This window comes from Amyelois transitella, chromosome 7 (genome assembly GCF_032362555.1).
Source record: "Amyelois transitella isolate CPQ chromosome 7, ilAmyTran1.1, whole genome shotgun sequence".
In the NCBI taxonomy this organism is placed as follows: domain Eukaryota; kingdom Metazoa; phylum Arthropoda; class Insecta; order Lepidoptera; family Pyralidae; genus Amyelois; species Amyelois transitella.
In genome coordinates, this window is record NC_083510.1 from 1,098,683 (window position 1) to 1,170,771 (window position 72,089).

The following is a 72,089-nucleotide window of genomic DNA, read 5'->3' on the forward strand; positions in this document are numbered from 1 at the left end:
TCCCGTCATAATTAAAAGCGAAACAGCGATAGTTTTTCGCGCGGAAAAAACTTCGATGCGCGTACCGTAAAATGTTCCTACTTTGCTACTTTAAGGTTAATTATGCTCCAATTTTCTGAAATGTTTTGTCGCTTGATATGTCCAAAACGTTGCGACATTGTGAAAAATATAACATTACTTCACTTAAAAATATGGTTTATATTTAATCTATTTTAAATGTAGGTCTGTGATCTGAAAGAGTATTTCTGTTTGGTATCCATTTGATTTTATGTGATGGGTTGGGTGTGGTTCAAAATATGGAAAGGTGGATCTTGTATTTTGGAAGACTATTTAGATATATCTAGAAACTTTATGACCTATCCTCCCAAATTAATGGGATTGAATGCTTCCATCGTTTACATATGCATTTACCTATTAATATAATTACATCTTTATCCCTTACGGAGTAGATTGAGCCAACCGCCTTTTCAAGACCGCCACGTTCAGCTGTTCCATCTTTATGCATCTTTTAGCTTTCTTATATTTTTTCTTTTTATTAAATTTAAAAGCTTACTCTTGTCGGTGCAGTTAACTGTTGATATATTTTTTGACCAAAATAATACTTTCAGTAACGTGTGGTTCCCGGCACCAGTACAATAAAGAATAGAATTACTCCATCTCTTTCCCGCGGGATTGATAGGGTTTCCATGCGGACGAAGTCGCAGTCGGCCTCTATTTGGTCGTAAATATTCACAGATTATATATTTTTTATTATTTCCAGGAATATACGCTGATGTGCCGTGTGGTTCCCGGCACCAATATTAAAAAGAATAGTGCCACTCCATCTCGTTTCCTTAGATGTCGTAAAAGGCGACTAAGGGATAGGTATATTAACTTGGGATTCCTCTTTTAGGCGATGGGCTAGCAACCTGTCACTATTTGAATCTCAATTCTATCATTTAGCCAAATAGCTGAATGTGGCCAATCAGTCTTTTCAAGATTGTTAGCTCTGTCTACCCCGCAAGGGATATATACATGATTATATGTATGTATGTATATAAGATACGTATATGTATAGTCCATACTCCACAACTCATATCATATCTCGCCGAAAATATAAAGTTATGGCAAAGATATAACAGCTCTTGACTAAATAAATAATGCTAATCACCCATTCGTCTCTCACGACAAACCAAATGCAAAGACTGATTGCAATAAACCCTTAGCAAACTAAAAACATATGCCCACACAGAAGATTCGTCATAATTTCCACAATTAAAAATGAACTTTACAATATTAAGTAAAAGGTTTAATATTGTTTGACAAAGTCTCAGTAGAATTTTAATTAGACATCCTCAAACGCCTAAGCTATATTTTCATCTCTGAAATTTATGATATGTGAATGTTTCTAAGAAGCGTGAGTAGTGAATCATTGAGTTATACTAATGTCACAACACGAATAAGTAAACACACAGTATTATTTTAAGTAATTTTGAGAGTTATGTCGAATGATCCTGTATTTCGGTCCTAACCTAACCTCCGCGACCGATATCCGAGTATTTTTTTAAGGTAGGTACATATATACATGTGGGATTACTCAGTTGGATATAGTAAAACAAATATTTCCTTCAGTTTCTTTAATAGGTTTTTTCATCTTCCAAACTTCAACGTCTAATCCTTCTTCTTTGACATTTTACATCAATTTACTCTTCTAAAATAAAAAGTGCCAGTCCTAACAATAACTTAAAATAACGAAACAATTTAAATAAAAAACGTTCACAACCCACACGGCCGTCCTGACTATTCATCTGTCCCAGATGAAATACTATCTTCCGAGGAGACCCAAGGCTTCATGTAATCTGCAGAACTAGTTGTCTTAATAGGGCCTTCCGCCGTTCCTATTTTATTTAGTACGTATCTGTCGTTACGTTTCTTTTCGGTGACTTCGTAGGGTCCTAGAAACTTAGGGTACAGTTTACTCCCTTGTGAGAACTGTGTCTTCTTGATCGCTACTAAATCTCCAATATCATAAGAAAAAGCCTCTTTTCTCTTCCGATTGTAGTACTTCACATTCTCTTCTTGTATTTTCCTTATAGACTCTTTAGCTTTCTCCCTTAATTCTTGCCTCTTGTCGTTTACTTCTTGAATAATTTCTTCTTCAATCAATTTTAATATTCCATCATCTTTATCTCTCATCTTTACTCCGAACATCAATTCAAACGGCGTCATTCCAATGCTACGTTGATAAGTTCCGTTCAAACAACGCTGTACATTTGATACACGACGGTACCATTTCGTAGGATCATCGGCGCTTAGTTTAGCAAGTACGTTTATAATTATCTGATGTACCCTCTCTACTTGTCCGTTTCCTCTTGGCTGACCAGTCGTTATTAAATAATGTGTAATGTTCTCATTCTTACAATACTCTTTAAAATCATTTGAAGTGAATGCAGCGTTTCGGTCTGTTATTATACGTTCGGGTGACCCAAAAACTTGTTGTTGTAAAGTCAGTTTGTTAATAGTCTCTTCTGTTGTTAAAGTCTTCACAGGATAAATCCAAGTAAATTTGGTAAACGCGTCAACTACTGTAAGTATGTACTTGTAACTTTTATTTGTTGATGTAAGGGGTCCTAAGTGATCTATGTGATAGGTCGACAATGGGACACTACCCTTATCAATCGGATTAAGCAAACCTTCTTTTTTGCCCTTTTTATGAGATACAATTATGCACTCAACGCAATTATCAACAATTTTCTTAATCTTTTCTCTTAAATTCTCTATATAATATTCTCTTTCAATAAGTTCCTCAGTCTTTACTATTCCGAAATGACCTTTCTCGTGATTCTTCCTAATGATCTCCCATTGCATCTTTTTAGGTACAACAATTATTTTATTTCCGTCTTTCCACTTATACAATATTTCATTCTGAACAACATAATCTTTGTAATCTTCTGTCTCTAAAATTTTCTTAATCAATCTTACATGTTCGTCTTCGTTTTGTGCTTTCTTTATCCTTGCTATAGTTTCAGAAAGAACTAAACAGACAGGATATCTGCTCAGCGCATCTGCGTGTTTCATTCGTGATGCAGATCGGTGTTCTATCTCATAGTCGTATTCTTCGAGCAATAAGGCCCATCGTGCAACTCGTGGAGGTAAGTCTTTCTTTTGTAGTGTCATCGTTAATGCAGAACAATCGGTTACAATTTTGAAGTGTATCCCTTGTAAGTATACTCTAAATTTCTTTATTGCTTCAACAATAGCCAAAATTTCTAAATAATAACTATGATACTTCTTCTCAGCGGGAGTAGTCTTTTTACTCATAAAATGCACTGGGTGTAACTGATCATCAATCGGATTTTTTTGTAATAGAACAGCTCCGTAACCATCTGCACTTGCATCGGTGTGTACTTCTGTGTATAAAGCAGGATTATAAATTCGGAGAACCGGCGAATTGGTAAGTATATCTTTTAATCTTATAAAGGCTTGTTCACACATTTCGTCAAAATTAAAAACAACTCCTTTCTTTAACAGATCTGTCACAGGTTTAGCTATTAGAGAATAATTCTGAACAAACTTTCTGAAATATCCAGTTAAACCAAGAAACGATTGAACGGCTTTGATATTAGTGGGCTTTTTGAAATTTGCAACAGCTTTTATTTTCTCTTTGGATGGTCTTACTTCATTGTTACAAATTATGTATCCTAAATATTCTATTTCCTTCTTCATAAAATGACATTTTTTCCAATTGAATATCAGACCAAATTCTTCCGCTCTTTTAAATATTTTCTTTGTTTTAGCCAGTGATTCTTCTTCTGTCTTTGCGGGAATGATTAAATCATCAAGATAAGATAGTACAGTACCATCAGTTATGTAATCGTGAAAAACATCGTTGATATATCTTTGAAAAACGGATGGCGCTGTGCATAGACCAAACGGCATTTTGATAAACTCGAACTGGCCTTGCGGTGTCACAAAAGAAGTGTACTTTCGACTATCTACATCAACATCCACGTGATTAAATCCATTTTTTAAATCAAGAGACGTAAATATAATAGCTTCTTTTAATTTATCAATCTGATCATCAATCAGCGGCAAAGGAAATCTTTCTCTTATTATCTTCTTGTTAATTCCTCTGTAGTCCATACAAATTCTTTTGGTTCCGTCTTTTTTATTAGCTAAAACTATTGCACATGCAAAATCTGATTTACTAGGTCTTATTATCTCTTTATCCAGCCACTCATTAATCTGTTTACGAACTATATCTGTTTCCAGAGGTGACAGGCGACGTGGACTTTGGTATATCGGCGTTTCATCGGTAAGTATTATTTTTAATGTTACATTACTTTTCTTAGTTTCTTCTTTAGGATTATAGTCTTTGATCATTTTCTTTATTTCAGCTGTGTATTGTGAGTCATCTATATTAAATTCTTCAGTATTCTCATTATTTTCTACTAGTAGGGTTAGATGCATAATCTTTTCCATTTCAATTCCATCTTTAGTGAACTTAACTTCAAACTCTTTCAGGATCGGGTTGCCAATAATCAATCTTACGGGAATGGCATTATCTTTCACAACGTAGAAAGTCATATCCGAGAATCCATCATCAATTTCAACTTTCGCAGTAAATATTCCTTCTGTTAACATTTGTTTTTCAGCTATACCAGTTAAATAAATCTTCATATCTTTATAGTCAGTAATTTTTCGTTTTATGTCTTCAAATCCAGTTTCAGTTATGAGGTTAACATCACTTCCAGTGTCAACAAGTGATATCATCGGGGTAGAATTAATCTTGACTAGCTTAAAAGGAGCTTCGATCTTGTCGTTCTTCAAAATATTTAACGTCTTTTTTACTTGGTTCGGACAGTCGGGTCCTTTGTGTCCAAACTCGTTACATCTAAAGCATTTGATGCCTTTGGTACACGCTGATGATTGGTGATTTAAATCTCCACAATTATAACATCGTTTCTTAGGTGGTGCGGCGTCATTTTTCTTTCTAGATCCAGACTGGACTGATGTTGAAGGAGAAACATAATTGGAACGTGAAGACATCTTCTTTCTAAACTCGCTGTAAATCTCCAACTTTTTCCGAAATTCCTTGAGGTCTGAAGCACCATAAAGTATAGCTTTATTAGATTCAGTGTCTCTAATACCATCAATTACGTATTCCATTAAAGCAGGATCTTCAACTTTACCATGCAGAGCGATTTCTTTCATTGTCAAAAAATACTGTTGATACGTTTCATCATTCTTCATCTTGCGGGTGCTCAGTCTTTTATGAATCGTGGCGCTGTTTAATTTCGGACCAAATTCTTCTTTTAATGCTTTTTTCAACCCAGAGTAATCTTTAATTCTTCCCATCGAACGTAGAAATAATTTAGCTGTACCTCCTAAAAGCCTTTTCGCGTAAATTAATTTTTCGACGTTAGTCCATTTCATTAAAGCAGCAACATCTTCAAATTCTTCAATAAATTCGTTAACCGGGTAAGTATCATCTCCAGTGAAAGTATTCATAGACTTTTCTAAATCTCTGAATGATATCTGTACCTCAACATCTTCAACGTCTTCTACATCTGAGTCTTGGGTATTTTTCTTCGGCGGCATCTTAGTTGCAATCTTATTCGTCTTAAATGAAAGTCGTCTTTGTGCCGTACAATAAGATATTTTCTTTGAACTCATCAATAATATTCGTCTTCAATGTGAAAATTAATTAAAGTCTTTATTTCTTCATAATAAAATCGGGTTAACGTTATTTCTGAATATTATAAATCGTTGTATCAACTTATCATAACGTTAATAAACAACGAATACGAATAACGTTATTCATGTATCTGGCAATATTTTTTCCCATCAGCGTCGGTAAAACAGAATTCAGAAATGACGTCACGTAGCGGTTAAGCATGAACCGTCGGATACTAATAGTCGGCAAAACAGTCTGTAATATGTCCGTCGATGACTTGCCTTCTTAAATAGTCGTCTTGATTTTTCGTCTTCAGTCGTGTTGTTTCACTTCAATCCAATATTGAGCACCATCCCGGACGAGCCCCCAAAAAAGTTGTGGGATTACTCAGTTGGATATAGTAAAACAAATATTTCCTTCAGTTTCTTTAATAGGTTTTTTCATCTTCCAAACTTCAACGTCTAATCCTTCTTCTTTGACATTTTACATCAATTTACTCTTCTAAAATAAAAAGTGCCAGTCCTAACAATAACTTAAAATAACGAAACAATTTAAATAAAAAAACGTTCACAACCCACATACATATACATATAATCACGTCTATATCCCTTGCGGTGTAGACAGAGCCAACAGTCTTGTAAAGAATGATAGGCCACGAGCTTTAAGATAGAATTGAGATTCAAATAGTGACAGGTTGCTAGCCCATCGCCTTAAAGAAGAATCCCGTTTATAAGCTTACCCCTTAGTCGCCTTTTACGACATCTTTGGGAAAGAGATGGAGTGGTACTATTCTTTTTTTCTATTGGTGCCGGGAACCACACGGCACATACATATAATGTTCATCAGTCTTTTTTCTTTACGTGATCTTAGAAAGACTTACTTTAACTGGTGATAATATTCAAATAGTGATAAGTTTCCAGAACATCGCCTAAAAGAAGAATCCCTAATTTATAAACCTTTCCCTTGATCACTTTTACAATCTGCCCTCATTACATAGGTAAAGGTGTTTCAGGATAGGAAAATATAGATCACCAAGATGGTGACATAAAAATTTACGCAATTTTGACGTAGAAATGCCGTGTGGTTCCCGGCACCAATAGAAAAAAAAATAGGACCACTCCAACTCTTTCCCATGGATGTCGTAAACTGCGACTAAGAGATGGGCTTATAAATTTAGGATTCTTCTTTTAGGTGATGGGCTAACAACATGTCACTATTAGAATCTCAATTCTATCATAAAGCGTGTCTTATCAGTTTTTCAAAACTGATGGCTCTGTCTACCCAGCAAGGAATACAGACGTGTTTATATGTATGTATGTTGATGCAGAAACTAGTTGATCCGTAAATCATATTACGGGTTATACTAATACAATAGTGAAAGTAAATCCAATTTCAGTATTGAAATCCAATGTCAGGTAGCGTCCGTGACGCCGGCAGGAAATTGAACTGGCTCTGTTTCTGCCCCATGGTGTATGGTTCCGGTCGCGTCCCGTAAATTTACGGCCGAATCCGCACGTGTGTGGGACAAGATATTGAAATGCGAATGAATTAAATTGTGCATTGATTAACACTTGTTTCAGTCTGTTTTGTATGTATCTATACTAATCTATACTCTATACTAATGAAGTTGAAGAGTTTGTTTGTTTGTTTGAACGCGTTAATCTCAGGAACTAATGGTTCGAATTGAAAAAATATTTTTGCGTCGAATAGATCATTTATCAAGGAAGGCTTTAGGCTATATAACATCACGCTGCAACTATAAAGAGCAAAGAAATATTGGAATATGTGAAAAAGAAAACGGGGAAAATAATTCATTCTTGAGGGCTTCAATGATGCCCAAAATAACTATTCTACTCGGAGGAAGTCGCGGGCACAGCTAGTTTTGTATAGGTACGCGAAATTTCAAAATGGTTGGATCAGTAAATAACGCGAGGTTACAAACAAACTAACTCACTTTCGCATTTACAAATTAGTATTGATCATTCAATCAGCAAAAAAGTTACCGAATAAGACGTCGTTACAATGTAAACGTTCAACTCTTCCACATAGAGGCCGAATGATCCATACAATCGTCTCTGTTTGTTGGAAAAAAAGGGAATGAAACTGCTGACACAGCACATCAAGTTGATTATCCACCTAAGCTCATGTGAAGTATATTGAAGAAGGAAATAAATGTATGAAACGCTGACTGGTAAAGTCGTTTTATGTAGTAAACTTTATTGTCCATGTTTTGAAGGGTAGGTAGGTATCTTATAAATTCTCTGCCGGAGCAATGAATTTGTTGCAATAAATTTACATTCGTACATACATACATATGATCACGTCTATATCCCTTGCGGGGTAGACAGATCCAACAGTCTTTAATATACTGATAGGTCACGTTCAGCTGTTTGGCTAAATTATATAATTGAGATTCAAATAGTGACAGGTTGCTAGTCACTCGCCTAAAAGAAGATACCCAAATTTAGAAGCCTATCCCTTACTCGCCTTTACGACATCCATGGGAATGAAACCTGTCCATTTTCCATTTTTTTTATTGGTGCCGGTAACCACACGGCACAAGTGTTTATCTATTTAGAAACTTTTCCAGATCTGCCCACACTAACAGATAAACATATTAGTCGTAGGTACCCCAACGCTCCGATGAATGGCTCTAATTTGAGGAGTTAGCTAACTGCGTTTGCGGCTGAATCGGCGGGAACGACGGCTTAATGGGTGCAAACATTGTGCAGTGACGTCAGCAGTTACCAAGTTCTTTAGACTCGCTTTTGTGTGCGTCTCTCCTCGCTTGATTTCCTATTCCCGAAGGTATACTTACTTATAAGTGACTTGTGTTGTCAACAACAATTTGATTGGATCGGTGGTGGAACAAAAATAAATAATGTAAACTAATATTATTAAGCTGAACTGTTTGTTTGTTTGTTTGAACGCGCTAATCTCAGGAACTAATTGTATAAGTTGAATTTTTTTTTGTGTTGAATAGACCATTTATCGAGGAAGGCTTTAGGCTGTAAAATATCACGCTGCAACTATTAGGTGCGAAGAAATAATGGAAAATGTGAAAAAAAAACGGGGTAAATTATTCATCCTTGAGGGCTTCAACGATGCCCAAAATAACTATTTCACGCGGACGAAGTTGCGGACACAGCTTGTTAATAAATATATAAGGATGATATACTTGCATGAAGAGAGTTATGAATGTGGATGAAGCGAAAGAAGTATGCAGAGATCTTTGCAAGTGGAAAGATGTAGTCTCTGCTTACCCTTCCGGGAAAAAGGCGTTATTTTGTGTATGTAAATATATAAGGTACAAATAACACTGATTAAGTCAGTCTCGAAGTTAGTTCGAAACTTGTGTTATTATTATATTACGAGATACTTACTCAACGATACTATATTTTATAATGAATACTTGAATAAATAAACATCCAAGACCCAGGCCAATCAGAAAAAGTTATAAACTCTTGTCAAAATATGTAATTCACAGGGTAGCACATATTGAAACTAACGTGGACATGACTCTTTTTTGCCTTGTACATTAGTTTCAATACCAACCGATATTCTAACGTTCCTGGAACACATCGTGAGGAAATCTGCATAAAAGATCTCTTATCATGATCCAATATGGGTTAGATTCCTCTGCAAAGGTTAAGGAGATCAGTCAGGAGGCTTTTCGTGTTACGAACTAGACAATGTGCATTCGTCCACGATTTAGATTTAAGAGATCTATATTTGTAAATTGACGTCCTATGAAAATGCTGCAGTGTAGTTTGTTCCGCCGCTTCTTCTACACATGCGCTTAGGAAGCAATAGTAGTTATAATTAGATTTAAGTTATGTGACGTCAATAAGTGGTACCTTGTATCCAATTTTGAAAATTAATCTATTCTATTCTAACTGACTTACCCAACCCTGGACCACTGTCAAAAGATACACACTCCAGACACAGAGTTGAGGATGCAACTTCCAATTAACTTAAAAAGAAGACGGGTGAATGGATACAAATAAAGGACATACAATTTAAATAAAACCCTCACAAAACTTTCACCTGTTACTGTCACTTTAGAAAAGAACCGCGCCATTTTTTTCCATCGACGTCGTAAAAGGCGACTGAGGGATATGCTTTTAAAATTGGCAATTAAAACCTTCACGTGTCGTGCGGTTTCTGACACTTTAGAAAAGAACCGCGCCATTTTTTTTCCCATGGATGTCGTAAAAGGCGACTAAGGGCTAAATTGGGAATTCTCTTGTAGGCGATGGACTTTCAGTCTGTCACTATTTGAATATACTCAATTCCATCATAAAACTACACAGGTGAATGTTGTCTTTCAGTTTTTTCAAGACTGTTGAGAGAGGCAAGGGATATAGACGTTCAAAATATCTTTCATACAGATCGCTTTGCTCTCTTTTCGATAGCAAAAATAAACAACTCTGAATGCTATCATTCAATAAAACAAATAGATCTTTTGTTAAACTGCATCAGAAGTATTCGTGCCGTTGCCATAGCAACTGCTTCCCCGACCTACCCTACAGCAGAAAACCTAATAAAAATAAAGCCACCAACATATCATTTGCTAGTGAAACCAACACTATTTATATGTGATTAAGGATGGTTTTTGAAATAATAATATTGAACGTAAGTTGGTAAACATGTTAGCACTAAACGTATGAGCGAATAAACATATTCTCCCTTTATTTAGTAATACAGTATGTTTTCTTGTTGGCAATGAAATAAGAGGACATTTTGTTTTAGAATATACGGAAGCCTTTTCAGCATTTTTAGTTTGAATAAAATTTACGAAAAAGCGTTAGCAAAATGTAAATGTATTAAGTACTAGCTGATAAAACTGGAGATTCGCGCGCGCGAATGTAGCGCCACCTACTCGCGCAGATTAGCGCCATCTGGACGCGCTAATTTAGCGCCACCTAAAAACGCAAAACCGTGACAATGACGTTTTCATTTTAAAACATGATGGCGATGGGTCATTATACATATGGTCACGTCTATATCCCTTGCGGGGTAGACGGAGCCAACAATCTTGAGAAGACTGAATGGCCACGTTCAGCTATTTAACTTAATGATAGAATTGAGATTCAAATAGTGACAGGTTGCTAGCCCATCGCCTAAAAGAAGAATCCCAAGTTTGTAAGCCTATCCCTTAGTCGCCTTTAACGACATCCATGGGAAAGAGATGGAGTGGTCCTATTCTTTTTCGTATTAGTGCCGGGAACCACACGGCACCGGGGTCATGGGTTATTATGTTAATCTCAATTCCATCATTAAGACATACAGCTGAATGTGGCCTTTCGGTCTTTTCAAGACTATTGGCTCTGTCTACCCTAATAGATAGATATATAATGAATATATCTTTGCCAAATACTTTAATAAATAAATAAATAATGACGTCTTGACATTTTTTAATTTTTTTTTTTAAATTAAACTTTTTGTTTTCTTAATACATATAAGTATATATTATAAGTTATTTCAAATGTTCGTATACTCAAACTATTACTAACAAAACACCGAGAAAGTAGCAATGCCGACTATCAAAGAAAGTTCTGAAAGCTCTCATTTCACAATGAGCTTATATCTCGGCGCATATGAAAAATATCGCGCACAAAGGCTCCACTGAAAAGCTCGCGTGGAGTCTGAGATCCAAGTATTTGCATGTTATTGCTTTCCAAGAGCATTTTGTGGTAATATTTGATGCAAACTATTGTTTCTTTAAAAGTGTTTTATTGTTTACTTGAGAATATAATTGTATATATATTTCATATTAAAATAAAAATATGAAATCTATATACCTTTCAGAACGTGACATTTCAGTCTTTTTGAGACTGTTGACTATGTCTACCTCTTAAGAGATAAAGACGAGTATGTATTTATTTATCTTAAAATTTCTGTCTTTATCTTTCATTCATATAATAATGTTTATATCCCCTGCGGGCTAGACAGAGCCAGCAGTCTTGCAAGACTGATAAGCCACGTTCAGTTGTTAGGCTTAATGATAGAATTGATATTCAAATTGTGATAAGTTGCTAGCCTACCACCTAAAAGAAGAATCCCAATTTTATAAGCCTATCCCTTTTACGACATCCGTCGGAAAGAGATGACTTTATCTCTTGCCTAGGAACACTTGTTCCTATTCTTTTTATATTGGTTCCGGGAACCACACGGCACTGCCAGGAACAACGCGACAAAAATCTTCTCATCATAAAGTATTCCTGTAAGCAATTTCCCTTTTTGACCACACATAAGGATTCGCTGAAATTATTAATAGTATGATCAATTTGACAGGATAAGCAACAGGCGCAAGAAGAGATACAGGAATGGAACAGGCCAAGACTTTTAGAGAAAGAAATATACAGAAAATGATATATCGTAACTTAAATCGTACTGAGAAAAAAACTAGCGAAATCTTTTTTTGTCATTTTGTTAATTAAATCTTTTTATGAAAAGTGCCGTGTGGTTCCCGGCACCAATACAAAAAAGAATAGGACCACTCCATCTCTTTCCCATGGATGTCGTAAAAGGCGACTAAGGGATAGGCTTACAAACTTGAGATTCTTTTTTTAGGCGATAGGCTAGCAACTTGTCACTATTCGAATCTCAATTCTATCTTAAAGCCAAATAGCTGAACGTGGCCTATCAGTCCGCTCAGGACTGTTGGCTCTGTCTACCCCGCAAGGGATATAGACGTGATTATATGTATGTATGTATATATATCCTATTTAATTCATCAAACATTATGAATGTAGCATATTTTTTTTTATCATTCTTCTAAATTCAAAACCGCCAGAGTTACCTTTAAAAAAGTATTTTAATGAGACCAGCTCAAAGAGGGCAAAAGAGGGTAGTACGACTTAATTTATTCTTAGGGTCGGGTAGGGATCAGCCGTCTATTCGTGTGTGAAATTGAATGGGAAATCGTTAATGAAAAGCACGCAATTTTGGTCTACTTTTCAAAAAAAAAGGTTGTTACCGTATTCTGTATTACGGAAGTGGGCTATTTGTTTTAATGAGTTTTATTAAGTAATAGTTGAATTGGGCCGGCGTTATGTGGGGTGCTTTGATGTTAAAAAAAGTTAGTACCAGTAAAATTCTGATATAACAAATAGAAACCGTGGTAGATGCCCACACAAATTAGTACTACCAGTTATGTCAATGGTTTTATACCATGAAAGTTGTTATCCGATGGCAATTCTAATTTTCAACAAACTGCCGGATAACTTGAAGGATTTACTCTTACCAATATTTTAAAGTAGACTAAGAAACATTCTGATTCAAAAGTGTTATTATTCTGTGAAAGACTTTTTATGTGACAAGGAAATTTAAGAACGCATAGGCAAGCGATATTGTGACATTGTGTTATAATCAGAAATTTGCATGTCTATTTCAGGTTAAGAGTGAGAAACATAAATGTACTTTGACCTGTAATACCACTTTTAACGCAAATAAACTTACTTACTAAAAGTACCGAATTGTATTTATTAAAAATTGTATCGGACCCACAAGAAAATTCAAAATATTTCGAACAGTAATGTCCGTGGGTTATGCAGTTACTACAGTTACTAAAGTTTATTTGCAATTTTACATTATATAATCTAAGAGTTACCTGTTGTATGTATGTGTGTTGAATTTCAGTCACAGGACCTTCCTCCCAGAAGACAAAAATAAAAATAAAAGACTTGAATATAGAAAAAGACAATGATAATATTAAACTTCATTACAGTTATACCGCCCTCGTGAAGAAGAAACTTAATACAAACTCCATAAAAGTATTCATTACACATGTAGGTATTTAAATAAAGAATTTCTCATTTAACGATTTGAATAAATTGAGATGTTAATTCACAGTGCCTGTTCTCCAAAAAACAGGTAATAAAACCGACCTGTTGACGGACTGGCGAATAAAAGTAAAAAATAAATTTTATTACTGCACTAAACGCGACGGAAGGTCGTAAATTTTATTGCTCATATCATAGAAAAGAGACATTTATGTAGATTTATTTGATAGGAAATTTGCCAGACAAGGAATGCAGTATGATACACACGACACAGTGCGAATCAGATAAACTGTTCTGCGGTATCAAATTACTGAGTAGACTGGCGTTTTTGAGGCTCTCGATTTGAGTTGAATTTCTGAGTAATCGCAATTGTTATAAAATTAACATAAATATGACTAACGTACAAAAAATGGTAATGTTTATCGCTCTTTTCAAGATTATTGGTTTTGTCTACCTCGCAAGGGATATAGACGTGACTATATGTATGCATGCTATATGGCGCATATAAATTGTAATGACTTCAACTGATCTGTCTTCCGAACAATTTCAACAGGAACGATGGACTTACCTAAGTTTGGACGAGATAAAATAAAGGCACGTTACGTGCGTGTTTAATACCTGTATTATTTTTAAATAGTGTAATGATTATCCCAATGTTTTTTACAATTGTAAAATTTATTAACTTTAAACTTTCCATCAAGATGGTTCGTCAAAATGTACTGGATTCATTTTTCTCCTCCAAAAATCTAATCCAAATGATCGAATTGCTATGCAAATGACTGCATCTAACTGATATAGTAATATGAACATGTTCTGGTTAAGTCGTAGTTTTATAAAAAATAATAGGTAGCATACATACAAGTCAAGACATATGTTACTTTATCTATATTCTTGGATATATGGCAAAAAGATACCAAAGGCTTATTTGCTCCGATTTTCTATCTATTTTATACCTTCAAGAACAAAGAGCCAAATTACCTTACACTCAATTTTACACACGTTCGAATCAACATCTCCCATTCCTCTTGTTACAAATTAAAACGCCGCGTTTCAACCGCCCGTCTGCATAATCCTACAGACTCTGCGTGCATAGTGTAAGGCGATTGAGTCAGCGCGCGCCTCGCGGAATGTTGAACGGTTCTTGCAGACCCTTATTGACTTTAAAAGTGCATCCGTTCATTGACGTGTTAACCTGTTAATCTATTAGGATTGTAAAAGATTAAGATTGTATAACGCGCGTACATTGAAAAGTTGATTTTTTTTATTATCTGAAAAGAGGAATGATTGATGAGTGATTGAGTGATTTTATGTATGTATGTTGTTGTTGTATATTGTTTTTCCTGGAGTGGTAGAAACATTCATTTTTCTTTTATCATGGGCTAGCTAACTTGCCACCATCAAAATTTTATAATTATGCATAAGACATGCGCGACGCTGTGTTATTATAATTATTACGCGATAAATACTAGATATACTTATAAGCAATAATTATTGCTATTCCGTTTTTTATAATGACGTGAAATGGGATAGCGATAGCGAATAATCTGACTCTGTCTACCTCGTAAGATGTAGTAAATGCGTGATATTTGTTTTAAATAATTTCACTGGCTGTTCATCAATTAATATACCTACAAAAATTAAACAGATCTTCCTTTTTTGATACCGAATAAAAATAAAAGTTACCTATTTCATACAAATGAAATGAAGCTGTGAATACCTTTGTTAGTCATGCAAATCAACAATTTATTTTAGGGTTCCATAACGAAGGGTCCCATCCCTATGCACTGTATATTCGTCAGTCGTGTTATTTCTCCCTAAGCCAAATACTATCTACATAATATTTGCATTCCCTAAACATGTTAATAGGTTCTTGAAGTGGTGAAATTTCAACGTAGATTATCTAATTTAATGTAGATACATACATCATTGTTATTTTAATTCTTGAATTCAGTTGTTGATAATGGTGTTGACATTTTTCAATTCGAACCAGTACTTTCTGAGATTAGCGCGTTCAAACAAACAAACAAATTCTTCAGCTTTATAATATAAGTATAGATTCATTTTTGTTTTTCTCAGTTACCAGATCATTACGAAAACAACTGGCCCTAGTTTACCCAGACAGTCGTTTTGTATGTCAAGCTTAGTGTCAATTAATTGGCAGTGGTCAATTAGTGACCAGTCTGTCTATTGGCCAGGGATACAATTAAGGAGCGTTTACCACAGCGCGTCCAACTGTATGAAGACGTAATCTTGGTTTGATCGGGAAAACCGTTTTTGTTGGATCAAGGATTGAAAGCTTTCTTGGGTCTCTTCTTAAATTTAAGTGCTAACTCTTGTGGGTGGAGTTAATTGGGGCATTCTCCATTTTTTCTCTTTTCGCTGTTTTTTTTTATTTGTTGGTACGGCACATAACTGAGAAGAGAGTTATTTGTAAATGTCGCTTTTTTGTTTTTACATCAAACATTTAAATACATACATACATACAATCAAGTCTATATCCCTTGCGGGGTAGACAGAGCCTACAGTCTTGTAAAGACTGATAGGCCACGTTCAGCTATTTGGCTTTAAGATAGGATTGAGATTCAAATAGTGATAGGTTGATTGCCCATCGCCTAAAAGAAGAATCCCAAGTTTATAAGCCTACCCCTTAGTCGGCTTTTACGACATCCATGGGAAAGAGATGGAGTGGTCCTATTCTTTTTTGTATTGGTGCCGGGAACCACACGGCACATTTAAATCAGTAAATAAATAATTTTACAATGTCAAACGAAATCACCGGCATTTCTCCAAAACCTATTGTACCCCTGTCCCGACCAGGCCCACGTCAATGCCCACGCGTGGGACTGACGTGTTAACACTTAATTACAGTCGCTAACTATTGCCATGGACACGTGTACCTCGTTAAATTCAGACCCTTCAATTTGACCGTCATGGCTGGCGTGAGTTATACGAGATAGCGATTTTTGGATGAGTCTGTTTTTGGAGACTGTTGGCTCTTTGGGGGATAAATAAAGATGAAATTATACGAGTATCTAGTGAAATTAATTAGTGGGTCACGTCTATGTCCCTCACAGGCTAGCACCCTGTCACTATTTGAATCTCAATTCTATCATTAAGCCAAACAGCTGAACGTGGCCTATCAGTATTTTCAAGACTGTTGGCTCTGTCTACCCCGCAAGGTATATAGGCGTGATTATATGTATGTATAAAATAAAGGTACGTCACGTCACGTGCGCGTTTAATACCCGTATTAGTGCATCTATTGACAGCTCTTCCGTCTTTCTGTTGTCTCCGACCAGTTATCGACTCTTCAAGTTTATAACTTGCACCAACCAACGTTTAATCGATCACATGTAGTGTATCCTAATTGGCGTAAACTTGTGGGTGCATATCATAGACTCGATCTAAACCAAACGAGTGCCCTGGACAGCGAACGTATGATATGTTTAATGGCTTGTAGATAACATTTTATAAACCCATTAATTATAGTCGATTATAAATTATACATTGTTTTTTGAGTAAATATTAGATACTAGCAGTGCCCGCGACTTCGTCCGCGTGGAATAGTTATTTTGGGTATCATTGAAGCCCTCAAGGATGAATAATTTCTCCCGTTTTTTACACTTTTTTCATTATTTCTTCGCTCCTAATAGTTGCAGCGTGATGTTATATAGCCAAAAGCCTTCCTCGATAAGTGATCTATTCAACGCACAAAGAATTTTTCAATTCGAACCAGAAGTTCCTGAGATTAGCGCGTTCAAACAAACAAACTCTTCAGCTTTATAATATTAGGGATAGGCTTGCAAACTTGGATTCTTTTTAGGCGATGGGCTAGCAACCTGTCATTATTTGAATCTCAATTCTATCATAAAGCAAAATAGCTGAACGTGGCCATTCAGTCTTTTCAAGACTGTTGGCTCTGTCTACCTCGCAAGGGATATAGACGTGACCATATGTATGTATGTATGTTATAATATTAGTATAGATATTCCCAGAGTTAGTTGGGGGCTTACAATGGTTAATTGCCAGGTAACTTATCGTTAAAACATGGATAAATTATTTCATACTCCAAGCGTTACATCCTCACCTCTATGGAGAGAAGTCCGGGGTACGCCTTCGACCATGATTCTGGATTGGGTAAGTCAATTTTTACATGAAGCGACTCCCATCTGACCTAAGAAACCTTTCCAGGGAAACGTAACCCAAATTGGATCATGTTTGACAGAATGTGCAGGATTCCTTACGATGTTTTCCCTAAGCAGATATACATGGAGGGTGTGGAGGGAAAGGTCGGAGTGGGAAGACCTAGACGAACGTATCTTGATCAAATTAAGGACGTCCTGGTAAAGGGTCAGGTCAAAAGTACACGAAACCGCCGAGCTTGCATGAAGAGAGTTATGAATGTGGATGAAGCGAAGGAAGTATGCAGAGATCGTGGCAAGTGGAAAGAGGTAGTCTCTGCCTACCCCTCCGGGAAAGAGGCGTGATTTGATGTATGTATGTTTTCCCTAATTGTAAGAGCATCTCAAAAAAAGGTGATTAATACATCATGGCCGACGTGGAATTCGAACCTGTGCCTTAATGCGCATCACGCACATTTTATATATATACATTCTAATTTAAACCGAATTTTTCCGTATCCAGTTCTCGTATATAAAACGTAAACTATAAAACAATTAACTGATAAATTATTGTTAATTTTGAGGTTATTCGCAGGAAACGTTAACAATCTAACCAGTTTTATTCGAGTTCCTTTTAAAATATCAACGACCTTACATTATTTATTTGTTACTCAGTGAAGAGACACCTTATAAGATAAAAAACTTTTCTTTATTTGTCTAAAAAAATGACAACATATTATTTTTCTTCTTTGAGGGTATTTATTTCAATATTTAGTGTGTGTTATGGCATATTTTATGATTCTTATCTTGGAACGGAAATTGGTATTGAAGAAATCAAGAGATATAACAAAATCAATGCGACTTTGTAAGTATATTTTTGATATAATGATATTTTTATTTAAAAAATAATTATTTTTACGAAACTCCAACTGACCTACTCCATATTAACTTCATTTAGGGAACATAGACGGCCTCTGTGGCGCAGCGGTTGTACGCTTTTCCGTGACACCGTCGCTCCCGGGTTCGCATCCCGACCAGAACATACTGAGAAAAGAACTTTTTCTGACTAGCCTGGGTCTTCTGGTATTTATCTATATAAGTATTTATTATAAAATATAGTATCGTTGAGTTAGTATCTCGTAACACAAGTATCGAACTTACTTCTAGGCTAACTCAATCTTTGTAATTTGTCCCTTATATATTTATTTAATTTAGTTTAGTTCGGTGGTTTCCCCATTGGCCTCTCTTATCGCAGTATTTGAGTTTGACAGAAACCCTACCAGATCAGATCCCATATCTTCGTTCTTCTGTCAATACTGTCACCACTGCTGCCTGGTGACAGAGGAATGCTCATTTACCGGCGGCATTTATTGGCGATGGGCTAGCAACCTGTCACTATTTGAATCTCAATTCTATCATTAAGCCGAACAGCTGAACATGGACTATCAGTCTTTTCAAGACTGTTGGCTTTGTCTTTCACGTATGTATTTTTTTTTTGACGTGACCACGTCTTATTATTCGATGAGCCGGCTACACGCACGAAAAAACATGACTCATGCGGCGTTACCTCGCTCTGAGGCGTTCCATGTAAGGCTTGAAGTGCAAGCGAGAGCGCGGAACGAGCGACAAAGAGGCACAATCGGCCTTCGCGTTCGGCAGCGTTCGACATCCGTCTCTCTCCTACTTGAGTGAGCGATGCGTCTGCGTAGACATGCTACCATTCCATCAGTATTTTCTTAACACATTGTCACGTTCAACTGTCATCAGTAAACCGACTTTACAACCGATTTTTTATTTGAAATTTATGACCTTTGCTACAGTTGGTGCACAAATGATATTGAACCATGCAATACCAATGAATGGAAACGTATTGATGGTTCCTGTAATAACATCAATCATCCTAGTATTGGCGCCGCTAACACTCCGCAAGTCCGACTGCTGCCTGCTGTGTATGACAAGGGTACGTAATGTCTACTCTGTCGTGGAGGGGTAGGCAGAGGCTACATCATTCCACTCTGCATACTTCTTCCGCTCCAAAAACATTCATAATTCATTTCATGCAAGCTTCGGTTTCGGGTAATGAAATGACGTTCCACCAATTTTTATTTAGTTTTTGTAAAAATTTATTACAACGTTATTTATGCCGTGTGGTTTTTGATACTTTCGAATCGAAACACTCTATCTTTTCCATAGATGTCGTAAAGCCAAATAGCTAAATGAGGCCTTCCAGTATTTTCAAAACTATTGACCTTGTCTACCCCGCAAGGGATATAGACGTGATTATATGTAGGTATATTTATTCACAGAAGACATAGCCACATACATACACGAGGTACTAAATAAAGTAATTTTTATTTTCATTTATTCACTTTGTTACATGAGTTAGTTCAGTTATTTTTTCTTTTTCACAGATTTTGAACAGAAAACAACTAAATCAGGATCTCCGATGCCGTTATCTCGCTATCTGAGGACGCGTCTCCTCTCCGAAGGTCGCGTGCCTGACCAGGTCCTCACACAACTGACCACTCACTTCTTGGTGTTTGTGGTCAGCGACGTGTTATCCGTCCATGACACTGGTAAGGTTTAATACACACATAGGTACATGTCCACGACACTGGTAAGGTTTAATACACACATAGGTACACGTCCATGATACTGGTAAGGTTTAATACACACATACATATGTCCATATGGTCACGTCTATATCCCTTGCGGGGTAGAGCCAACAGTCTTGAAAAGACTGAATGGCCACGTTCAGCTATTTGGCTTAATGATTGAATTGAGATTCAAATAGTGACAGGTTGCTAGCCCATCGCCTAAAAGAGGTATTCCAAGTTTATAAGCCTATCCCTTAGTCGCCTTTTACGAAATCCATGGGAAATAGATGGAGTGGTCAAAAGGGGTAAAAAAAAAGAGGTAGACTCTGCCTACCCCTCCGGGAAAAAGGCGTCATTTTATGTATGTATGTATGTATGCTTGATGCGCATTAAGGCACAGGTTCGAATTCCACCTCGGCAATGATGTATTAATCACCTTTTTTTGAGATGCTCTGACAATGAAGGAAAACATCGTAAGGAATCCTGCACATTCTGTCAAACATGATCCAATTTGGGTTACGTTTCCCTGAAAAGGTTGCTTAGGTCAGATGGGAGTCGCTTCATGTAAAAAATGACTTACCCAATCCAGAATTATGGTCGAAGGCGTACCCCGGACTTCTCTCCATAGAGGTGAGGATGTAACGCCTAGAGTTCGAAATAATTTATCCATGTTTTTACGATAAGTTACCTGGCAATTAGCCATTGTAAGCCCCAACCAACTCTGGGAATATCTATACTAATATTATAAAGCTGAAGAGTTTGTTTGTTTGAACGCGCTAATCTCAGGAACTTCTGGTTCGAATTGAAAAATTCTTTGTGCGTTGAATAGATCACTTATCGAGGAAGGCTTTTGGCTATATAACATCATGCTGCAACTATTAGGAGCGAAGAAATAATGGAAAATGTGTAAAAAACGGGGGAAATTATTCATCCTTGAGGGCTTCAATGATGCCCAAAATAACTATTCCACGCGACATCATATTTTACGACATCCATGAGGAAGAGATGGAGTGGTCCTATTCTTTTTGTAATGGTGCCGGGAACCACACGGCACCGTAGTACGTAAGGTTTAATTGTTATATTAATCGTGTGTTATATTAAACGTTATATACAAAGTGCCGTGTGGTTCCCGGCTTCAATTAAAAAGGACCACTCAATCTCGTTGCCATGGATGTCGTAAAAGGCGACTGAGGGATGGGCTTATAAACTTGAAGTTCTTCTTTTAGGCGATGGGCTAGCAACCTGTCACTCTATCTCAATTCTATCATCAAGCCAAAAAGCTGAACGTGGCCTATCAGTCTTTGCAAGATTGTTGGCTTTGTCTACCCCGCAAGGGATATAGACGTGATCATATGTATGTATGTTATTCAAAAACTTTATTACTTTCTTAAATTTTCTATTGGAATCTCTTCTTTTTCGTTATTTTATAAAATTAATAATCTTTATAGTAAACTACATAATATGGAAACAACATTGCTGTACCGAAAAGGGTGAAACTGACAGAGAGTGCACGCCCAACAGAATTCCGGACGATGATCCAGTGTTCAGATTTTCCAATATCAGATGTCTCAATATGACCAGGCCGATATCCTTCCAGTCTGTCGGCTGTACCGAAAAGGATACGGTTCCTGAACGGGTAACGTATTGAAAAGGTTTTTATAGAATTGACGTCATACCACCTAAATCTAAATATAACTACTACCGCTTCCAAAGCGCATGTGTAGAAGAAGCGGCGGAACGAACTACACTGCAGCATTTTCATATAATCTATGCGTATATAGATTAGGAATATATATATATATATATATTACCAGCTGTCCCGGCAAACGTTTTTTTCCCATATAAATATAGGGTGGACAACCCTTATCACTAAGGGGTATAAAATATAGATGTTGGACGATTCTCAGAGCTTCTCAATATGCTGACAAAATTACATGAGAATCGGTCAAGCCGTTTCGGAGGAGTACGGGAACGAACATTGTGACACGAGAATTTTATATATAAGATATAAAATATACATATTATAGTTAAGGAATTTTACTTTACACATAAGTTTTCAACTAAAGGCGACTAAGGGATAGGCTTATAAACTTGGGATTCTTCATTTAGGCGATGGGCTAGCAACCCGTCACTATTTGAATCTCAATTCTATCATTAAGCCAAACAGCTGAACGTGGCCTATCAGTCTTTTCAAGACTGTTGGCTCTGTCTACCCCGTAAGGGGTAAAGACGTGATCATATGTATAAGTTTTCAGGTCGTAACAACAACACCTATATTCGACTTGTCTCAAGTTTACGGTCATAATATTGACAACTTAAACCGTAAGGGAAGATTATATCAAAATGGTTTATTGAAATATGAGTATGAAAATGGAAGAATTTGGCCACCTTCTTCCAGAAACTCGAATCATTTGTGTTCTCTCAACCAGCGACCAGCCGAAACTAGATGTCACGATACACGTAAGTGTTTTAATATAAAACATAGCACATACATACATACATAAAATCACGCCTCTTCCCCGGAGGGGTAGGTAGAGATTACCTCTTTCCACTTGCCACGATCTCTGCATATTTCCTTCGCTTCATCCACATTCATAACTCTCTTCAAGCTCGGCGGTTTCGGGTACTTTTGACCTGACCCTTTACCAGGACGTCCTTAATTTGATCAAGATACGTTCGTCTCTAAAACATAGTGATTATTAAAATTCCTTAATCTTATTTGTAACTAGACGCCGCCCGTGATTTCGTCCGTGGAATCAATCCCACGGGAGCTCCGGGAAAAAAGTAGCCTATATGTTATTCTGGGTTTTCAGCTACCTTCATACCAAATTTCATCGTAATCGGTTCAGTAGTTTTTGCGTGAAAGATTAAAAAACATCCATACTGACAAGCTCACAAACTTTCGCATTTATAATATTAGTATGATATACATTCTTGTTGATAGTCGTGTCAAGGCCATCATATACAATTAATAATTATCCGTATAATCAGGTCTATGTCCCTTGCGGGATAGACAGAACCATTATTCTTGTAAGATTGACAGGCCACGTTCAGCTGTTAGGCTTAATGATACAATTGACATTTAAATTGTGACAGGTTGCTAGCCCACCGCCTAAAAGAAGAATTCCAAGTTTATAAGCTTATCCCTTAGTCGCCTTTTACGAAATCCATGGGAAAAAGATGGAGTGGTCCTATTCTTTTTTATATTGTTGGCGGAAACCACGCGGCACTTAATCATTAATCAATTATTATATTATGTAACCACATTTATTATTTCAATATTTTAAGTCTTAAAACATTAGAAGCATGCTGAATCAGTTATATTATTTATACAGCCGTCACCATTTGAATCTCAATTCTATCATTAAGCCAAACAGCTGAACGTGGCCTATCAGTATTTTCAAGACTGTTGGCTCTGTCTACCCCGCAAGGGATTTAGACGTGATTATATGTATTAATCAGCCGAACAAGGTCCCAATTCAATCCTCGGTATCAATCTCTTCACCATTTGGACTTGGCGCCATCACAATAAGGTGGCAAATGAACTAGCAACGTTGAACCCTTGTTGGAGTGATGAGAACCTCTTTTACACAGCGAGGGATATAAATATTGCTGTCGTGATGCAGATATTGTTCTATGAAATGTTACCGATTTTGATGGGTGAGTGTTGATTATTTATTTTAGTTAGATTGATTATAAGGATTTTTTGCAAAAAGTAAAGGCTTTGATATTATGTTACTATCGGGCAGTAATAAAACATTTTAATACAATCAAGAATATATGTGATTAACTAGCTGTGCCCGCGACTTCGTCCGCGTCGAAAAATTATTTTGGGCATCATTGAAGCCATCAAGGAAAAATAACATTTTTTTTTCACATTTTCCATTATTTTTTCGCTCCTCAAAGTTGCAGCGTAATGTTATAGGTATAGCCTAAAGTCTTCCTCGTTAAATGGTCAATTCAATGCAAAAAGAATTTTTCAATTCGAACCAGTACTTCCTGAGATTAGCGCGTTCAAACAAACAAACAAGCAAACTCTTCAGTTTTATTATATTAGTATACCTAGATTAAATACATATATAAAGCCAAAGATATATAGCGAATTCTCTACTTAACTCCAATGAAAATAGCATGCTTTTTTGAAGAACATACCTAGGTTAATAGCATGACGATATAAAAGAGATAAACTGTTTTAAATTTATACAGGTCGTGAGAATTTGCTGCGAGACAGCGTCATATCTCCTTCCCGTGGGTTTAGAGACTTATACAACCCGAATGTCCTGCCGAAAATGTCTCTGGAATTCCCTTTTATGTGGCGTTATATTCATACTATGCAGGAAGGGGCGATCAAGTAAGATATTTCATGTAATATTTAAGTAAGTATAAAGGCTATGGTTGACTTCATATCGTCTTCTGGGAAATCATTCGTTTATGTAATCTTTATATCAGGCAAGACGCATTTATAATATACTAGCGACCCGCCCCGGCTTCGCACGGGTGCAAAATTCGGAAAAAATCAATATGTTTATTTATCAAAATAGGTATTTCTCCATTATTTAATAGGTGTTATTATACATAAAAACCTTCCTCTTGAATCACTCTACCTGTTACAAAAAACCGCATCAAAATCCGTTGCGTAATTTTAAAGATTTAAGCATACAGACTAAAATAGCGACTTTGTTTTATACTACGTAGTGATACTAGTTAAGTCTTATTTTATTTTATCTCTCTGTATTGTCATATCTACACAAAATAAGAGCAAATTTCGAATCGATGGATCTAAAGGTTGATCATAATGTTTTTATCAATTTCTTAATTCCAATTAAAGTGTATTTGCTTGAATTTTTTTAACGCAGTAACGGTATCACGGGATATCACTTCTGGTTACAATTCTGTTCAGTCAGTTACAACGCACAAACTACACAGGGGCTTATATATTTATTTATTTTTTTACCGGCCAAATTACACAGATCGAGTTAGCCTCGAAGTAAGTTCGAAACTTGTGATACGAGATACTAACTCAACGATACTATATTTTATAATAAATACTTATATAGATAAACATCCAAGACCCAGGCCAATCAGAAAAAGTTCTTTTCTCATCATGCCCTGGCCGGGATTCGAACCCGGGACCTCCGGTGTCACAGACAAGCGTACTGCCGCTGCGCCACAGAGGCCGTCATCATCGATCGACGATTGATGTCTGCTACAATGAAATATATATATGATGATGAGAAAAGAACTTTTTCTGATTGGCCTGGGTCTTGGATCTATATAAGTATTTATTATAAAATATAGTATCGTTGAGTTAGTATCTCGTAACACAAGTCTCGAACTTACTTCGAGGCTAACTCATTCAGTGTTATTTGTTCCGCCGCTTCTTCTACACATGCTCTGGAAGCGGTAGTAGATATAGTTAGATTTAAGTGATGTGACGTCAATAAGTGAAAATGAAAAATCTATTCAATTCTATCGAGTTTTAACTAAATGCTCTAACAATTGAATCGATCGACTATCCACTATTGCTTTTAGATCCAAGTATCGATAGCCTATCGATAGTCGATTGGCACACTGCATTGTAGCCATTAAAGATATATCTCTTTTCAGGATGTATGACAATAAAGGTCGTTATCTAAAACAAGTACCTCTTGTAAATCTGACCTTGAGAACAGGATTTCTGGGTGTTGATAACAATTTAGACTTTATTACTCAAGGAAGCTTTAGACAAGCCAGTGGGAAGGTAGATTATACTGTTGATTATGATGTGAGTATAATCTTTGTTTTTAAAGTAAGACTTTATACATACATTTTATCACGTCTATATCCGTTGCGGGATAGACAGAACGAACAGCTTGAAAAGACTGATGTGCCACGTTCGGCTGTCTGGCTTAATGATAGAATTAAGATTCAAATAGTGACAGGTCGCTAGCCCATCGCCTAAGCCTATCCCAGGTTTATAAGCCCTTAGTTGCCTTTTACAACGTCCATGCGAAGGAGATGGAGTGGTCCTATTCTTTTTTTGTTGAAACCACACGGCACATGACTTTGTACTGGTCTGATATGGAATAAAAGTACATAGTGTGTACCAGCTGGCTCTCTGACCTCCCACCTACCTATTCCTGAGAAGTTAGTAAATATGAATCAACGTGCTTATAATAGCCCAAGAGCCCGTGAACGCCAGACATACCTTATTTTGTAAAAGCTGAAAGTTTCTGTAAATATGCCTCTAGTACAGGTAGGAACGATCCCCACCTATGGTACTCAGGCAGTGGTTGCTTTGGCAGGTAGCAGGTAATAAAGGTATACTTTTTTCAACCTGAAATTCGTTAATTTGTAAAGCTCAATTTTTTGATATTTTATCCGTAATAATACACAAACTCGCGTTACTCATTGCCAGACACGTACTATGGTTGCAACCCCTTGCCAGACACCCCTAAACTATAATATTTTGTAACTCTACTTACGTCATTTTGTAAAATCTGAATTTAATACATATTTTTTGGGGAATTATTCAAACAAAGTTTCTGAAGTAGCCAGACAGTTTTGAAGGTTCTATTATCCTGCCAGACGCATTGGAGTGAGCAAAAGATGCAAGAGTGTGGAGTATATGTAGTAACTGGAGCGAGTGGGACAGAGTGTTCGGTTTCTTGCGACGTTTCATTGCGCATCAGCTGTCGTTTATTTTAGGGATGTGACCTGATGAATCAATCCTCAAAAATCGATCTTTTTCCAAAATGTTTTTTACACTGTAAGTATAAATCAAATTCATAAAAAACAAGACAAATGTTAGAATTAACGATCTTTTTATCAAATTCTTTTAACAATTTCTTTTATTACTATTATCATCAATGTATCAGATCAGGTAGAAAACAAAACATTTATTTTCAAATCTTTTTTAATCAAAAACAATAAGATAATTTGACTTAAAGTTCCCAATGATTAATACCTTACCGAATTAAATTTAATTAGTAAAATTTTGACGCTAGTTGCTTACCACCTTGCAAAAGCGAGTTATTGCAGCAATTTCTGCGAGCAAATTATATATGTTGTATATGGAACAATGCTCACTTAAAAAACCCAACAACATACTCGTATGAACCAGTGAATAACGGTTGGATTCTGGAAAATGATCGATACAATTTTAAATAGTTTGCCGGGGATCAACTGCCGAATTATGTTTGTGATTCTCTAAAAACAATATCAGGTATGTAATAAATAGATAAAAACATCTCCCACAGATTTATAACAGTTTATAATTAACTAGATTTTATTTTACTATTGCAGAAACAAATGAAGATAATGTTAACGATCAATCTGAGGATTGGAGTGATGACGAAAATGAAGATATTGACAACGACAGCGACAATGAGGAAAATTATTAAATTTGTTTTTTGAATAAAATTTACTTCATATTACTTAAAAATAATATGAATTAATTGTTTCGTTTTTTCACAGTATTAATATTTTATTTTATAATTCTTAATGAACATTGTTTTCAAAATTTTGCATTCAGACTGTAATGCTTTTATTTAATAATTGTTATAAGAATTTGATAAAAAGATCGTTAATTCTAACATTTGTCTTGTTTTTTATGATTTTGATTTATACTTACAGTGTAAAAAACATTTTGGAAAAAGATCGATTTTTGAGGATTGATTCATCAGGTCACATCCCTAAAATAAACGACAGCTGATGCGCAATGAAACGTCGCAAGAAACCGAACACTCTGTCCCACTCGCTCCAGTTACTACATATACTCCGCACTCTTGCATCTTTTGCTCACTCCAATGCGTCTGGCAGGATAATAGAACCTTCAAAACTGTCTGGCTACTTCAGAAACTTTGTTTGAATAATTCCCCAAAAAATATGTATTAAATTCAGATTTTACAAAATGACGTAAGTAGAGTTACAAAATATTATAGTTTAGGGGTGTCTGGCAAGGGGTTGCAACCATAGTACGTGTCTGGCAATGAGTAACGCGAGTTTGTGTATTATTACGGATAAAATATCAAAAAATTGAGCTTTACAAATTAACGAATTTCAGGTTGAAAAAAGTATACCTTTATTACCTGCTACCTGCCAAAGCAACCACTGCCTGAGTACCATAGGTGGGGATCGTTCCTACCTGTACTAGAGGCATATTTACAGAAACTTTCAGCTTTTACAAAATAAGGTATGTCTGGCGTTCACGGGCTCTTGCTCTATAAGTTTGACCGATAGGCTAAGAATTTGTTACAATCTCAATAAAATATCAAAAGTAATTAAGCCATCTACTTAAAAACAGACTTCAAGTGTTGTGACTATTGATTAGCACAAAAAAGTACCGTGTGGTTCCCGGCACCAATACAAAAAAGAATAGGACCACTCCATCTCTTTCCCATGGATGTCGTAAAAGGAGACTAAGGGATAGGCTTACAAACTTGGGATTCTTTTTTTAGGCGATGGGCTATCAACCTGTCACTATTTGGATCTCAATTCTATCATTAAGCCAAATAGCTGAACGTGGCTGATCAGTCTTTTCAAGACTGTTGGCTCTGTCTACCCCACAAGGCATATAGACGTGACCATATGTATTTATGTATGTATGCAAAAACGTTACATTTCCAGATAGCTGGGATTGGCCTCGGACCATTCCAACGAGCCAATGATATTCTAACAAGCGATTTGGCTAAAAACAGACTGTTCGGTTTCCAACCCTACGTGAAGTACAAGGAATATTGTTCAGGGAAGTCTTACAAAAGTTTCGAAGATTTATTAGAATTTATAGATGCTGAAGTGAGTAATTTCGTGAGCTTAGTCTAGTATTATCTTTCACGTCTTCAAAACATTTCATTATTTCAAAGAATTTATGTAAACTGAAAAAAAAAATTGTTAAGAGTCAAAGACTTAAATTATTGATGACTACAAGTTATGAAGCAAATTTTATTGAATCCAGTTTGATATATTTGTGAAATTTCTAAATGTACACGTTGATTAAATCTATACTTATATTATAAAGCTGAAGAGTTTATTTGTTTGTTTGAACGCGCTTATCTCAGGAACTACTGGTTCGAACTGAATTTTTTTTATCATCACGCTGCAACCATAAGTAGTGAAGAAATAATGGAAAATGTGAAAATAGTGGGGAAAAATATTCCTCCTTGAGGGCTTCAATGATGCCCAAAAAAACTAATCCACGCGGACGAAGTAGCGGGCACAGCTAGTAAATAACAAAATTAAAATACAAATGTACCGTGTGGTTCCCGGCACCAATACAAAAAAGAATAGGACCACTCCATTTCTTTCCCATAGATGTCGTAAAAGTCGTCTCAGGGATAGGCTTACAAACTTGGGATTCTTTTTTAGGCGATGGGCTAGCAACCTGTCACTATTTTAATCTCAATTCTATCATTAAGCCAAATAGCTGAACGTGGCCTACCAGTCTTTTCAAGACTGGTGGCTCTGTCTACCCCGCAAGGGATATAGACGTGACCGTATGTATGTAAAATACAAATTATAACAAATGGACTATTTCCACAGAATGTAGATATTCTAAAAGACGTATACGAAGATGTAGATGACATTGACCTGATGGTTGGTGTGTGGCTTGAAAAACTGGTACCTGGAGGAAGAGTGCCGACCACCTTCTATTGCATTATAGTCGAACAGCTTGTGAGAACTGTAGTTTCTGATAGACATTGGTACGAGAGAACGAACAGACCTCATGCTTTTGATGCGGGTAAGAATATTTTTATTTGTAACTTAATATAACAATTGAAAAACATTGATGAAATTACACGGAAACTTGGGAATGATGGATGGGAATTAAATGAAGAAGTTGATAATGAAATGATCATGACTGTGAACATGGATTGCAGTAACAATATTTCATTGTCAAATGACGAAAGTATTGATGACGGTGTAGGCTTTAGGTTTATAGCAAGACTAGCGGCCCGCCCCGGCTTCGCACGGGTGGACATATTTTTGTGTTTTATATTTTGAAATAAATTTATTTCAAAACAAATTTATGCCTATGTCAATTTTGAAGGTCTATTCTATATCTGTGCCAAATTTTATCAAAATCGGACCAGTAGTTTTTGAGTTTATTCCACACAAACATACAAAAATACAAATCTTTCCTCTTTATTATTAGTGTGGATTGTGGACTTCTAGGATGCCTGATACAGCTGACTTACATCACACTTGCTGTATAAGATAATGTAAAAATATTTTTTTTATTTTAGGAAATTCATTCATGATTTCTAAGCTAACATACATATATACATATGATCACGTCTACATCCATTGCGAAGTAGACAGAGCCAGCAGTTTTGAAAGACTGACAGGCCACGTTCAGCTTGTATTCGGCTTAATAATAGAAATTACATTCAAATAGTGACAGGTTGCTAGTCCATCCCCTAAAAGACGAATCCCAAGTTTATAAGCTGATCCTATTTTAAGGTATGTTTATAAATCTGACCATTTTTAAAAAGTCAGTCGTCGCTTTCATCAAAATTATCAAAGATATCAGATCATCATAAACAAACATATTTTTAGATCAACTTCATGAAATAAGAAAGGCATCTATGGCTCGTTTGCTTTGCGATGTGGGTGACTCAGTTACAGAGATTCAACCCAAACCTTTTATGAGAATAAGACCTGGGTAAGTTTCATCATACTTTCATTTGTATAATCACGTCTATATCCCTTGCGGGGTAGACCGAGCCAGCAGTCTTGAAAGACTGATAGGCCACGTTCAGCTGTTTGGCTAAATGATAGAATTGTGATTCAAATAGTGACAGGTTGCTAGCCCATTGCCTAAAAAAGGATACCAAGTTTGTAGGTCTATCTCTAAAGTAAGAAGTTAGGTAAGTTTCACCTTTTTTTTAGAAGAGTATAACTTTAAATGCTTAAAAACGACAGCCAATGGAACCAATTCTACGACTTACTTCTTACTAGTATTTTCAATGCCAATTTATACGAATTATCAAAAATATGTTTTGATAGTGTAAACAATTAATTAATTCGTTTTTTTCTTATATTTTGTTTTTACAGAAATCAATTAAAACAATGCAAAGATATCCCGTTTATTGATATAGAAGCTTGGAGAGATCTTAGTTGTTCCATGAAGTCAAGCTAGATTTACGCTTAGATACAATATTCCTGGGGGTAAGAAGACAATTGCAAGGCATTAGACGCTAATTTGGAATGACAAATGTTAATAATAATGTCGAATAATTCTTTAACTTAATTAATAATTATTTAAATTAAAAGTTGATGAGTATCTATTGTTAAATCAATTCACATCTGAATGTAGAAAGCTAAGAATTGCCCTATAAGTAAGTTTTTAAGGTAAGAGTATTATTTTGGAAAAATGTAGACTTGAGTTTCACAATCTTTACTAATATTGTAAAGATAAATAATTTGTATTTTATTATTTGTAACGAATAAACTCAAACTAGAGCCTCAAGTAAGGTAAGTTTTTTTTTCAACGAGAATGAAGCCGCGGGTAACAGCTAGTCACTATGAACAATCTGGCGCCTTTGAGACAGTTGAAATAACACTGGCATTACTCTCCGATATCTGAAAGCGATGTACTGGAGCACCCGCTGAGTCACAGTATGAAACACTCGAGATATAATAATGCAGCTCAGAAAATTCCTATCAGTCTATTGATATAAATTTGTCTCTTTTATAATTCTATAGAAGTATTGAAGTTTCTATTGAGATGCCTTTATATGAAAGTCACGTAGGTATGATTACAAGCAATTTTTGGAATTATCATTGAATGATTAATTTTCAAGTCATTTCGATTGCTAGAGAAACGAATACTTATGTACATTATAAGACAGAAGAGATAATTACTAAGCGTGATAAGTCACATATTTTTAGTTTTTTAAAAGGGCTCATATATTTTTACTTTTTAAGCGTTAGTTTCTCCCATAAAAGTCCAAACAATATAAAAAAATATATAGTTAGTTTTAGTGAGTTCTTTATTAAGTTATTATAAAAATCAAATACGTAATAAAAACAAAATAGATCAGATTATCCTAACAAGTCTCTGCCTACCCCTCCGGGAAAGAGGCGTGATTTTATGTATGTATGTATGTATGTATGTATCCTAACAAGCTATCATATCTCAGATTAATGGTGCTGATTGATTGGTGCTGATACAATTAAAAATTTTATACTACCATCGTTTTTGTAACCACTAAATTGAAATTTGACGTTAACTTACAATTCATGCTAAAATATTAAAAAAAAATACCACATATTTAACATAACATTGAGTTATATCAACAAGAAATAACACAACCGATTATTTACAAGTCACACAAAATCACTCCTATTTATCGTTGCATTCAGAAATGCCCTCACGTTCTCCGGCCAATGTTGCGTAATGGGTTACAATATCTGTTCTTTGTGATTTGAATAAGAACCTTCGGTTATCGGAACTACTATTGTTAACGATTGGAAAACTGTTTTTGTTTGTAAGTGTTTTTTTATTGATTAGGATCGATACGAAGGTTTTGTACCTACGTGATCGCATGAGATAAGTACTTTTTTCGAAACAATGTTCTCACGTACTACAAACTATATAATCACGCCATTTTTCTGAAGGGGCAGGCGGAGACTACATTTTTCCACTTGCTACGATCCATGCATACTACTGTATAATTTTTTTAATTTATTTATTATGGTACATATATTATACAGACAGATTATTATCCCTTATTATTATTATTGTCCATAGGAAATCTATACTAATATTATAAAGCTGAAGAGTTTGTTTTGTTTGTTTGTTTGTTTGTTTGTTTAAACGCGCTAATCTCAGAAACTACTGAACCGATTTGAATAATTCTTTCACTGTTAGATAGTCTATTTATCGAGGAAGGCTATAGGCTACATTTTATCCCGGATTTCCTACGGGAAACCTCAACAATGCTGGTGAAAGTTGAATAAGTCGGCCATCTGCGAGCTTTCCACGCGAACGCTGCGCAAACCAACAAAGATATAGTAAAACAATGTACTAAAGATGTGAAGTACTCATTTTTTGCCACAAAAAAGTCCGCGAGAGCATATATCTATCTCTTAAGGTTTACTTACAATAACCACTTTTATGTTCATTTTTTAAGATTATTTTTTCTTTATAAACATAAGTTATTTTGAAACCAATTTTCTTTAATTCAGTATTAATCCTTATCCAAATAAATATGTTTATTACTTTCGGCTTTTCATGTAGACTAAAATTGCCATTTACAGTATATAAATCAGACGAATAGGTTTTGAGATATGGTCGTTATAAGCAATTTGCAGCGAAACATTTAATACGGCGAACCAGCGTTCTTTCTAATACGCGTGACCGCCCGCTATTAAGCCGAGGAGGATGTTTGCAAAAATAAATATGATGCCCAAATAACTATTCCACGCGGACGAAGTCGCGGGCACAGCTAGTGTATATATAATGAACAAGTAAAATGTCCAAATTTTGAGTAGTATATAACATGATCATGTAAAATGAGTCATTAACAGAATAAAAAACTCAAACAACAAACATTAAAACAAAAACAACGAAGTAGTTTCGGAAGTTAGCACAAAACAGTTGCTTATGTAAAGTGTGGGGGAGAAGAATAAAAAAATAGACTATAGGGGAACAGTTAATTAAATTCATACATACATACATCCATATGTAGACAGGTAGACAGAGGATATATAGACGTGACCATTCACGTCTATATATCCTCTGTCTACCCCGCAAGGGATATAGACGTGACTATATGTATGTATGTAGGTAGTAATACCTATATGAATTACAAGAAAAACTATAAAGTCACCTTTACAGTAGGTTAAAAATAGAAAAGCACTCTGAAACTTGTAACTAGCGTAGTTTTATCGGGGACTTTAATTAGTTCGCTTTAAATGCTAATGACTTTAAGCTGTTCTTTTACAGTAAAAATTATATTACGAGACACTTGTTTTCTAAATAAAACTGGGACTTTAGAGGGCTGAAATGCACTTTATGTGCGCATTTGTTTTCTCTCTATGACACGACAAAGCATTATACTCGTAATCAAGCAATTAAAATTGACGTCCGATGAAAATGCTGCAGTGTAGTTTGTTCCGCCGCTTCTTCTACACATGCGCTTTGGAAGCGGTAGTAGTTATAATTAGATTTAAGTGATGTGACGTCAATAAGTGATACCTTGTATCCAATTTTGATAATAAATCTATTCAATTCTATTCTATTCTGTTCTAATCATTTTTGTTGTATAATTGTTAAGCCTGGTCAACAAATCTCTTCCAATATTAATTTTACATACATGCGTACAAACTTACGTACATATAATCACAGGTTACTAGACCATCGCCAACAAGAAGAAGCCTTCCCCTTTTGCCTTCTACGACATCCATCCTTGGAAACGGTATGTAATGTCTATTCTTAAATGCCGGTAACTACACGGCGTAGTCATTCTCATATAGTGACATTATAGGACTTTTCTCCGCGTACGAAGTTGCAGGTTGAGCTGGTAGTAGCTAGTATTGAGTAGCTACATAAAATTAATGAATCTTATAGTTGGACATGACACGATGTGTATGATATAACTATCACTTTACCTTTTGGTATATTTCAAAAAAGAATATATAGTGTATTTTTCCTAACACAAAACAAAAATAACATATCTATCTATCATTTCGATAATAAATTAAACAGTTGAATTTTGAAATAATTAAATATTTTAATCACTATGAAACCAAATCATGCCATTAACATAGTTATACTGAAAACAAGAACTGACTACGGAAAAATTAATTGAGATATCCCAATCACGTTCATTATGCCATTTGTATGGTAATCATAGCTCTGTGGGGAATGAAGTAATTAAAACTTAACGGTCCGAATTAACTGGATCTGTTACCGAGACATGTTTTGTATATTTTATTGCAAGATTTTAAGTATTCATACATATTTTAGGAACTTAAATAATTTTAACTAACTTTATGCATGCTGCTATGTTGTTTTGATATTGACATCAGAAAGTATATGCCTGCTGATTTTCTTCCCGCTCAGATCGTAAAAGTAAATACATACATACATACATATGGTCACGTCTATATCCCTTGCGGGGTAGATAGAGCCAACAGTCTTGAAAAAATTGAATGGCCACGTTCAGCTATTTGGCTTAATGATAGACTTGAGATTCAAATAGTGACAGGTTGCTAAACCCATCGCCTAAAAAATAATCCCAAGTTTGTAAGCCTATCCCTTAGTCGCCTTTTACGACATCCACGGGAAAGAGATGGAGTGGTTCTATTCTTTTTTGTATTGGTGCCGGGAACCACACGGCATTACTTCCTTTCAGCCTTAATTTTGAAACTTAATCAAGAGAAATGCTCAATTCTTTAAGGCAATGGGTCACTATCTCAATCTTATTACCATTATTAGGCCATCCAGCTGAAAAATTCATCTTCTTCCTCCTGGCTTTTGCCCCGGTTGCATCATCACCACTCGTTTCTCGTCCGATAAAAATGCTGCAGTGTAGTTTGTTCCGCTGCTTTTTCAACACATGCGCTTTGTAGTTATAATTAGATTTAAGTGATGTGACGTCAATTAGTGATACCTTGTATCCAATTTTGAAAAAAAACCTATTCTATTCTATTCTACTCTGGTGAGGAGCCCAGGGTATGCCTTGACCATGGATCTTGGATTGGGTGAGTCAGGTTTTTGCACAAAGCGACTCCCATTTGACCTTCGCAGTCTTTGCAGGTAAAGCTTACCCGTATTGGATCCATGGTTACACATCCAGTTGCCTGAATGTGCAGATTTCCTCAAGATATTTTCCCTCACCGTGAAAATTTATATCTATGCATTATTTTATTATTGTATGCAAAATTGCAGCCATAAACTATCAATTTCTTCAAAATATTTTGAAAATGAAGACATCATTTAAAGTACCTATTGACTGCATAGTTATTTTATGGGAACGTAATTCGGTTCCTGTGGTGAAGCGGTAATACGCTTGTCGGTGACACCGGAGGTCACGGGTTCGAATCCTGGTCAGGGCATGATGAGAAACAAACTTTTTCTGATTGGTCTAGGTCTTGTATGTTTATCTTTATAAGTACGAGTATTTATCACTAAATATTGTATCTCGTAAAAGTTTCGAACGTACTTCGGCGCTAATTCAATCTTTGTAATTTGTCCAAGCAACAAAATCATAAATCTTTTAATAACAGCTACCAGCTTACATATAATGCAAAATATACCTACTTCACATAATGTCTGATAGTAGTAAATACCCAAATTCAGAGGATTTCAGCAGCAACTAAGTCATCCTTAAGTCAAGTACACTTTAGGGCATAGTTCTGTTAGCAAAATGGTCATTCATGGTTCCCGGCATCAATAAAAAGAAGAAGAGGACCACTCCATCTCGTTCAAATGGATGTCGTAACAGGCGACAAAGGCATATGCTTATGAACTTGGGATTCTTCTGTTAGGCGATGGGCTAGCAACCTATCACTATATGAATGAAAAGCCACGTTTAGATGTTTGGCGTAATGATAGAATTGAGATCCAACTAGTGACAGGTTGCAAGCCCATCGCCTAAAAAAGAATCCCAAGTTTGTAAGCCTATCCCTTAGTCGCCTTTTACGACATCCATGGGAAACAGATGGAGTGGTGGTTCTCTTCTTTCCCTTAGTCGCCTTGATCTAACCGATGAGCTTGCATGAGAGGATTGATAATTGTGCACCGTAAACGGATATGACGTTACCTCTGCTTACCTCTCCGGGAAAGAGGCGTGATTTGGTAAAAACACTTAAGTTCTAGAACTTGCAGTAAAATATTTTTTACATATAAATGCAAGATTCCATGCTGGCCTGTAGTGAAGAAAAAACATGTGTGTTTTTTTACATGACTGTAAAATCAAGCAAGGTAAGGGCTAACTTTGTATTTTTGAGGGAATCTCAATTTCACCAGTAAGCCCTTAAGTCTTGTCGATATTGTTAGTCGGTGCCGTGTGGTTCCCGGCACCAATACAAAAAAGAATAGGACCACTCCATCACTTTCCCATGGATGTCGTAAAAGGCGACTAAGGGACAGGCTTATAAACTTGGGATTCTTCTTTTAGGCGATGGGCTAGCAATCTGTCACTATTAGAATCTCAATTCTATCATTAAGCCAAATAGCTGAACGTGGCCATTTAGTCTTCAAGACTGTTGGCTCTGTCTACCCCGCATGGGATATAGACGTGACCATATGTATGTATGTATATTGTTACTCCTCTGTCTATTCTGTAAGGGATAAAGACGGCCTTATATATATGTATACAATATTGTTGTAAATATTACAAAATGTCTCCGAAAATAATATTACAAAACGTGTCCCCATTATTTTGCCAGCAAGTGTACATTAATCCTGGCTGTGTTGACATTGCCTTAATCCCTAGTACCACGCAATATCTTTGGACATTTTAATATTTGGTCTGATCCTGGGATCCTGAATGCAGACCTGGAATTTAATATCTGCGTGTTTGCGGACGGATTTTGGTGCAAATCGGCATTTCATTGGACGGAGGAGTTTTGTAAGTGTCAATATTTGCGAAGGAAATATAGTTTTTAGTAAATAATAATCAAAAATGCCGTGTTGTTTCCCGGCACCAATACAAAAAAGAATAGGACCACTCCATCTCTTTCCCATGGATGTCGTAAAAGGCGACTAAGGGATATGCTTACAAACTTGGGATTCTATTTTAGGCGATGGGCTAGCAACCTGTCACTATTTGAATCTCATTCATTCTTTTCAAGACTGTTGGTTCTCTCTACCCCGCAATGGATATAGACGTGACCATATGTATGTTTGTACCTTTTATGGTTCTTGTGACTTCCACCAATCTTTGTTTAGAACCGCCTTCAGAGTGGTACTCAGTTTGACCTGTATGTATCTAATTTATGTTTGCCTGCGATTATCTCGCTTTCGCTGAACCGATTTTGCTGCGATTGTCACAATCAGGAGACATTTTAGAAATTACATCGACTTTAAAAAGTATGATATTGATTCTTTCTTTCTAATAAAATATACAACTACATTCAAAACAGAAGATATGATCGAATATTAATTCATCAACCGAATAATTTTCACCAGAAAATATATTACGTCCCACCGACGAAAATGGACCTTAACTCCTCGCAATAAGGGAGTGAGTTTGTTACTAATATGATATTTTGAAGGGCAATAAGTGGCTATCGAATTGAGATACGAGTCGACACGTGCAGTTTATTGCTTCCCGAGTGTTGGACAAACTGCTATATTGCTTATTTGGGCAGAAAATTGCAATTTCAGAGGGTACTTCGAATTGGGACAAATATGTCAATATGTTATAAAATGTGCTGAGTAAGTATGATTTGCACTTTAGTCTCAGTTAGGTGATAGTTCACGTCGAATTGTAATTGAAGGGTAATAATGACTGTGAATAGTAAAGCATGAACAATTTTATTTTGCCGTGTGGTTCCCGGCACCAACAGAAAAAAGAATAGGACCACTCCATCTCTCCCCCATGGATGTCGTAAAAGGCGACTAAGGGGTAGGCTTATAAACTTGGAATTCTTCGTTTAGGCGATGGGCTAGCAACCTGTCACTATTTGAACCTGAATTCTATCATTAACCCAAATAGCTGAACGTGGCCTATCGGTGTTTTCAAGACTGTTGGCTCTGTCTACCCCGCAAGGGATATAGACGTGATTATATATGTGATGTGATGAACAATTTTAGCTGTTGCTCGTGATTTTGTCCGAGTAGATTTTGAATATTTCCGCGTAAACTTATTTGCAGGCAAACTCATGCCTTTCATTCAAATGACGATAACATTTTTTTAGTCAACCGATTTTGATGAAACAAACTTGAAAGGTTTTTCAAAGTTTGTTGTTGAGTTAAAACAAAGCTATTGGTGAAAGTTTTAAGTAAATCGGTCCAGTACTTTCGGAGAGCATACATACAGACAAAAAATAAAAAAATAAATTTTTGCTTTCTATTATTCATTCTAAGTGTCCCTCTATACATTTTAGTCGAAAATACTAAATGTACAGAAAAAATATTTTTACTATTTTATTATACAACAATATTGTATAGATGTATAGGAATAAACGACCATCTCTAGTTTCAAGTCATATTTTATCCCATTTACTAGACCAACTCCAATGTAATATTGACTCCATACTTACATACATACACACATATGGTCACGTCCCCATCCCTTGCGGGGTAGACAGAGCCAACAGTCCCGAAATGACTGAACGGCCACGTTCAGCAATTTGGCTTAATAATATAATCGAGATTCAAACAGTGACAGGTTGCTTGCCCATCGCCTAAAAAAGAATCCCAAGTTTGTTAGCCTATCCCTTAACCGCCTTTTACAACATCCATGGGAAAGAGATGGAGTGGTCCCATTCCTCCCTGTACTGGTGCCGGGAACCACACGGCACTCTACATTATTTACTTTTATAAGCGTTATCAGGATAAGAAGCGTGACGCGACAACAAAATAACAAGCAACACAGCAATAACCGATGAACCACGAAAAATACCACTTAGGTATAAATTTGGAGGTGTAGATGTGACACAATATTGGTCAGTTTTCAATGGAAATTCAACATACATGCATTGACGTCCGGTGAAAATGCTGCAGTGTAGTTTGTTCCGCCGCTTCTTCTACACATGCGCTTTGGAAGCGATAGTAGTTATAATTAGATTTAAGTTATGTGACGTCAATAAGTGATACCTTGTATCCAATTTTGAAAATAAATCTATTCTATTCTATACATAGATAAAATCAGGCCTTTTTCCCGGAGGGCTAGGCCGTGTGATTCCCGGCACTAATGGAAAAAAAGAAAAGGACCACTCCATCTCTCTTCCATGGATGTCGTAAAAGGCAACTAAGGGGTAGGCTTATAAACTTGGTATTCTTTTTTCAGGCGATGGGCTAGCAACCTGTCACTATTTGAATTTCAATGCTATCTTAAAGCCAAATAGCTGAACGCGGTCCATCAGTCTTTTCAAGAATGTTGGCTCCGTCTACCCCGCAAGGGATATAGACGTATTTATATGTATGTAGGCTAGGCAGAGACTACCTACATATTTCACCTTGCTACGATCTCTGCATGCTTTCGTTTCATCCACATCCATAACTCCCTTCATGCAAGCTAGGCGGGTTATCATACAATATGAACTTATTGAAAGTAACATTGAAGGGACTGAAAAGATTTGAGTAAATAGAAAAGAGCTTTGAAGGACTTTCACTTGAAGCATTATTTAAAAGTTTCAGTTGGCATTTGACGAAGCATGTTGCTGACAGTTACCTGCATTTTTATGACAAATAATAAATATTTTTTTTAATAAATTATACTTATAAGTAGCATCATTAATTTGTTTTAAATAATTTGGATTGTAATACAACTCTTCAACTCAGTGTATAAAGAATTTTACGCAATACTAATGTATTTTGAAAAATTATCTGTAATAATAGGATGTGTAATGAGATTTGCAGTGTGGTTTCTGGCACTTTAGAATAGAACCACTTAATATATTCCTGTGGATATCGTAAAAGGGACTAAAGAATAGGCTTATAGACTTGGGATTACCTTGTAGGCGATAGGTTAACAACCTAATTGAATCTCAAATCCATCATAAAGCAATACAGCTGAATATGGCCTTTCAGTCTACTGTTGGTTCTGTCTACCCCGCAAGGGATATAGACGTGACAGTCATCGGCGAATCCCGATGAAAGGACGTGAGGACGTAACCGAGCCTAAAAATAAAAGGATGTTATATTTCGGAAAAATGTTAAAAAAAATGAAAATAAAATTTAATTCTACATTCTCGATATTTTGTGACTAGGGCAGCATTAGCAAGTCATCATATTGGCCAGCTCATCAATCTCAGATCGATCTTTATTGATTTTATTGATGTCACAGTATGATGAACACGTGTAGCGAAGGTTATGTTAGACTAGATTTTATAAGGATATATTTGTTTATAATATTTTAATTTCATTTGAAAGGTAACCTGTTTTGTATGAATTGGAGTTGGAGTTTGGAGAATTGGAGTCTAGCTTTTTAGTTTATAAGAACACAGAATGTCTACCAGTATATCTTATATGGAAGTCGTAGATAGCGACTAAATACATCGAAACTAATAATAAGTGTATTGAAAATTCTCAAGTTGGCGTAATGAAGAGTTCTTACAGCCTTATCTTATTATTAAGTCTGTAATGGTAGATGTAAGAAAGTAAATAAATAAATACCTAAATAAATAAAATCTTGAAGACAATTCCAAAGTATGTACCTAGTATATATAGAGAGATGCCGTGTGGTTCCCGGCACCAATAAAAGAAAAGAATAGGACCACTCCATCTCGTTCCTCTGGATGTCGTAAAAGGCGACTAAGGGATATGCTTATAAACTTGGGATTCTTCTTTTACGCGATGTGCTAGCAACCTGTCACTATTTGAATCTCAATTCTATCATCAAGCCAAAAGCTTAACGTGGCCTATCAGTCTTTTCAAGACTATTGGTTCTGTCTACCCCGGACTACACGTCTAAAGGAATAGACGTGACTATATATATATGTTAAGGCAATACAGTCTATATGTGTAGATATACATAGATTTCGATTTTTATGTGCTCATAGCAGTTTCTAAAACAAAATAATGTCTTGAAAAATCTTGTGGAACCGTCTACATAAGATCAAAGTACTCTTAAAGGGGGTGCGTGGAGCGAAGTGGGCCTTGTGAGTTTGTATAACAGGGATCTGGAGTGCCGACCTAAATAAAGAGTGTAACCTAGTTATCTGTTAGGCGAAACCACAAAACAATGTGATAAGTCCGCCATTTCAAGTGATTTATTTCTTTTATAACTATGTATTATTTCTTGTAACTGTATATTTCTGTGAAATCAAGATGTTACAAGTAAACAAACAAACAATTCTTGTAGTTTAAGCAAAAAATAATTAGATATTGTTTTACATAGTCTTTTGAAAAAAAATCTGATATCTTGCGTTAATTTTTAAGAAAATATTATATACGCCTACACTTAGCCTAAGCATACTTATATATATACATACTGATGCATACATTTCACAACAATGTAATTACGCCTTTAGTAGATAGAACGTCTTCGTAAGGACTGAAAGGCCACGTTCAGCTGTTTGGCTTAGTGATCAAATTGAGATTCAAATAGTGACAGGTTGCTAGCCCAAAGTCTAAAAGAAGAATCATAATATTAATATTCCCCTGTACCTAAAACCGACAAGCTGCATGAAAGAAGAGAGTTATAAATGTGGATGAAGCGAAAGAAGTATGCAGGGATCATGACAAGGGGAAAGATAGATAGATAGTTAAAATGTTTATTCGACAGTGCTACAGACACAAACAAATATAACAATAACAAATCCTTAAAAGGAACAGAGGTGTGATATAGCAAACCTAAATGGTCATAACCCAGCGATCTTTTTGCACTGAAAGAGTACAGAAACGCTATATGCGATGTAGCCTCTGCCTACCCCTCCGGGAAAGAAGCGTGATTTTATACATACATACATATGGTCACGTCTGTATCCCTTGCGGGGTAGACAGAGCCAACAGTCTTGAAAAGACTGAATGGCCACGTTCAGCTATTTGGCTTAATGATAGAATTGAGATTCAAATAGTGACAGGTTGCTAGCTCATCGCCTAAAAAGAATCCCAAGTTTGTAAGCCTATCCCTTAGTCGCCTTTTACGACATCCATGGGAAAGAGATGGAGTGGTCCTATTCTTTTTGTATTGGTGCCGGGACCACATGACACGTGATTTTATGTATGCATATATGTAGGTAGGTATATTTCTTTGGAAATTTCTAGAAGTCCACATAAAATAACAGGACGCGGACGTTTCGGTACGTTTGGTGAGCCATGCCGTTGCAACTAAATGGAGCAAGACAAGACTCGATCGCTTTGTTATTTTTATTTTTAATTTATTAAGACATCCTGTACTTATAATGGAATCTCAACTAATACTCTAAATGTGAAGAGTTTGTTTGGTTGTTTGTTTGTTTGAACGCGCTAATCACAGGAACTACTGGTTCGAATTGAAAAATTCTTTTTGTGTTGAATAGACCATTTCTAGAGGAAGGCTTTAGGCTATATAACATCACGCTGCAACTATTAAGAGCGAAGAAATAATGGAAAATGTGAAAAAAACGGGGTAATTATTCACCCTTGAGAGCTTCAATTAGTAGTAAATATAAATATATATAATAAGTAATTTTAGTAGTAAAATAAATTTAATTAAGAAATAATTCGTTTCTGTATGTCACAAGCGTTATTATATTGTTACATGTGGAGTAAATAAACTTGTCGTAAATAACTAACTAATTGATTTTATGACATCCATGGAAAATATATGGAATGGTTATATTCTTAAGTGCCGGAAATCATAAAGTCACACTATATTCCAGAATATAGCGTAAATTTAACTGATACAATATATGTAGTATTTTTGTATACATACATACATACATATAGTCACTTCTATATACCTTACGGGGTAGATAGAGCCAATAGTCCCGAAAAGGCTGAATGGCCACATTCAGCTGCTCGGCTTAATGAAGGAATTGAGGGAGAATCCAAATAGTGACAGGTTGCTAGCCCATCGCCTAAAAAAAGAATTACAAGTATGTAAGCTTATCCCTTAGTCGCCTTTTACGACATCCATAGGAAAGAAATGGAGTGGTCCTATTTTTTTTTGTATTGGTGCCGGGAACCACACGGCACATTTTTTTTGTATGTAGAAAATAATTCTTCAATTTATGGATGGGTCAACACTACGTACCACAATTGGTATTAATCTACATAACCTGAATATACCGGACCCATTAAATTGTGCATAGGCGCCTTCCAAGTTATTGCCTATTCATAAGACTGAACAAAAATAGACATACACTAACATTAAAATGAAGAGGCATTATAACTAAGAAAATAAAGTTGATATTCCTTTGAACACGCTATTTTTAGAAGAACTAAATATCTGCTTTTGAATTCAAGTTACATTTACATTTTGCGCTTTAAAAACGACATGCTAAAGAAATATTACTTTTATGATAAAATAAATAAGTACGATAGTTGTAATGTGAAAGAGTAAAGATTTTAAGAATAACCGTTTAATATAAGTCTAGGTAATAACGTTGTTATTAAAGACTATATTTTGTGATGCGTTTCGTTCGTAACTTAAAGGTTTTCATGAATATATAAATAACAATTAATGGTTAGTCATCACGATATTAAATGACTATAAAATTAATATAGATGACTTTTGCAATAACTTCCTTTCTTAAAATATGCTGTTCATGAGTGTTAATAGGGATTTTACTATATTATGTAATGTGTGTTTCCCATCACTCCATAACTTTCCCACGGATGTCGTAAAGGGCAACGAAGGGAAAGGCTAAAAATTGGGATTCTTGTTGCAGGCGATGGGCTAGCAAACAATTACTATTGGAAGCACAATAATAAGCAATTTGAATGTGGATGAAGCAAAAGAAGTATGCTGGGGTCGTGGTAAGTGGGAAAATGTGGTCTCTGCCTACCCCTCCGGAAAATAGGCATGATTTATGTATGTATACACTAAAACGACTAGTTGATTCATAAGGTTTGAAAATATACACAAAACTCAGTTATAACAATAAATACCTATTTTCTAAATGTTTTTAAATACTAGAGGCCGCCCGCGACTTCGTCCGCATGGAAACCCTATCAATCCCGCGGGAACTCCGGGATAAAAAGCCTATATGTTATTCTGGCTCTTCAGCTGATTACATACTAAATTTCATCGTAATCTATTCAGTAGTTTTTGCATGAAAGAGTAACAAACATCCATACTGACAACCTGACATACTCACAAACTTTCACATATATAATAATTAGTAGGATTTAAATTCTTACATTTATAGGTACTTTTCAATACAAAAACCAATAAAACTCATTGACATTAGAAATATCATTAAATTTCATTACGAACTCATTAACATCAAATGAACCTATACAAAAAATCAATTCCATTCAATAAACAAATTAAAAAAAAAAAGAAAAAAAAAAGTAAATTTTCATTTCCAACAATAGAAACAAATTTCATTTAAACATCGTTCTATTTCCGTTAAGGTGAACGCGGAGCCAATCTCCAGTTTTTCGTCAAGTGAGAGCCTATTTTTGTTGGCGGAAATTCGTTTCACCCATAAAATTGAGTTAGCTAACGCTTAATACTTTTGGCAAACATCAGTGCGGTACACATACGGGGCAGGTCATGAGGTGGGAAATTCGGATGTGGCAACACCAAAAAAAAATAGTAAATAAAATACAAACATACTATAGTCACATACATAATAGTCACGTCTATATCTGCTTTGTGTTGTTTTGTATGTTTTTCTCTTATGGTGCAATAAAGAGTTTTATCTATATATCTATCTGTCTATATCCCTTGCGGTAGACAGAGCCAGCAGTCTCGAAAAGACCGAATGGCCTCGTTCAGCTATTTGGCTTAACGATAGAATTGAGATTCGAATAGTGACAGGTTGCTAGCCCATCGCCTAAAAAAGAATCCCAAGTTTATGAGCCTATCTCTTAGTCGCCTTTTACGACATCCATGGGAAAGAGATGGAGTGGTCCTATTCTTTTTTGTATTGGTGCCGGGAACCACACGGCACTAGATATATATAGTCACGTCTATAAAAAACCAACCGTCTTGAAAAAGATCGTAGCTGTATGTTCAGCTGTTTGGCTTTAGGATAGGATTCAGTTAGAATGAGTCCCTAAAAAAAGAATCTCAAGTGGATAAGCCTAAGTTGATAATTTTTTTTTTTACCGTGTGGTTCCCAGTACCAATACATGAAAGAAAAGGACAACTCTATCTCTTTACCATGGATGTCGTAAAAGGCGACTAAGGATTAGGCTTTTAAACTTGGGGTTCTTCTTCTTCTTCGGTGAGCTAGCAACCTGTCACTAATTGAATCTCAATTCTATCATTGAGCCAAACAACAGCCGGACGTGGCCTATCAGTCTTTTCAAGACTGTTGGCTCTGTCTACCCCGCAAGGGATATAGACGTGTTTAAATGTATGTGTTCTTTATACATAAGAGCCCACTTTCATTCAGCATTAAGCTGCCAATGTGTATTTATGAAATTGTCAATCAGACTATTTGTGCCCGTTTGAAAGGGCCGCACTAATTAATGATTCGATTAAGTGATATTGCATTGCCATATTTCGAAATGATGTGTTACATGTAAATGAACATATACCATTTTCATGTACGAATCTGATTTACAAATTATAGCGACGACAGATGAGTAATACTGAAAATAATTAAGAAACAAATTAAATATACATACCTACATACATACATATGGTCACGTCTTAATCCCTTGCGGGGTAGACAGAGCTAACAGTCTTGAAAAGAATAAATGGCCACGTTCAGCTATCTGGCTTAATAATAGAATTGAGATTCAAATAGCGACAGGTTGCTAGCCCATCGCCTAAAAAAGAATCCCAAGTTTGTAAGCCTATCCCTTAGTCGCCTTTTACGAAATCCATGGGAAAGAGATGGAGTGGTCCTATTATTTTTTTTGTATTGGTGCCGGGATCCACACGGCACAATTAAATATATATTTTACAAATTACAAATTCCGTGCCCAAAAAGTAACATTTTATTGTCTGCACACTTGATTCAAATTTCCATATTATCCAAAACTTATTAAGTATTTTTGAACAGTGATAGAATGAGTTATTAGTCCTAAGACTCGACAACGCATAGATGGAAGATATCAAATAAAATATGTAGAACACAAGTTCAAAATAAAACATACATATATATAATCACGTCTACATCCCCTGCGGGGTAGACAGAGCCAACAGTCTTGGAAATACTGACAGGCCACCTTCAGCTGTTTGGCTTTATGATAGAGTTGGGATCTATATAGTGACAGGTTGCTAGCCCATCGCCTAAAAGAAGAATCTTAAGTTTATACGAATATCCCCTAGTCGCCCTTTACGACATCCATGGGTAAGAATTGGAGTGGTCCTATTATTTTTTTCTATTGGTGCCGGAAACCACACGGCATTTAAAATGAAAATAACAGCATAATAAGAAATGCAGTTCTGTCCTATATTTATTTTACATCATCAGGAGTGTTTCAATCAGAATAGGATAATGAGAACTTTTCAGTAATAAATCAAATATCCAACATTCTTTCAAAAAACAAGAAGATTTTAATAAAGCACGAATATGAAATGATTCAGTAGTTGCTTAATCATATTCCGGGAAATTTACTGTTAGCGAACATTTAAAAGTAGTATAAATTGGTATCTCTTGGAAAGGAATGAAACATCTTCGTTTTCATTTTCACTTACTATCACGTGAGATGGAAGACAAATGACTTATCCAATATTGAATAAAAAAAACATTTTCTAAAATTGTACGAAGTTTGAACGACTCATAATAATGTTTTTATCATTTCTCATATGGGATAGTAACAGCAAATAGAGTCAGAAAAAGACTTTAACGTCATCTTAATGATAGAATAGAAGTAGCAAAATGAAGAAGAATCCAAGTGTAAACTTTTTGAAAGCAATTGACTAAAAAAATTTTTATGGAGAGTGTGGATGGAAAGGTCAGAGTGGAAAGATGAACGTACCTTGATCAAATCAAGGATGTCCTGGCAAGAGGTCAGGTCAAGAGTAGCTTAGCACCTAGTTTGCACGAAGAGGGTTATAAATTTGGATGAAGCGAAAAAAATATGCAGAGATCGTGACAAGTGGAAAGATTATAGTCTCTGCCTACCCCTCCGAGAAAAAGGCGTGATTTTATGTATGCACGTTAAGCTTTTTCGAATTGTTAAGTTAAGTTTGTTTATTAATTTCTTTAAAAGGTAGCTATTTTTCTATTTAAACTTATTTAGTTAAAATTGCGCTGCTTCCAAGAAATGGCTAAAGTTTCAGCCCAAAACCAAGATTTTCCTAAAAAAATTCAACCACTATCCATTTATTTAAAAGAAGCAGGAATTTTATTAGCCTAAAAGCTTTTAAGCGTGTACATACGTCTCAGGAATTTGTTACTCGCATACCCATTTTGCCTTGGAGAATTCCTGCAAAATGTAGTTTAATATTTTACATGTTAAATAGCTATTCACGTTGAATAGTTTGTAGTTTTTCTTAGAAATTATATGTATATGTTACCTCGAAATTCTATTAAATTAAATTAAAAAATGAGAAAAATAGTGCCGTGTGATTACCGGTACCTTTAGAATAGGACCAATATTAATATTTGTAGGTGACTAATGCAAGACAAATTATCTTGGGATTCTTCTTGTAAGCGACAGGCTAGCAACCTGTCACTATTTGAAACTCAAGTCTTTCTTTAAGCTATCCAACTGAACGTAGCCTTTCAGTCTTTACAAGACTGTTGGCTCTTTTTACCTCGAAAAGACGTGAATATATGTATACATACATATGGTCACGTCTATATCCCTTGCGGGGTAGACAGAGCCAATAGTCTTGAAAAGACTGTATGGCCACGTTCAGCTATTTGGCTCAATGACAGAATTGAGATTCAAACAGTGACATGTTGCTAGCCCATCGCCCAAAAAAGAATACAAAGTTTGTAAGCCTATCCCCTTAGTCGCCTTTTGCGACATCCATGGAAAAGAGATGGAGCGGTCCCATTATTTTTTTGTATTGGTGCCGGGAACCACACGGCAATATATGTACGTATGCAGGTTTTAGAACAAAAGAAAAAGTAAGTCCCGTAAATTGTGTATTTTCACGAGGAAAATAACAATTTGTATCTCCATTCCTTCCAACTTTCCTCAGCAGTTGGAGCTGACAATATTTCATGTAATTTACTCTTTCCCGGTTGGAATAAATTTTACCAAAATCGCGGCGTCCGCAACAGATGTTGGATTCTTTTGAATTTCCGAACGTGTCAATGGCACTGTTTGGATTCACCCTGTCGGTTGGGTGATTCTTTTTTTAAAAAAGAGTTCTAAATGCATGGTGGTGTTTTTCGTAATGTTATATTTGACAATTTATAGAAATGTAAGCTTCTAGAATAAGTTATTACGGTTGATTTCCGATTGGACACAAGTGATTACTAGTCTATCATTAAGCCAAATAGCTGAATGTGGCCATTCAGACTTTTCAAGACTATTGGCTCTGTCTACCCCGCAAGGGATATAGACGTGACCATATGTATGTATATATGATTACTAGTTTCTTTTAGCTATACCAATTTATATTATAAATGGGAAAGTAGGTTTTTTTTTAGGTTTGTTGTCTCTTCACACGTTATCTACTAAACCAATCTTCTTGATGCTTTGTGTATATATAAAATATAAGAGTCTGGAGAAGGATTTAGGGTACTATTCAAATTTGAGATGTTCTGGCAAAATGTCTGGTCAGGAGTGCCCGAAACCGAAACCGACAAGCTTGCATGAAGAAAGTTATTATTATTGATTATAAAACTATACTATACAGTATTCTCCTACAAACAGCAATTTGTCATTTCACATATGTACATACATTTAATCACATATATATCTCTTGCGGGGTAGACAAAGCCAACGGTCTTAAAAAGACTGGTAGGCGACGTGCAGCTGTTTGGCTTAACGATAGAATTGAGATTCAAATAGTGACAGTTCACGTCTATTATTTTTAAAATCTAAGAACACTAGGTACTCGTATATCGTAAATTGAAAGAGGCCATTAAATTTATTGGCAACTATTCCAACGCTCCTTTAGACAAAGTCACACAAAGACATACATATCCCTTTCTAGTTATACTTTTCACTGAAGTCTTTGTACTGTAACGAGACTATCGTATCCCAGCTTTGTGAAACTTTAGACGCCTTTCATAAAAGATGAGTATGGCAGGCAGGCACTGTCTACGGTAATTGGTGAGCTGTTCAGTGGCGTAATGATATTGATTTATCATCTTCAATTAACTTAGTAACAGTGAATTTTGAACATAAAAATCATTAGCGAGTGGCATTTTTGAAGTAAGTATATAATCCAACTAGCTGTGCCCGCGACTTCGTCCGCGTGTAATAGTTCTTTTGGGCATCATTGAAGCCCTCAAGGATGAATATTTTTTTCCCGTTTTTTTTTTTCACATTCTCCATTATTTCTTTGCTCCTAATAGTTGCAACGTGATGTTATATAGCCTAAAGCCTTCCTCGATAAATGGTCTTCTTCTTCTTGCGTCGTATTCCTCATTACTGAGGGTCGTGAACTTCCCGGAGACAAGTCAGTTTAGAGCGCACTACGTCTCTCCACCCTGCCCGGTCCTTAGCGGTGTGGAGCGCCTCATGTAGGTCCTTATCCAGAGTCGAACGTATCTGGTCAGTCCATCTAAGTGGGCTACGTCCCCTTGATCGTTTCCCCTCTACCTTGCCGGTGATCATCAGCTGTTCCAAATTGTCGCCATCTTTGCGGGCTATGTGGCCAAAAAATTCCAGGATTCTTCGTAAACATTGATAAATGGTCTTCTCTCTCTTCTCCTACTTCGATAAATGGTCTATTCAACACAATATTTTTTTTAATTCAAACCAGTAGTTCCTGAGATTAGCGCGTTCAAACAAACAAACTCTTCAGCTTAATACTATTAGTACCTAAAGATAATATCTATGTTATAGTGTCATCGAAAAAAATCAAGTCCCAGTTTTTAATTAAGATATTTCTTAGGCTTACACAAACGACTTGCCTAGAGCAGTAGGAATTATTAACTAACATATTATCACAGTAAAAGGTAGCTTTGTATCATTTTAACCACTGAACGGGGTAGACGTAATATGTGTCGTTTAAGGCCATATATGTATGTATTTATCTTCATCTGAATGATTACTTGCAGCTAACCTACATATCTCGATCAATACAAAAAATTGTTTTTTTTTTCCACAATATATCCATCTGGCACCCTCGACAAACGGCGTCACATATGAAACAGATTTCCCTGCAAATTTATTTGCCGTCACAAAATGGCGCGGCAAAGGTACAGCCAGCAAAAAAAGTGCCAAGTAATTACACATTGTGCTTGAACAAAAAGTCCCGTGTGACAATGTAGGGTGCGCGAAACAAAAACGTTTTGTTTAACTTTAATATTTCACTCCTGTCACGTGATACACTATGATTAAAATGTTCTTTCTAGGGGCGTTTGTTTAAGGCTTACATTACGATTACAGTTTCACTGGGGCGTTTTAATTTGGCAGGTTTTATATTTGCTTTAGTTGAAAATATATATACACACATATAAGGTACTTTTCTGAAGGGTTGAGCAGAACTTGGTGAACAGAAGAAAAATGTTAATAAAAATCTTATTTAAATGTAAAATACATGCATATTAATAATTTTCCCCGTTTTTTTTTATCACATATTCCATTATTTCTTTGCTCCTTATAGTTGCAGCGTGAGCCTAGCCTAGTAAAGCCTAAAGCCTTCCTCGATAAATAATCTATTCAACGCAAAAAGAATTTTTCAATTGGAACCAGTAGTTCCTGATATTAGCGCGTTCAAACAAACAAATAAACAAACTCTTCAGGTTTATAATATTAGTATAGATTTTACATACAGCATTGCAGCATACTTCTTTATTTGTGTGGTGCAAATCAAAAACAAGTTTCTTTGCCTGCAACACTTAAAAAAACAATATAATTATTATAAATGATGATATTTCAAGTAATAAATACTGAATATTCTGACCATATTTAATAGAAAAGCAACGGTATAACGCTCCCAATTAAAATTGCAACTCGATGTTCGCGTAACGTTCTATAACCTAACAAAATTAAATTGACACTATTCCTTTGTACTACACTAATTACTAGTTATTTCTGAGAGACGAACGAACAAAGGGAACTGTGCTTTGACACAATGGAATAAGGTAGCTTTAACAAAAGCTGACTATATAGCTTTCTTCCTTGTTAGGTGCTTTGAAGGTGAGTGGACAGGCGGTGTCTTTTGAAAATTTCCCGTTTAGATTTCAAAGATATTGCATTGCAAAACTTTACTTACCAAGAATAATTGATGTATAGAATAGAAATGGGAGGTTATTATTTTATAAAATTTCATATTTGTAAGTTTTAAATTGCTATTGCCTTATAAGGAAAACTCAATTGTCAATCCAAAACTCATAAAAAGACATACTTACTATAAAAATGTCATATTACGTTTTGAGCCGTGTGGTTACCGGTACTTCAGAAAAGGACCACTCCATATCTTTCCCATTGGTATCGTAAAATTGATATAATCACGTCTATATCCCTTACGGGGTAGACAGAGCCACAGTCTTAAAAATACTGATAGGGCTATTATTTTCAGCTGTTGGGCTGGATGATAAAATTGAGATTCAATGACAGGTTTTTAGCCCATCGCCAAAAAGAAGAATTTCAAGTATATAAGTCTATCTCTTAATCGCCTTTTATGACATCCATGGGGGAAAAGACGGAGTGATGTTATTCTTTTTTTTATTAGTGCCGAAAACCACACGGCACGTATATAGTCAAAATTATATTGTTCCTAATTGGATAGGATAAATAAAGGTAAGATAGAATGTAGTTGCTAAGTGATAGAGTTTTTTGTACTATATAAAGATTTGGAAGATATTACGGCCAACCAGGAAGCCCTGCATGAACATATACATACATATGGTCACGTCTATATCCCTTGCGGGGTAGACAGAGCCAACAGTCTTGAAAAGACTGAATGGCCACGTTCAGCTATTTGGCTTGATAGAATTGAGATTCAAATAGTGACAGGGTGTTTGCCCATCGCCTAAAAAGAATCCCAAGTTTGTAAGCATATCCCTTAGTCGCCTTTTACGACATCCATGGGAAAGAGATGGAGTGCTCCTATTCTTTTTTGTATTGGTGTCGGGAACCACACGCCACAATGAACATATTTTGGCCAAATAATACCTTAAAATCTGTCAGGTCAAGATTACCCAAAATCGACGAGCATGCATTGATTCATGAAGGGCGCTATGAATGTGGATGGAGCGAAAGAAGTATGCAGAGATCATAACATGTGGAAAAATGTACTCTCTGCCTACCCCTCCGGGAAAATGGCGTTTCTACTAACAACTCTTTCAACGCGTGATACATATTAAATACAGTAATCAGTTGTTACTTCCCGATTTCATTACACAACCTTAATTATCACCTACGACCATTAATTATCTCGCCCGCACCGAATCGATTAATATCTCACACTCCGCTTTTGACAAGAGAGCAAAAACCGGTTTAATCCGGATTCCGCCGGATAACCTTTTTGTAATGGGCCCTTAATTAATTAAATGGTTCGGAATAAAACTATGGGTATTAAGGAGACCTTTGGTCACTCGCTAATGGTTTTGGCTTCGCTGAGCTAAAATGGCGGGTTGAGCGAATAAAGTCTTTCGATGAAGATAAAGTAGGTATTGAGTTATTTTAAACGCCTTCTTTTTGTGCCGTGTGGTTCCCGGCGCCAATACAAAAAAGAATAAGCCAACTCCATCTCTTTCCCATGGATGTCGTAAAAGGCGACTAAGGGATACGCTTACAAACTTGGGATTCTTTTTTAGGCGATGGGCTAGCAACCTGTCTCTATTTGAATATCAATTCTATCATTAAGCCAAATAGCTTAACGTGGCCATTCAGTTTTTTCAAGACTGTTGGCTCTGTCTACCTCGCAAGGGATATAGACGTGACCATATGTATGTATGTATGTTAAAGAAATATTTATTTATTAAAAACTTTATTGAGCCTCAAAGGTACAATAAGTGGATTTAATGCTTATGGCATTCTCTACCAGTCAACTTTTAGAAAATAGCAAGCAGATAAACTACTCTTTTGGTAATGGTGTTAATTTAATAAATACTTTTTTATGTTCTCTCTCTCTCATATCTGCGTGTTCCCGATCGCACCCTCCACAGAAGGGTAATAATTTTATCGTACATCAGCAACACATATCTTTTCCCAACATTTGAACGTAGGTAGTACCTACAGCGATAATGATATGGAAATACCGTTTCTACAAAACGGACTTCAATCAAAATTCCTCCTTCTTATTACTGTAAACCAATAATTTGTGGATATAAAATTTAAGCGTCTTAGGGGTGTTAATATTTGAATAGACAGTAGCGTGATAGGGCTTATATTACATGTAATTATGGGAATTCCCTCTTGCACTAGATCAGAGAAAAAAGGAAATGTGAATGGAAAGTAAACTTAGAATAATAATATATTTTTTTGATTAATTATAAAATAAAATTTATATCAAGTTTAAAATTGAGTAAAGTAAGCAATTTAAACAAATAATAATGATAACATTAAAAATTATATCTGAGCAAATTAAACGTTGATCTTTATTTTAGAGTTGCATAATGATGATACATACATATGTATGCTGACAAAGGGTAGACAGTAGGTCCATCTAAAAACAGACTTTTTTTTTTAGTTAATAATTAGTTTTATTGAAAGTAAAGAGATTCTTTTTAGATGGTCTAGAAACTTGTAACTTTGAAAAAAAAAATTCTATGAGTGACATGAGTGTATTTGCGGAAGTCAAGATTCATTCAGACCTTTCTCAATATCTCACCTAACTCATTCTCCCTGCTTAGTAAGTGTCATTGCTGACAGTTATTGTTACCACAAAACGCTTTTGCGTATTCAACAACTACACTATAAAGTTTGATGTTACTGTGCCACTTTGAATCAAACATAATTTGAAAATTATTAAAAATATATCTCCTCATTTCTTTCATCTATACTGTAGACACATGGGCGGCAATATTACAAACTGGAAAATACAATGATGTTACAAATAACTACTAGGTCGTTTTAATTATCCTTTTCGCTCTTTCTATCTTCAGCAACTAAATTAAAATACCTTTATTATATAAAGTGCCGTGTGGTTCCCGGCATCAATATAAAAAAGAGAAGGACCACTATGTCGTAAAAGGCAACTAAGGGTTTTTATTTGTTTTAGCTGTAGGTACATATGTTTCTTTGTCACTAGTGTTTAAAATTATCTTCTGGTTTGTTTGCTATTTGATGCAACTCTGCAACTAAGGGCTAGGCTTATAAAGTTGAAATTCTGCTTTTAGGCGATGGGCTAGCAACCTGTTACTATTTGAATCTCAATTTCATCATTAAGCTTAGCAGCTGAACGTGGCGTATCAGTCTTTCAAGACTGCTATCTCTGTCTACTCCGCAAGGGATATAGATGGGATCTGATATGAATGAATGAATTATTAACAACTTAATTACAAGCCGCAAATTGAAAAGTGATTCGGCAGTAAAGTACTCAAAAATATTCTGCATTGATAATCGAAATATTAAATTTTTACATATCTGTCCAAGAGAAATACGCAAAGACTATGTTCTTCTACTTTACATGATACCTTTTTCGCTGTCAAAATTGATATCATAAGTTTTAAATTACAAACATTTTTTAACTTAGGTTGGTAAATAGCAATTTTTTTAATCAATATTCTAATAGGAACTTTGTAAAAGTATATATTTGATGTAACGTAGCTAATGTGATTATAATATTTTAATAAAATATATTAAAAAAACAACCACCCTTATCTATTTAATGCAAAACGTCTTCAACAAACGACTGCAAGCGAAGAGTTCATTCCACGTCATCCTCTGAATACGAATGAAGAAGAAGAATAAAAAAATGTCATCTAAGTATAATAACGAAGACAGAAAACTGATCTCATAAAACAAAACCTCGGTACAGAACCAATAAACTATCCAGACGAAAGTTTAATTAAATTTTGTATTGTCTTTAAAGTTGGGGTGTAAGGGATGAGAATACAGCGATTGATTGAAAATCAAATTCTCTCAAATCAATGATTTAAGAAAAATAAATCTTGTTATTTGTTATCGTAGGTACTATCAGCAATTGTTCTAGAGAAACTGTCTTCCAAATATAAACTATTTTTTTTAAATAAAACAATTTTTTTATTAAGAAACTGGCTGTGCCTGCGATTTCGTCCGCGTGGAATAGTTATTTCGGGCATCATTGAAGGATGAATAATTTTACCCGTTTTTTTTTTTCACTTTTTCAATTATTTCTTTGCTCCTTATAGTTGCACCGTGATATCATATAGCCTAAAACCTTCCTTGATAAATGGTCTATTCAACGCAAAACGAATTTTTCAATTCAAACCAGTAGTTCCTGAGATTAGCGCGTTCAAACAAACAAACTCTTCAGCTTTATAATATTAGTATAGATTCTAAATACTTTTTATAAAAAGGTATACAAGATCTCACAAACGAGAAAGACCATGTTCAAGAATAAACAACGGATCTAAAAACAGATTAGTGTGCAATTTTTTTTAATATTAAAAAAAGACAATGAGTTTTTTTTTCAAGTAATATCTATAACACATTTATAATTGAAACGAAAACCGCTACCGCTCATCACTTGCACTAGTATATAACTTATCGCTTCACTTTGAAAAGTTAAAACAGAGTCTTTGGCTTGCGCTCGAAGCCAGTCGACTGTAAGCGTTAAACTTTAATCGTTAATTACATGATAACATCACGTCGATGAACGTAAATAAGGTGCACTGAGATTATTTTTGTATGTGGTACAATGCAGAAGATTAAGAAAAATTCGGTTGAATATAAAGTCGGTTTACTGACGTTAGTTGACCGTGACAACGTCTTAAAAAAAATACTGATGAAATCGTAGCATCGCTATTTATTTTAATGATGAAAGCACGAAATTCGACAATATATAATTAATGGACATATAATTAATATCGAAAGAATCATTACGTGGCCATTCAGTCTTTTCAAGACTGTTGGCTCTGTCTACCCCGCAAGGGATGTAGACGTGACCATATGTATGTATGTAGAATCAATACCTTTATCGCTGCAATTATCGTTGCTATAAACAATTGACACCACATTTACTTTTCACTGCACTTAATACTCGACCAAAACATGTAAATGTACTATAATATAGCAGCTGTCCACACGGCCCTTTATTGAAGTTTAATTTAATTATATGTATGGTCATGGCGTAATTAAATAAACGTATACAAAATGGTAAAAACACGATCCTATTTGTTGAAGAAATCCCGAAAAACAGAAGCGGTCGTGTCCCGTGGAACAGATGAAGACATTAATGCTAGTCACGCCGGGACTGGCCGGGAATACTAATTCGCGGGGAGTAAGGCTCGATGCACACTGATGTTGCAATTGTAAGGGTAAGTTTGTGTAATTTTAGAATTGCGTGAGAGTTTTCTTGTTTGTCAACTTTTTTTTGGTTTACAAATAAAATGTGTAATGCAAATAAACATTTACGAAAAAGATTAATAAATTTTAATATGGTATGTAGGTCCATAAATTTCCTTACTAGTAAAATTGGAATTCTTGGAGTAAAACATCGTGTACTTTTCGAATCTTAACAAATTTATACTAATGAAGTCATGATGATCAAAAAAAAAGTATAACATTAAAAAAAATTCAATCGACAAATTCTTAAAAAAATTCTAATAAAATTGTATCTGATTAATCAAATAATAAATGCAATGACTTAATAAATTCTATAGAAAAATACATATAAACGCATTTTGCTAATAATTAAAAAGTATTATTGACATTGTGCTATAAATATAAAATCTAAAAGAATATTTAAAAAAAATAATTTAGATCAGTAATGTGTAAGTATGAATTGAGCCTAACCTGAAATGGCGTAGTATTAACATAGACGGTAAAATCAGTCTTAATTTATAATTTGAGTACTTGCTGTAATTTTGTTTATTACTGCCTAAACATTCTGGAATTGTGAACGTGGATTACATTCAAATCTGCTTTTAATGCTTCATTTTGGTCGCCGATCGTAAAAGCTGATCAGGGGGACGGTGTAAGATGGATTGATGATACGAATACAACCGTTCAGAACAGGATATATTTTCTATCGTTACAGGTTTAAGATTTTGATATAGGAACTAATTGCTATAGAGAATAAACAATGTCATATCTAATACCGTGTGGTTAAAAGTTAATACAGAATATAACGTTTTGTTAATAATATAACGGTTTTTCGAATTTCATTAATTTGTGTCACGTAGGTACGGTTAATACCATAGACAGAATTCCACAAACATTCTTAGTAACTTCATTGTGATACCGAATAATCTTGTTTGTCCTTATTATAGAGATTACGAGCAGTCTACTGTCTAGCCGTGTGGTTCCCGGCACTAATTTTAAAAAGAATAGGACCACTCCATCTCGTTCCCATGAATGTCGTAAAAGGCGACTAAGTGATAGGCTTACAAACTTGGGATTCTTTTTTAGGCGATGGGTTAGCAACCTGTCACTATTTGAATCTCAATTCTATCATAAAGCTGAACGTGGCCATTCAGTCTTTTCAAGACTATTGGCTCTGTATACCCCTCAAGAGACATAGACGTGACCATATGTATGTATGTAATAGTTTTGAATTTGAAGAGATTATACGATTATATTATATTTGTGTTTCCCACACGACAAAAACATGAGGCTCAATTGCTCATAAAAGAAACACATCACACAAAACGAAATAATCCCCTAACAATAGTTCTAACTCCAAACTAATTCAATCATGCGTCTTGTGGGACGAAACTTTGTGCGTTTATATCTTATCTCTTATATGAAATTGATACAAATTGCTTTTGTGAATCTGGGAATGATATACCTGTTTCAATTTCTTTTTTATAAGAGTCATTTTTAACAAAAGAAAAAATACTTTACATACTTCGGGTTCTTTTTTCAGGCGATAGGGTAGCAATCTGTCTAGGCTCTAAATTTCAATTTTTATATATATATATACGTGACAAATTACACGGATTGAGTTAGCCTCGAAGTAAGTTCGAAACTTGTGTTACGAGATACTAACCCAACGGTACTATATTTTATAATAAATACTTACCTAATAGATAAACATCCAAGACCTAGGCCAATCAGAGAAAGTTCGTTTCTCATCATGCCCTGGCCGGGATTCGAACCCGGGACCCCCGGTGTCACAGACAAGCGCACTACCGCTTCGCCACACAGGCCGCCTAGTTTTCAATACACATACATACAAATAATCACGTCTACATCCCTCGCGGGGCAGACAGGAGCCAACAGACTTGAGAGGCTCATATTCCACTTTTTCGGAATTGAGATCCAAATAGTGAAAGCTTGCTAGCCCATCGCCTAATAGAAGAATCCCAAGTTTTTGTATATTTGTATCATCAAACAAAGAAATATGTTCTCCAAAAATGTGGAAATTAATCCCATACTACGCGGAGTTATAAATAAAACATGAAATCAATCGGAATTTCTTGTACAAAAGTGTTTTACCATATACACGGATATATACAGAGAATTTCCCGGGTAGAAATGGTCGGTATATCCGTGTCAATTGCCTGGGCGCCGGTAAGTAAATAAATTAACCCGTATCGGATATCCTGGTCTTAACCCTAGTCTCTTTGACGATAAAAAACCGATGAAGCCAATTCTTTTTGAGAAAAACTTGTGGGTAACTTAAGTTAAGATTTTTTTTTTATTTTCATTAATATAACCATATTGGCTCAAATCATATAATTATGGCAGTTTACATATATCTTCTCTACACTTGTTATGCAGATTACGGAAATGCAAATAAATTTGGGATCCTTCTTTTAGGCTAGCTCTGACTATATGAATCTCAATGCCATCATTAAGCCATACATATGAATGTGGCCTTTCGAATCTTTTCGATATAGTTGGTTCTGTCTGCCCCGTAAAGGATAAAGACTTGATTGTATCTCTTAGTCGGCTTTTACGACATCCAAAGGAAGGATATGAAGTGGTTATTTTTTTAAAGTACCGTAAACCACACGGCATACGAACAAACTCCTGAAGATACATATATACCTACACATCACCTCTATATCCCCTGTGGGGTAGACAGAGACAACTCTCTTAAAACGACTGGTTGGCCACGTTCAGCTGTTTGCCTCAATGATAGAACTGAAATTCAAATAGTGACAAGTTTCCATTGCCTGAAAGACAAATCCTAGTTCATAAGCCTATCCCTTTGTCGTCTTACAACATCCATGGGTAACAGACGGAGGTCCTATTCTTTTTTTTGTTGGCGCCAGGAACCACACGGCACTCCTGAAGATTTTTATCGTAAACTTAGAAATGCCAGCAAATCAATGTCAATAGTCTTTGTTGCTTGGCTACTCCCTAAAAGGGGCGAAAAACTATGGCTTCCCTCGGGATAAGGAAGGGTCCATTCGATCGGACGTACATTCAATTAGTAATGTGATTGACGGATGACGGATGAAATAATCATGATATTATAGAAGAACGGCATTTTCGGTGATAATGGAATGTGTTGTTTTTTTTTTTCATTCAATACTAGAGGCCGCCCGCGACTTCGCTCCGGGATAAAAAGTATACATCCAAATAGTGACAGGTTGCTAGCCCATCGCCTAAAAGAAGAATCGCATGCTTATAAGCATATCACTTAGTCGCCTTACACGACATCCATGTGAAAGAGACGGATTATTATATAAAACTAGCGACCCGCCCCGGCTTCGCACGGGTGCAAAACCTTCCTCTTGAATCACTCTACCTGTTACATAAAACCGCATCAAAATCCGTTGCGTAATTTTAAAGATTTAAGCATACAGACAAACACACTAAAATAGCGACTTTGTTTTATACTATGTAGTGATAAAAAAAAAATCATAGCATATCTTAATACAATGTGTACTCTTATTCCTCCCTTAGGAACGAGCGGATTTATCTGCCGTCATTTATTTACATTTATATGAGACATAAATCAGTACCCAGAAAGTTTCGTCATTACCGCGGGGCCGCGGTTTTCCATAATTTATCGTTGCAATTTCGCCTTTTATTAAATCTTCACCTTAATTACTCTTTTCTATTATCATATTACAGCCTATGATAAAAGTTTGATGTTTACCAAACTTTGCAATTACGAACTTTTTAAGAACTTTTGAGTGTGATATTTAAGCTTAGTTATTCATACAGAACTGGTTATTAATTGTAAAAGATTTAATTTTCTCTGTAAGTACGATAGTTTTTAAGATCATGGTAGGAGTATCATTAGTTGCCTCTATTAAAAGTGTAATGGAGGTCAGATTTTAAAAAGTCAAACTTACATTCTCTTTGATCATTGTCACAGTCAGAAATTAAGAATGCATGTAGAAATAAAATGAAGATTTATTTTCAAAACAGGTTAAGTACTAACTGACTTAGCACTTCATGACGAATCTTCTTGATATGGATTTCAAAGCGCAATTGTAGAAGAAGTGGCGGAACAAACTACACTGTAGCATTTGTATATGATCATGGACACTTAAAAATAATATTTGTACTGACGTAAAGAACAGACTCTTGTTTAGGTACGAATCAGACTCTAATGCCTCATTTTCTCGGAAATCCGGTCTGAAATCGTCTAAAATTTCCATAGAACAGACTTCAAGTTTATTCAGCGCCACATGCTAATCTTTTCTCTGGGTGAAGATTTATACACAATTTACAGGTTACCTAGAAATGATCGCTTTTAGTGATAAGATCGCCTTTTGGTGCTATGCTTTTAATACATGATTGTATACATACATACATACATATGGTCACGACTATATCCCTTGTGGGGTAGGCAGAGCCAACAGTCTTCAAAAGATTGATAGGCCACGCTCAGCTATTTGGCTTAATGATAGAATTGAGATTCAAATAGTATGATGATGATTCATGATTGTATATTTGCTGCAATTTATTATGTTGCAAAACTTCTTGTATTGTTTTGTATAAAATTCTACAGGTAATTCCCTCGCGAGTTAAAACATAATATAACTGAACCAAGAGTAGAATGAGGGTGACAAACTGTAAGCCCGGGTAATCCCCGTAACTCTTTAAGCACGGCTAATTAAATGATTACCGCCTCGCAATCCGTCTATTACCCGCTCTTTTCACTTCTTTATCCTTCTAACAATTATAGGAATGTTTTTCGGTAAGATTTGTCGCAGTAAGATTGATAAAGCCGTTATAAACTTAGTTACATCCCTAGAAATAGAATTATTTATCAACTACAACAATAATCCTAATTTTATAAGTCTTTCCTTACCCCCCTTTTACGATATCCGTGCGAAAGATATGGAGTGGTCCTATTATAAAATTCTGTAAACCACACGGCACTGCCAAACCATATACATATGTATAGTAGTAGAAATATAAATAAAGTCTTTATTGCACCAAAAAAATGAAAAATCAGTACCAAAAACACAGGTTATGAGATACAAAGGCAGACTTATCGCTAAAGTGAGATTACTTACAAAGAGTCAAAATAACATACATATTTTTTTCACATCTAAAAAATAGGTAGCAATGGTTCCTTTTAAAGATAACGTATGCAACATTTACGAATACGTTCATGAGACATCCCCTTACGCTTGAAAAAATACAAAAAATTGATAAACATAGAAAAAACATCCTCATTTTGTATAAGTATTGTAATATTTCTACCCACCCGATCTAATTTAAATCCATCGTTTCCTTTCCTATTTCCACGAACCAATTTGAATCATATTTCTTTCATCACAAAATCAATTTTCCTTTGTAAGGCGTAATCTATAAAGAGGTGTATACATGTACAAGTATTTTCAGGAACCGATGCAAAGCCGATTTGAAATATTGGATTAAGATAAAAGTGATTTACAGAAGATTGCGTTATGTAATGTATTGTTAAGCATTCCAGCTGCTAAATTGAATTGCAATTACTTTAAGACCTGTGTTATAGAATTGTCTGTTATCTTTGGATTTTTTTATAACTTGTATGATAAAGTGTACTAATAAAAATACTGAACTTAAGAGACATAACATATAACAACGTCTACATCCACCGCGGGGTAGACAGAGCCAATAGTCATCGAAAGACTGAAAGGCCATGCCCAGCCGCTTGGACCAATGATAGAATCGGGATTCAAATAGTGACAAGTTTCTAGCACATCGCCTACAAAAGAATCTCAAGTTTATAATCCGATCCCTTAGTCGCCTTTAACTTTTCTCTGGGAAAGACAAGGAGTGGTTCTATTCTAAAGTGCTGGCAAATACACGGCACTTTAGAAACGAAAACACACTAGATAAAAAAACTTCTTTAATCAAAGTCGGCTAAAAAAACCTTTATCGTTCTATTTAAAGACGGCAAAAATATAATATATAATTTCTCATTTCACTCAAAGGAAATGAAAGCCAAAACAAAATGGTCGTAAGTACCTACCTTGTTTTTCAATACTCGTGACCTGAAGAGTTTCAATACGAAATTCTAATATTCTTTCGGGATCAGCGTTCTCATGAAATATTATGTTCGGGCGAACTTGCAATAAAAGGAGATTAATATTTTTGTATTGCGAATTAGAATGTCTCGTATATTTTTCGTGTGAATAAATTATGTCAGTTTTTTTCAGAATTGATTTTGTGGTATGAATGGAACTCGTTAAATTGACTTTATTATTTTTCTTTTGCTTTTTTTTCATAAGAAATTATTCGTTATGATTGGTTATGAATCTTTAATATTTTTGTGAAAATTATGAGTGTATTTACAATTCTTACATACATACATAAAATCACGCATGTTTCCAGGAGGGTTAGGCAGAGACTACATCTTTTCACTTGCCACGATCTCTGCATACTTCTTTCGCTTTATCCACATTCATAACTTTCTTTATACAGTCTCTTTATTTCGGGTACACCATTCGTCCAATTTCATAGTGGTTATCTTCCAAGGGTGTAGAAGTTCGAATCCAACAACGACCATATATACGGTTTTGTTACATAACGTTGATTTGAACTGGTCTGTTCTCTGTTAGGAAAAATAGGTAAATATACTCCCACATTGAGATAATGAATGTGTATATTACAAAAATACATGCGTATAGTCATGTCTTTATTCTTTGCGGTGTAGACAGAGCTAACAGTCTTAACAAGACTGAAAGATCACGAACAGGTGTATGACTAAATGATGGAATTAAGATTCAAATAGTCACAGATTACTATACTAGCCCATTACCTAACAAAATCTCAAGTCTCTCCCTTAGTCGCCTTTTACGACATCTATAGAAAAAGAAGAATAAGTGCCGGGAACCACACGGCATCGATCGGTTCGATCTAATGTTATAATAATAAATCTGTTTCAGAGCGAAGATTTTGTGAAGGACCATTTATTTTGTAAAGAACACAAAGAAAACTCCCGTCAAATTGGTTCTAAATGATGCTGACTTGAATTTTCTTTGAAGTTTATTTTAAGTTTATTGTTCGCGTTGCCGTATTTGTATCAACAATGTCATTATTAATGATGACGGTAGTGTAAGGCGCTGTTCACACAAGTACAAAAATCAATGTTTCCATTTTTAAGCATGTATCTTGACCCAATTCTTGCGTCGATGGTTGAATCGGTAAAGTGCCCGGTTGAAATGCGTAATGCGCATAAACAGTCACAGGTTCGATACGCACCACGGCCATGTAACAATGACTATTTTAAAAGTTTGTTTGTTTGTTTGTAAACTCTTTATTGCACATTAAAATAAATATAACAAATTACAAAACAGTTATTGGATTTAGAAGAATAAGTACAATGGCGGACTTATTCTCAATGGGATTTCTTCCAGTCAACCAAAATATAAAGGAAATCCATAATTAAAAAAGCAGCGCACATAAAAAGCATTGAGGATGCAGTATAATAAACAATAAATTTCTACATAATTAAGATGAACATACATAAGTTATGAACGTATCTTGATCAAATGAAGGACATCCTGGTAAAGGGTCAGGTCAAAAGTACCTGAAACCGCCGAGCTTGCATTAAGAGAGTTATGAATGTGGATGAAGCGAACGAAGTATGCAGAGATCGTGGCAAGTGGAAAGAGGTAGTCTCTGCCTACCCATCCGGGAGAGAGGCGTGATGTTGTGTATGTATGTATGTACATAAGTTATGTACGTTGATTTGCATACTAACCGATGGTCTTACAGTGAGGGGAAAACATCCTGAGGAAACCTGCACATTCAGGCAACTGTAACCATAGAACCAATATTGGTCACGTTTACATGCAAGGGTGGCGAAGGTCAAATGGGAGTCGCTTCGTATAAATACCTACTTCATCTAATTCAGGATCCATGGTCAAAAGGGCTAACCCGGGCTCCTCTCCACAATGTTGAGGATGCAACCGAGGCTAAAGCCAGGAGGAAGAAGAAGATCTTGTCCTAATTATATACAAAGGTTCTCACTTTTCAATCATAAAAATGAGTAGACTTATATTTAGGTAAATGCAGTGGTGTGATCATGCAGGAATTTCAATAGCCGATATATGTAGCTTTTAAGAATTGTATATTTATATGTTGTCTATCCCTTAAGCGATTAAAACGTGATAATAATGTTGTCGTAAAAGGAAACTAAAGGAAAAACTATTAAACTTGGGATTCTTCTTGTAGGTGACGGGCGTGCAACCTGTTACAATTTGAATCTTAATTCCATTTTAAGCCGAACAAGCTGAACGTGACCTTTCAGTATTTTCAAGACTTGTGGCTCTATCTACCCCGTACAGGATATAGACGTGATTATATATAATGTATGTATGTTTGTGATACCTATATACCAAGGAGAGGGTATTACAAATCTTAGCGGTTGTGATGATAAAGGAATTAACAAATAAAAGTTTAATGTAGGTACTTTTGACAAAAAATTCTCACAAAATTCATTCACGAATAGGCTATTTGACTGTATTAAAAATATACATTTCTTTTATGTCATCAGTCTTAATATTATTTTTTTGGAGCGATTTGTAATAACGCGAGATAAAAATATTGCATTATTTTAACAAAATCCGTCTCAGAAAATTAGGTTTTTTTATGCAGCTGTCACGTGACAAAAAACGAACGTGATTGGCTATTTCTATTATGACGTCAATTATCCATAAACAGACTGTGGATCGTACCGTTCCTTAGTGTTCGCTATTATTATTCAAGATTTTATAAGTGTTTGATCGCTCAGGATTACTCAGATAACATAGGTATTTAATAATGGAAACCAATTCCGCGAAAGCTGACAGTCGAAACCTACCTAAAGTGGACGCAACAATGGTTGGCGTCTTCTTCAAAGACAATCCAGATTTCTATGCTGCCGAACTGAGGAATGTGAAAACATCAATGTAAGTATATCTTGGTAACCACTGATCTTAGATCATGATCTGAAACCACTTCATGCGAATATTCAAATCCATCGGCATAGAAAAAAACAGTTTAGTAGGAGATTTTATCGTTGTATTAGTGCATTGAGGCACTGCACAACATTTATAGGAACTCATTTTAATAATTTTCACACATATGATGTGGCACAAGTTAAATAAAACAAGAGAAAATCAAAACTTTTCGAAACACCAACAAGCTTTGTATGATATTTACACGAAATTTACGTCACTGCATGCCATGGCCGCCATATTGCTAAAAGTCGCGTTTTGGCGGCATATTTGAATATTTAATTTTCTTTTTCGATTTTTTAATAAAATAGCTGTAATAAAGGCAGAAAAGTATTTTTGTAGGGCTCCTTATAAACAAATAAATACCCTAAGATAGTTTTTAGAACTTTGTCAAATAGCCTATTCCTACGTTTATTTGTCTCTTGTTTCTACAAAGTGTGTGCACGGCCTTATTTGAGCTACAAAGGGATATAAAACAATAAATGTAGCGTTCGTGTACGGAACTGCTTAAATTTCTGTTAATTTGACGACAGAAACTGAATCGTAGTCTTATTGGCTTGGTTTTGTGAACACTTTTATTATTTTTGATCAGAAAAATGTCAGGCTGATCTTGCTAACATAATCAAAGATTTAACGATAGTGAAGTAGTCGTTCTCAGTTAATTATGTGACGATGATTAATTATGAAATAATGATTATTTCAATTAAAAAACTTTATTTCTTCATCATTGAAGCCCTCAAGGATGAATAATTTTGCCCGTTCCTTTCACATTTTCCATTATTTCTTCGCTCCTAATAGTTGCAGCGTGATGTTATATAGCCTAAAGCCTTCCTCGGTAAATGGTCTATTCAACACAAAAAGAAGCAGTAGTTACTGAGATTAGCGCGTTCAAACAAACAAACTCTTCAGCTTTATAATATTAGTATAGATTTAAACATCCAAGACCCAGACCGATCAGAAAAAAATCATATCTCATCATGCTTTTGCCGGAATTCGAACCTAAGACCTCCAGTGTCACAGGTAAGCGTAGGTACTTCCTCTGCGCCACAGAGGCCATACGAAATGTGTATACCCGTTAAACATTTACTAGTACATACAAGTGCACAGAGAATGACGTCAAGCACAAAACGGAATGGTGGAAGTAATTGGCGAGTTTGCTGCAGGTACAGTCAACCGCAGGTACAGTCAGTTCTAATTCGTGAGATTCGACAGCGCAGGAAATTCACGTTAGACTCGGAGCCTTATTCTGGATACATTTATATTTCGAATATTAATATGTATTAGTAAAATTGAGTGACAGGATGAGAAACATCGTGATAAGGGAATGTTGTGATGTGAAAGAAGATATAGTGACAGGAATAGAAAAGGGAAAGGGAAGGTGCCGTGTGGTTTCCGGCACCAATATAAAAAAAGAATAGGACCACTCCATCTCGTCCCCATGGATGTCGTAAAAGGCGACTAAGGAATAGGCTTATAAACTTGGGATTCTTCTTTTAGGCGATGTGATAGCAACCTATTCCTATCACTATTTGAATCTCAATTCAATCATCGAGCCAAAAAGCTGAACGTGGTCTGTCAGTCTTTTCAAGACTGTTGGCTCTGTCTAGCCCGCAAGGCATATAGACGTGACTATATGTATGTATGTATAGAAAAGGGAATGCTTAGACGGTTTGGTCATGTCGAGATGATGAATGAAAACAGGTTGACTAAGCAAATATATAAAGGAAGTGTTACTGTTGGAATGGGAAGGCCTAGACCAACGTACCTTGATCAAATCGGAGACGTTCTAGCAAAAGGTCAGGTCAAGAGTACCCTAAATCGACGAGTTTGCATGAAGAGAGTTATGAATGTAGATGAAGCGGAAGAAGTATGCAGGGTGGTGGCAAGTGGAAAGATGTGGTCTCTGCCTACCCCTTTGGGAAAGAGGCGTGATTTATGTATGATACTGATACATGAATTAGAGTTTTATTAGGAGCTTCGCGTTTAAGGTACCCGGAACAAATGTGAGTCCAAAATTCTCTCAGCCCCTGTCATTGTACAGGGCGCAAGCGCAACGCAAATTTTATCGCGCGAAAATCGCTGTTTCACTTTTCTATTATGACATGAAAAGGGATAGCGATAGTTCTTCGAGCGTTGAAACGGTGTCGCGCGTGCCATGCTCCGGGGGCTGGTAGTGTATCTCTGTCTTAAACTGCATTAGAATCAGTCAAGCAGTTTTCGAGTTTATCAACTCTTTCAAACAATTTGTTCAAAGAAGATTTCTATCATGCATTATTCTCATTTTAAGAGAGAAGAAGAAATTATAAGGCGTACATAGATAGTTAAGGGAATATTTTTATATTTCTCAACAAAGCGAATAATTTTATTTATTTAACTATTTATTTATACCGAAGAAACACTGAACAATAACTTAGCCTGTACACCGCTTATTTCTAGTATTCCAATTTAAATTTCTTCCAGCAAGCCTATGACAGGAACATGCATAGAAATGTATTGGTGATTGTGATGTGTGTCAATAATAAAATATATTAATTAACATAAAATTACGGATATTAAATAAACCTAAAACGTGTTTATAAATTTATTTTAACAAATATCAAAAAATCAATCCTACACGTACCTAAACCTATAACACTTAATAAACAATTATTTTGAATTTCTTTTATGAATTTTCAAGTCATATCTAAAACATGATCTCTAAGCCGTAACTCCAGAATCCGACGAAGAAGCGAGCGTAGTGTGAAATGCGGCAATTACCCCAAGAGCACCATGTCACACATCCTGCTAACACTCCAGCGAGCTAGTGCTGTAGGCGTATAGCTTATCGATATATCGATAAAGTTGTGCTGATGACCTAATGCTATGTACGATTTTAAATAATAATATAACTATGACCTAATTGTGCTGTGTCTTTTCTGTCACTTTTAGGAACACTCTATTTTTTGCAGTGGAAGCTAATGCTCGTAATGCTAAAAACGTCCAGGCGAATGTTTAGAGAATCAATGAGTTCTCATGAAACATAAGTAAAAACCACGATTGCCTACTTTAGGCAAGGCGTGGTTTTTACTTATGTTCACTTTAATTTTGAGGAAAAGTTGTTTATGTCAGAGAATAAGTGCAAAAAATATTAAATGTGCTATGCGTTGCACTATGAATTGTAGTTCTCGTGGTAATCTTCGAAATCAAGCTCAAAAAAGTTAATGAAAATAAAAGAAGTGAGAATGGATTGTGGTTTCTAGAAATTCACGGTACGGCTGACCATGCTTAATTTCACACTGTGGATGTTATAAAAAGCATTGAAATAAATAAGCACTTACCTGCGACATCAACCATGACCTAAATTTGATTAAAATTCCCCGTTTTAGCAATATCACGGAGATCTTAGCGGAGACCCCTTTGAAACTACCGGACTATTACAATTTTTTTCATGGTCGTTAAAGGTCTTAACGCGAACAACCACAACAAGTCATTAGGACGACGATAAAAAATATTTGTGTTATCGATATAATGAAGCACGTCACTCACTATCTCTTCGACTAGAGTGCCCGGCTCGCTTCGTGTAAGTCCGTTCTCAATTCTCAAACACGATGCGGTCTAATGACGCAGCACTGAGACCTACGAGTAGATAGACCTATTCCACATATATAAGGCTTTGATGGGAGAATTTAATTTATGAAATTATTGGAAGAAATCTTAATATTGTGTTAAAGACTTTAAGATCATGTCTAGTTAAGTCAAGAGACGTGATAATAATGCGACGTATTAAGATAATCCCGAAATACGTAAAATGACAAGCTGGCAACTAAACCTTTCAACAGCGTCAGTGGTCGAAGTGGTAAGGTGCCCGGTTAAAACGCGTGTTGCGCATAAAGGCACAGGTTCGAATTACACCAATGACTATTTTCGAAGTCATGTTAATTAGTTTGAAAACTAACCGTTGCTATTACGGTGAGGGAAATCGCGAGGAAACCTGCACATTCAGGCAACTGGATGTCTAACCATATGATCGGGTTAGGTTCCCCTGCAAAGGTTGCGGTGGTGAGACGGGAGTCGCTTCGTGTTAAAACCTGACCCACCCAATCCAGGTTGGCTTCTGAAGAGCCAACTAACAGACAGAGAACAGTCCAGGTCTCCTGTTTAGTTTCCCATACCCATAGGTTGACTGGAAGAGATTGCATTAGCAATAAGTCCGCCTTTGTTACCATCCCTGTCTGATTTATGTTGTTTTGTATGTTTTACTCTTATGGTGCAATTAAGAGTTATATCTATCTATCTATCAGGATGGAAGACCACGTTCAGCTATAGTTATGGCTTATAATACCTCCTAGAAAATACCTATGGGCGTAACGATCTGTAAAAAGAACCATAAATACTCGTAAAGTCCACAAATCCCGTTTGAAGTTTGGCACGGGTTCAAACTCCGAAGTAGCTTTTAAAATACTGGAAGACAAATGTTTGCAGTACCTACATGTTTTGCACGGCGACATAATGGATGCAGCACCTCTCCTATGCATGTGAATTCCACCAACAATAAAAAAGGTTAGATTAGGTTAGGCTTATAAACTTGGGATTCTCCTTTTAGGCGATGGGCTGGCAACCTGTCACTATTTGAATCTCAATTTTATCTTAAAGCCAGATATGAATGTGGCCTGAATGTGGCCTATGAATCTTTATTTTTTACGGCGCTAACAATATACCCTGAGCAATGACTAGGAAATTTTATTGTTTATATTTTTTATTCTTTAAAAAAAAAAAAAATTCTACCTACAGCCAAAAAACTATGCAAAAATATATCTAATGAAAATTAAAAACTTCCTTTGCATAGTTAACATATAGTGCATATAGTTAACGGTTACATTAACACGGGCCGAAGAGTCATTTAGATTACTAAGTTACAAACCTCCGTTTTGCACTTACATCAAACTCTATTACCATAACCATAAGCACCAATTTTCCTCTATTTCACATCACCTGCAACGGTCAGAACTTTATATAAATTGACCAATTCTCCTTGCTGTAGTTTTAACTCCTATTCATCAGTATTAAGGTTCACTTTCGTTGTATCCAGGGTTGGTTTAAATTGGTAGATATTTAGCATAAATTAGCATGTGTCACAGCGGCGAAGCATGTCGACGAGTGATATCAATCACGGCGCACATTTGTAAGGCCCTAGGCTATGTAGCAGTAAATGAAGGAAACCAGGCGTTCTACATAACGACGGCTAATTTTATAGTCAACACGCCTTAAGGTCTTTTTTCAAAATGGCAGGTATGTTTTAAAAAAAAAACATTATAAATAATAGGCTTAATAATTTGGGATTCTTTTTTAGACGATGTGCTAGCAACATGTCACTATTTTGAATCTCAATTCTATCATTAAGCCAAATAGCTGAACGTGGCCATTCAGTCTTTTCAAGACTGTTGGCTCTGTCTACCCCGTAAGGGGTATAGAAGTGACCGTATGTATGTATAATAGACATGACTGAGTCATGTATACGAGTGTCGACTTTTAGTCAGTCACTATGTCGGCTCTGTCTACACCGTCAGGGATAAAAACGTTATAAAGGTGTGGTACGTATGAGAATTTCAGTGAAAACATATAGTCTGTGCCTACCACTCCGGGAAAATGGTGCTATCATGTGCTAACATTTTTTCAT

General features: G+C 35.6%; 1 protein-coding gene across 1 annotated transcript; it reads left to right on the top strand.

Annotated features, from left to right (window-relative positions):
- The first annotated feature begins 14,758 nt into the window (after window positions 1–14,758).
- LOC106143490 (peroxidase-like) lies at window positions 14,759–31,301 on the top strand. Its single transcript, XM_060945183.1, has 13 exons — window positions 14,759–14,769; window positions 18,319–18,429; window positions 19,385–19,524; window positions 19,976–20,140; window positions 21,610–21,797; window positions 22,417–22,621; window positions 23,624–23,821; window positions 24,368–24,512; window positions 25,769–25,929; window positions 28,773–28,936; window positions 29,681–29,879; window positions 30,698–30,803; window positions 31,196–31,301. Exons 1-13 carry the CDS (start codon window positions 14,759–14,761, stop codon window positions 31,278–31,280), a joined length of 1,878 nt encoding a protein of 625 aa, XP_060801166.1. The 3' UTR covers window positions 31,281–31,301.
- Window positions 31,302–72,089: the final 40,788 nt, after the last annotated feature.

Bases quoted from the DNA above. Each gene is read 5' to 3' on its own strand.
- LOC106143490 (XM_060945183.1), top strand. The intron at 19,525-19,975 runs GTACGTAATGTC...TCTTTTTCACAG, and splicing joins GCCTGCTGTGTATGACAAGG to ATTTTGAACAGAAAACAACT. The intron at 28,937-29,680 runs GTGAGTAATTTC...CTATTTCCACAG, and splicing joins TAGAATTTATAGATGCTGAA to AATGTAGATATTCTAAAAGA.